The sequence below is a fragment of the Dermacentor andersoni genome, chromosome 5, assembly GCF_023375885.2.
Source record: "Dermacentor andersoni chromosome 5, qqDerAnde1_hic_scaffold, whole genome shotgun sequence".
Classification (NCBI taxonomy): Eukaryota; Metazoa; Arthropoda; class Arachnida; order Ixodida; family Ixodidae; genus Dermacentor; species Dermacentor andersoni.
Window position 1 is genome coordinate 86,530,548 of NC_092818.1, and position 56,562 is coordinate 86,587,109.

The window sequence follows — 56,562 nt, forward strand, 5'->3', positions numbered from 1 at the left end:
TGCCCATAGATGTTCTTAGAAAAAATATTGCTCGTGCTGTCGGTGTGCTAAACAGGTTGCGATATTTGCTACCGATAAATGTGAAGCGCAATATTTACAACGCGCTCATACATTCTCGATTAACTTATTGTTTTCTAGTTTGGTCAACCACTACACAAACTAACTTAAGATCAGTTCAAACACTCCAAAACGGCGCACTGCGCGCGATAGGTAACTTAGAATGTACTGATACCACTAAACCATACTATAACAAATATAAAATATTAACAGCATCAAAACTTCACACTTACAAATTATTCCTAGAAATTTCACGGCAATTCTGGGAAGACAAATGTTCCTTCCAAAGTAAATACCATGGCAGAATGACGAGCTATAACCTCAGAAAAACTCTGATAGAAAAACCACGTTGCAGAACAAAATACGGAGATCAAAAACTAGCAGTTCAACTTCCTAACCTTCTAAACGACTACCCCTTGGTATTGGACCTGCTAAATTCTGGAATTTCAAAGTAAAGTTTTAAGAAAACGGTAAAAGAATTATTACTATCCGAAGACTAATAGAAATGTTCAACTACGTGTATGGAAAATTTCGTACATGTTTTTTTTTTTTCTGTTGTTGTTGTGCTTCAAGTGATTAGAAAACTGTGTAAACTTTAACCTTTTTTCTTTCTTCTTACGCGAATTGCGTACTCAAGTGTTGGAAAATGTGTACTATTTTAATTTCATTTGTGACCTCCTTAAAGCCTGCCACTGCCATGTTGCTGCCAATGTACGGGTGGCACGGCCTAGTCAGGCTAATGTTTGCCTTTAGCCGTGTTCCCTAAGACAATCTGTTCATTGCCTTAAATAAATCAATAAAGAAAGAGAAAGGAAGAAAAACAGGGCGGAGAATCCAACAACGCTCGCCTTCCATAGCACCGTAATTCCCTGGTTACGTTCTTGCTTTGCTACGTCTGTGGGAGACCATCTTGCTGACGCGACTAGACTAACAGTGAGCATGAGATAACAGTGAGCATGACACCCTTTTCACCTTATTTGCCCATTCTATCTCATCTCACCTATAAGCTACAGCTGATACAGGCACCACCCCCCCTCCCCAAGTCAATCCGTAGTAAGGAAAGCAACCTTGGGGAAGGGTGACAGCTTCCGTGAAAAGTATCAGTTAGTCCAATAGCAGCGTCCGTTGGCTGCGCTGCAGTGAAAAGGCTGTATATTAAGCGTTTCCGCAAAGCTTCGGTCATCAGTCTTACCCGCAGCATAGTCGGCACGGTACGTTCCCGGTGATCACCAAGATGCACGCCCTTGCGTTGTCTTTCCTCGTCGTCCTGCTGCCCCGTCTGGCGCTTGTCAGCGGTAAGTGTTGGTGCATTTTCATTTTTCACGTGCTAATTGGCATCTCCTTATATCGATAATGCAGCGTACCTTGCGTTTCCGTTGCAATTCCGAGCACCGGTAAGTCACTGTTTAGCTGTTGTCTTTCTTCATTGATTCCTGGTGACATGCTTGGCCGTCATTTTGTTTCTAGCTTTTTTTTTCTCTCTCCAATGCAGCAGCAACCATAATCGACGCTGACGTTTTGACTGTATTTGTCTGTATTTCGTATGGCCGTCCAGCCATGCCGTGGCATGCATTTTAGTAGTTTCTTTTTTCGCATTTTTAGTAGATTGCAATCGCTAAGTTTAGTCGCTTGCTTCTTCACGTTTTCAGGTAGCAGCGTGCGGTTCAACCTGTCCTCGGACACAGACCTTATCGAGGCCAGCCGCTCCATTCCGGTGTCGCTCTTTCCTCTGGCGCTAGCACTCGCCGGTCCAGCCATCGCCGTGGCCCTGGGCACGCTCAAGCCCGTCCTGCTGGTGCTGGGACTCCTCTACTTGGCACTATTCGGCCTCACGCACGTTCCTGTGGTCGGCGACCTGCTTCAGGCGAGCTTCCGCGCCTTCGGCTCTGCCGTCGTAGACAGCGTGTCTCCCGACCTGGGGCGTGACCTGCTTCGCGTTGTGGGCCTGGACACCGAAGCCTGCCGCACCCGCGCAGTGTGCGAAATCACCGAGGACGCCGTCCGAAAATATCCCACGGTCGCAGCCATGCTGCGATCGCTCACCGGAGCCGTTCAAGCCCACGGGAACAACGAGAATCTGCTCAAGGGGCTACTAGGAGGACTGTCCGGTCTCGGCTGCGAGTCTCTCTACTCGACGTGTTCTCAATCGCCGTTCGGCAGGTTCCTCAAGAACACGTCGTAAATATTGTGCAGAAAAGAAAAGCCATAGGTTCTTCCAATTTAGACACTTTTAAATAAACGATTTTAGTCCCTTGGCGGTCGAACTGTTCAAGCGCTTCAGGCTTGGGTACAACAAGCTTGCATTGTTCGGCATGCGCCAGTTTATTTGGCGTGCGCACCTGTTTAACACCGTTTCAAACATAAGGTAGCATGGGGTTGCAAATAACACGAGATGCCACTGCAAATGACAATGACCCACGCTTTCTTGCTTGTCTGTGTTATAGACACACTGACCTTCGTCGCGTCTCACGAATGTTTGCACTTCTGGCATAACGTACAGAACATGCGCACTTCGACATTTTTACAACTCGTACACTCTTGGCTCGTGAAAGGCGATGACGTGATAAGCGATCAGGCTCCTGCCCGAGGTCGCGAGATAAAAAAAAACGGCTCATGGCGGCCGCGTTTCGATGGGAGCGAAATGCAAAAAAACTCCCGTGTGCCATGCATGGAGTGCACGTTGAATTCCAGGTGGTCTAAATTATTCCACTATGGCGCGCCTCATAATCATATCGTGGTTTTGGCACGTAAAACCCCAGACTTTCATTTCAGAGGGTCGCACTAAGTTCCTATACGTAAAAGGTGCATTCTGCTTCATATTCGCATGCGCACACAGCCACCCACCACAAAGGCGACCCTCATGGCGTCCCACTGCGCGCTTTCGGGACGTTAAATCCTGTAAATTAACGTTATGCGAACAAGTCATACAAGCGCTCACGGTGACGTACGTACTATGCGCATGACTTCCGCCGATTAAGCTGCAGTTCGCTCGCCAGTCCGAAGTAGCGTGTCCCACAGATATGGGTGTAGCGGTGGAAGCTAACATTTCTCGACATTCTAATTTGCGCTACATATCGATAAGTTCACCAATGATAGTTTTTGTTTGACTAGCTGACACAGTACGCATGTTTGTTCCCTTAAAGAAAGACGGGAACCGAGAAGTTTTCACTTACCAGTGGCCAAGTAAAGAACGAATTAGCGGCTATAGCTTTCGGGGGCCTTTGTTGAGCGCAGCATATCGGTGTCGACTTTTTCGGTGCGATGAGTTCGGACGTGGCACAAATCCCAACAGCACACGTCACGGAGCAGGCGCAGTAGTAGTTGACGCTCGCCAATATGCACTAAGACACTCGCAGGACGAAGGAAGTCGCGGGCGGCTATGAAGGAACAGGACTGGCCAAGAACGGCCGGGCCTGCTCTTTCGTACTATAGCCGGCCGCACAAAGCAGCGTTCCGGGTACGAAAGCGAATCGAAAGTCGCAAATCACGACCATCGCGAGTTCTGGCACCACGGTGGCTATGCACTGTCAGCGGAAAAGATATGCACTGTCATTTGCAACGCGACGTCTGTTCTGCCCAGCGTCTGATGTCGGTCGCCTACGCACACGCTTTTGCCTGCGGGGGACCACCAGTGATGCGTGCACTGCTCAACGGGATTCTCGGTCAATCGCTTTCGAGGATACCGTATATGGTAATTCAGTTCTGCGGTAGCCCGCAGGGTGGACGAAAGTTTATATGAAACGGATAAACTGTAATTCACTGAACGGTAGCCTTTGTAGTTCCGTTCTGCAGCCGGGTAAATGACAATCTTTCCTTTCGGGGATACCAAGGGGTGGGGGTATTCTGTAAGACTCCACCTAGTGGACTGTCCATTTCGGCCGCTGCTGATTGAATGCAGCTGTACGAACGAGCAGGAGCTGAGCCGCCCCAGCCAATCAGCAGCGGCCGAAATGGACAGTCCACTAGGTGGACTCCTGCTGTAGAATACATACCCTGGCCATACGAACCCGAGTATGGCTTGTGGAAATCGAGCAAATCAGATGTGACGGGACTTTCGAAAACCACGAGTAGCATCCATATTACGCCGATAGGGCCGGTACCGAGACTCGTAAGAGGCAATTAGCGAACTCGGACACAGACCTAATAGAATACTGATGATTTGTTTACCACAGGAATGGACCCAGTATGTGACGATGGTCTCGGAAAATTTAAGAAAGGCGATTCAGATATGATTTTGGTGCACCGCTTCAAAGCATCTATGGACATGCACGATTATCGGCAGCACGAATAAATAAAGTTTCCCTAATTGGCATTTGGAGCATATTTGGGGGGCGTATTGTATAATTACAGAATTGGAATAATAATACATTATATAGTTACAAAGCAAAATCTTTTGCCGTTAACGCGGCAAAACCGTCTCTCCATTGTGGAGAGACGGTAACTTGAACAGCAATGTGGTTCGCTGCAGATGATTAGCACCTAATTTTGAGAACTAGCTCAATTGAAATGCAGCGTTCCTGGGAAAAAGGTTATGCTTTCAGTAATGCGCAAATTCTATTTCACACTTGCACAACATGAACCTAAATTAAGGTTTAGTAAATTTAATTGCTAAGATTTTCTAATCGTGTTGGAGAATATCGTACACACGCGCCGCTGCTTTGACCATCAGTGAGTAAAGTTATCATCGAATCGGCTACGTTTAATAATCTGATAACAGTTGTCGCGAAGCGTGTGCTGCAGGGCGTGAACATTCCGAAGTTTCATGCAATTTTTAAAAATCGCCTGTAGCAGGTACTATAATCCTTGTTCTTGAGCTGGATTATTCGAAGAGGAGGACGTTATACTTGCACAAGAAAAATAAACACTTTCTAAACGAATTAACCAATTATCACTAATTAACTTTCCAGTTAATTAACTTTAGGTACATATTCCAATTTCCGAATTGTAGCCTGTGAACTGGAGGGGAGGGTGTGCCAAATTACGATCATCCGTTAAGTATATATGGTTATGCGGCCATTGCATCGGTTATCACCATTTTTAGAGCGCATGCAGCTCTTTTTGCAGTTCCTGGGTTGAGCGTCGGCGTCCCTCGGTGTAACCGCACGAATGCGCTCGTGCCACTGCTCTCGCGTTCGTCGTCGTCTTTCACCGCTGGCTCCGACGCCGCTGATAACGCCAGCATTTCCATACTGCGCGCCCCTCCACCTGCAAAGGCGCTGACGCATTATGGGGAGCATCGTAATCTTCAGACACATTTTTTGCTGATTCACATGATTATTCGGCGCCTCCTGCGCACACGTTGAAGCATTTAGCTTAGAAGCCAATAGTTTCTCTGCACGCACGCGCCTAGCCATATTTTCTTTTTCTTTTTAAACAAAACTTGATACGTCTTTCATTAATATTGAAGATAATCTAACCGCTGTCGAATGCACCGGTGCACACTGACATGTGTGATCGGTTGGTTTCGGACTGAGTTCTCCGTCCTTGCGCCATCAAAATCAATCAATCAAGCAATCAATCAATCAATTAACTAATCAATCAATTAATTAATTTTAATTAATTAATTAATTAATCAAAAATTGGCAGTAACTTTAGCATAAGCCAAAGAGGGTAAAGGGAAAAGCCTGCGCGCTCGAGAGAGATTCACCACATTACTTGACATTCTCATTCGAATGCATTGTTACTACTTACTGTTTTCTCCCACCAATGGTCGTAGTTTCGAGTGGCTTATTCGACGCTGCCTTAACTAACTGTGCCTAAATGAACTTCGCCCTAATTACCGCCAGAGGTCATGGGTTCGACTCCCGCCAAAGGCCGTGGGTTCGAGGGCCTTAACTCCATACTAATTCACTGTGCCCTAATTAATCTCGCCTGAACACCAAAGGTCGTGGACTCGACTCCCACACAGGCTCGAGGGTACGACTCCCACTGAAGGTCGTGGGTTCGAGTGCCTGAATTAACTTTATGCAATTAACTCCCCCCCCCCTTTCTTTTTTTGCACTATGAGCGGCATTGGTGCCAGCTGTGGAAGAAGACGACGACGAACGCGCGGACAGTGGCACAGGCGCGTCTCTGCGCGAGGCGAGCCCACGTGATTTCTGTACCGCACGGTGCGTTTTCAAAGCCACCGATGACGCATTGAAGGTTTTCGCCTTAATAAATAAATAAATAAATAAATAAATAAATAAATAAATAAATAAATAAATAAATAAATCCCTAAACAAATCAACCCGGTTCCCCCCAGCTCAAAAGGCAGATGCTCTAACCACTGTTTTTTCTTCAATAAAGAAAGGAAGTTAGCCCCCGGACGCCCATGCCTGAAAAAGGCGGAATAAAATGCGAATTTTCCTCTTCAGGCACATCGTATGTTGCAGCTCAACACCATTTTGTTGCTGAATAAGGCCCCCGCTTGCTCTGCAAGGTGCACAAATGGTGGCTGAGGGACGCATTTGTCGATCAAATGTATACGTACAGTGCGTTTCTCGTCGCATTTTTTTTTCATATCGTCTGCTTTTTCAGCCCAGCAAAATTTCAGGCACGTATTACCTCGATTGGACGTTTCTCAATGCGCGTGCTCGTATGAGTTAAATGTCTTGCGTTTAAATTTATAATTAGCTATTCGTAAACTAACCAATTTGGCTCATTGCAAAAGATACTCATTTGCTCTATAATATTTATTTGCGTTTGTAGCTAAGCGTAACAACCTGTCCAAGTATAGGGCACAGCTCCAGGTAGCGTGAATGCACTACGTGTCTACCCTACCTCAGCCATGGTTTGTTACAGGTAAATTTGACATAGTCGCTCTCGACTACGTTCACGGCTCTCTCGCTGGAGCCTTCTCAGTCTACTACACCGACCGGTTGAGAAGCAGAAAGGTGGCGAGGTGCAACTCGCGCGACAGGGCACAAGAACGACAAGTTTATTTCGCGTAATATTACAAATGCACGTACCGCTTTTACATAGTATAGTAAATATCGGACTAAATGACAAATTAAATATTTGAATAATTAAATACCAAGATATATCGGAGGAAATATATTATCCGGGTCGAATTTAACGATATTTACTACTCTTTTTCCCTCCAACACCGCGTGCTCTTGCGCGCCGGTGCAATGCGCTCTGAAAAAGAGTGCGCAGGCCGGAACAGCGCGCCCCACCACGCGAATGGCGGCGCCCTTCACTTCCACTTGATCTCGGACAGGTGGCGCTGCGCGCGACGTCCCCAGTAGGAGGAGCGCCAGTGGAAGGAGCGCTTGAGCTCCTTCGCTCGCCGGAGCCATTCCTTGCAGCTTTGGTCCAGGCCGCACGAGGACGTCCTGCGTGAGAAAAATCAATCAATCAATCAATCAATCAATCAATCAATCAATCAATCAATCAATCAATCAATCAATCAATCAATCAATCAATCAATCAATCAATCAATCAATCAATCAATCAATCAATCTTATGGATGCAGCATTAGTTATGTACACAGGAAAATGTACAGCATGGCTTTAGGAGCTATAATACATAGGCTTACGAGACACCGGCTTTGCAAAAACAAGCTGAATTGCAGCGAAGCCTTGAGAAGTATAGTCTCAAATTGAAAGCTTCAATGTGTAGTAACTTTTTGCGATCTGCACGATCAATTAGATTGGTTACGCCGTGCCTTCACAGAGCAGAAATTGACGCTTTTCGTGCAACCCGTGAGACCGTGTCCCGTAGTTTTTAGCGGCTGACAGTACTTCCCGATTAAACCAAATGAAAGATTTGATTTCTTTAAAGGGGGAATTCTGGAAGGAGCTGGCGGGGGTAAAAGCGTCTTGACAAAAGCCGAAGAGACACGAATCTTTTATCTGAGAGAATGTACGTCTCAGATATTACATTCCAGCCGTTATAAAAAAATATGACTCACAAACCATATATCCTATATAACCTTGTATGAACTCGCATCTTTGAAAATACCATCACTAAAGAACACTAATTTACTCATGACTACTCACACAGTTGGTCGGCCCAAGCAGTAGCGCTCATTTGAGCGACTACGACGCTGCTGCAGCAGCATACGGGCGCATTGCCCTCCCCTCTGCCCCCTTCTCGCCTCAGCAACAATAATAAATGCAGATATCGTCCAGCAACGGGAACGAAAAAGAGGTAGCAACTGTGAAAATTTGTATGAAATTTCTCACGGGATAATCAAAAGAAGCGAAGGGCTTCTTAACGTAGAGTTATAATATCTACCGAGGTTCTTCATGATAACTTATTTTTTATGATAATGCCAACGTTGCTGATAAACGTTTGCTCAAACATGTTTATTACAGGTAATGCACCTCGATGAAATTCGCACGTAACACATTGTCGTAATCGCACACGCGAAGTGCTCTGTTGACTTCTTATGCACTGCACGGTTGCTTGCAGTCGTCTGCTCATTTATTTGCTCTTCTTGTGCGGCACATTTTGTACAGCGGTTGTTGCCTCTCAGACTTCTTTTGTTTCCCGTGTTTGCGCCTTTTCCAGCTTCTTTTTTTTTCTTTAATACGGCATCTTCTTTGAGTGTTTAAACACACCACAGGTTGCAGACAAGGTGACATGGATGCTATACTCGGTGAGAACTACGTAACACACTTTAGGCTCCGCCCACAAAACCACACTGCATGTCTCCATGATGTCTCCTCCGTCATGACGTCGCGGAAGTAATTCAGAATTATCTGCAAATGACATTTGAGTTGGGCAATGGTATACATGCCACTGCCTTCTCAGGCTGTCAGCGACTTTAAGTATAACTTGCTGATAGCAAGCACGATTTTTCGTGACGACTGGGCCCGGAGGCGCATATGACAACCAAGAGGCCTCACGCAAGGGGCTCCAGTAACTCCAGGAAAAACGAAGTATAATTTGACAGCAACTGAAAAAAAAAAATGCTGCCTATTTACCATGAGCAGCTTTAGGCCTCAAGACAAACCTGTGACATTCTATTAACATATCCGTGAGACCCTATAGAGAAAGTCTGGGGCCTTTGATATATCCTGTCCCTTGAATCAAGCACCAAAACTTGGCCCGAGCTTGAAAGCGCTTCATCCAAAAATAATTACGACTGCGTCGACATAATAATTTTCACACCTCCGCAGCTGGCGCGCTACCTCCAGTGAGAACGTCTCCCTCCGACACAATCATGATGTCAAATCGTTCAAATGACTGGATCCTCCCTTCTAGCGCTCGTTAACTGCCATTATAGCAACGCATAAGAACGCGAACAAGCTCGTGCATCTACCACATAGCCATGGCCGCGGTGAGATAGAACTCGATCTCGTTGTTGTTGGTGTACGGCGCCTTGCTGCACTGGCTGATGGCAAATTCCAGGCACGTCTTGTACAGCTCCTGCACGTTGTCCAGCGCCGGCACGTCGATGCCAACTGGGCCGTCGAAACATCGCGCGCTTTAATAAGCTACACGTTGCGGCGTGCCTACGCCAGCGCATGCTTAAACAACAGACACCAGACAAAGAAAGAACACTGTATCGTAGCTGCACGCTGGTTCACTTTATAAGGACTGCACAGTCCGTAAGATAACGAAGTTCCCGAATATAGCTGAAGTCGTGGGGCGGGTGTTCGCGCCAGCGCGCCGGCATTGTTATTGTCTGAGAAGAAATCTCATTTTTATATGAAACATGAGTGGTGCTTGTACGTGTGCCATTTGTGTTTTTGTTGCTGTTAGCCCCGCGTTAGTCACGTATAGTTTAGCCAAGAACTGAACATAGTATATTTGAAAAGGCATTTACAGCGAGAGACAAAGCGAAGGAGAGAGACCGTACATATGCGCTGCCTACAACCGAGCGTTTACGGATATAACAGAACGAACACAAAAAACATACAACTACAGTACGCATGCCCACATGGACATGCCAATACTTTGACAATTCGCTGGACCCAGCCTGTGGAACTTGCGACAAGGGTGAGCCAGCCACAGCCCACCATCTACTATGGACATGTTCTGGCCTATCCTCGCTGCGAAGAATCTGCCCTGCTGGGCTACATAGCTCAGTCGTTAAGATAAACGACTGTATCCTTCCAAAAGGGACCCATGCCCACCGCAAAGCTATTTACGACTGCTTACGACATTTAAGAAGCAAAACAAACTGATCTAGGCACTTCGCCGGAAACACCATAAAAGGGTAAATAGGGTTGCCTTATATGTATATATATTCCTCCCTTAATAGTCGTACTTCTCTCTCTGTCTCTCACCGAAACATCCTACACGTCGCTTTAGAGAATAACGCAGAAAGTACACAGCCTTCGACAACTGATGTTTCGACAGGCGATCACGCTAAAATGTTCTTATGGTCATGCTTTTTTATCGCAAATTGAATAAATTTGAAGGTTCATGAACTTCAGAAAGGCTACGGTTAGCATATCCTAAATCCTGTGTTGACAAATATATATTTAGAGAAGCCCATCTCAGTAGCTATTCCTTCGTATTGTGCCGTGTAAGTCCTTCGCTCTACAGTTATAAAGCCGCAATCGGACTACATGCAAAGATTAGATAAGAACACGCATGCACACTAAGACAAGGGCAAGCATTCCTATTACAGTGTGCCAATAACTACAACTGGACATCCAAATGCAATACGATATGAAGGCCTACGGAGACTGATAAAAAACTGGATGAAGCAGGTTAACAGGCCTCAGACAAGGTGACCGACGTTTTGATAGGTGATCTTATCTTTGCCAAAGACACAGGTCCAGTTATCGAAATGTCAGCCAGTCTTGTTTGTGGCACACCCTGGTTCATCCTATTTTATCACTGTAGCTGGATATCGCGTAAGTGCGAGAAGCGAGCTACGTGCTCACACTGGTGCACGAGGAGCTCGGCCAGGCCACCGTAATAGAGGGCCATGCCGACGGTGTCCTCGGCGACCTCGGCCACGTGACGCAGGTGGCTCAGCACTTCGCGGCACTTGCTGTGGCTGCGCAAGAAATACGCACGCCGGCATGAGCATAAATGCCGCGAGGGCGCTACAGCCGCAACGCTCACTTCTTGCTGTACAGCAGCGTCTGTGCCAGGTACGGCAATATCTTCAGCAGCATGGAGGTGTAGTGGACGCTGAGGGCGATGCGAAAAGCTTCGTACCCTGCGCAGAAAAAAGAAAAATGTGCGCGCGTGTGACGCTTTTTGAAGCTCATCCACCCGATATCAAGATGTGCTTGAACGAATGCAGACCTACAAGCATTGATAGTCAATCCGCTCGAACTCGCTAATATTAAGTGCGCTTGATCAGCCCCAAAGTGGATGCGAGTCAGTTACATTAAGTCCGAAGAGGAGCGGGTCTGAATGAGTTCGGATCAGTGCCCATACGTTCACCCATGTGAATCGGATACACTGCAAACCGGGTTTCAGGTTCAGGTAACGCCAATTAGTTCATACACAAAATTTTGTTTCCCTTTTATAGTGTCCGTGATTCTATGCGAATCTGAGTCCACGCTAGCCCGGTGAATCTGACCTTGTGTATGCACACGAGCGGGACTTCCAAGCCCAATTTAGTACACCGTGCATAAATGGCTCGTGTTCTTGAGGACAAGCAGACTATAAAGCGATAAGTGAGTATTCAGGCGGCATAATATACGCACAAGCTTGGTGCATGAGCACGCAGTTCACGCTGGCCAGTGCGCATGCACTCACCAACGTCAACGGCCGAGGCAATTTCGGTGCGCAAGAAGCGCACTTCGACGATCTTGATGAGCGTGTTCAGCACGGCCACCAAGTCGCTCACTCGGGGATGCTTCTCGACCTCCAGCGAGTGGATGCAGCTGCAAAAAAATGACCGTCACTTAGGTATCCTTACGTTATTTGAATGCGAGAGCATGAGGACTTGTCTAAGTTACCACCTTAAAAACTTAAAAACCACCTTAAAAACTAAAACTCCACCTTAATCCACTTTGCTCTAATTTGTACAAACCTTAATTCACATTAATACACCTCAATCCCCCTTAATTCACTTTAGGCCACATTAATCCACTTTAATCCATCTCAATCCACTTTAATCCACCCTAATACATATGTGGGAGTGGGCCAGGTCGGTTTTTTGGGGCGTGGGCGTGGCCGCAGCAGGTCTAGCGCCTGCTAATGCGAAACAAGAATGAAAGCATGGCCACTAACAGTACACCTAGCTCTCTGATTAAGGACTACGATCGTAGCTAGACTGATTCTACCTACTGCAGCGAACTCTACCTATTGCTCGACTGATTCAGTACTTATATATTCACGATTCAATGGGACAATACGCATGCCTAAATCCTCACTGATTTTCATATACGTCCCCAACTGCCAAAGCAAGTGACACACTGGAGCTAAGTATGTCGATTATAGTCTGGCACCCCCCAACTGCTTTATCAGACCATGTCCATAACCCATCGTCACTATTCGTCATTCGTGTACGTCCCCGCAGCGCTTTCTATATTATCAAGACATATGTCAAGCAAGCAGCCTTATTCGCGATCTTACTCCTTGATGGCCGTGTCCTCGAGTTTCTTCTGCTTCTTGTACGCGATGTGAACGTAGTGGCTGCTCTCGATCACCAAGGAGATGGCCGGCATCTTCTGCACAACGAAAACGCAACACGAGTGCTCCCTTTACAATTGCTTCATATGATGTGTTCGCGATGCTTCCGCAAATAAGCAAAGCCGTATTCTGGTTCAATCGCCTTTGAAGACACTTTCTCCCGTGCGCAGCACGTCATTCACGACCTTTGAACTTTCCGCTCTTCATCGTGTCAGTGGGCATATTCAGCATCTTCATGAACGTAGCGGAAGTAAATATGTGCCATTCACCATCTCCTGCCGCGGTCAACGTGAACGCCAAAAGTATTCAGTATTCCGTATTCAGTTACCGCAAGGGAGTCGTTAGGACTCGGCGATGACAAGTCAATTGTCACTCTCCAAACACTGACTGATGTGTATCCAAACTGATGCGGCACATAACTATCTAAACCGTGGTTCTTCTTGTCTTTCTTTCTTTCTTTGTTGCTTTCTACAAGGTGCTTCGCGAAAGAGGCCAGATAACATAAACACGTCAAAAACTGGGTTGACTAGGACGAGAATACTTCGCATTCGTACCTTGTAGAGTGGAGCGCTCCGGCAGGTGACCAGCTCCCAGAAGTGGCTGGACACGTCCAGGGCCACGCGGGGGTCGCGCCGGTTCAGGAACACGCGTGCCGCTGTGTTCAGGCAGAACTCCTCCTCTTCGATCTCGTCCACGCGGCAGCTGAACAAAAAGCCACGGATGGCCAGCAAGACAATACGCATGGTCAAGCCAGCATAAAAGTCCGAATTACCGTGAGTGAAAGGATGTGGGGCACACGGCAGGCTATAGAGCCGACGGTACAGACTTTTGCAGCGAGATGTCAAAACCGGGTGGGACGCATTTGCAGCGAACTTGAGAACAGCACCCGAAGGCGCACTTTCACAGTGGTATGCAGACGCGCAGAAAAGGAACGGGGGCCCGTATTGAGTGGATGTTAAACAGACTGAAAGGACATTACGGAAATGACTCAAGCAGACGCAGAATCAAAAATAGTTAAATGAGCACTTCAGAGGCAGCATTGAAAGAAAGCAGCGAAAATCTGTGCTTAGCGAAAAAAAGAAAAAGAAAATGCAGATCCACGCATCGTGGCGTTCAATGTTAACGAAATCATTTTGTAGGTAGGTGGCGATTCATAGTCATTTCAGGATCTGCAAGGTGTTACCAGACGGGTCAGATAGCGAGAAATTGTGTGAGTGACGCGATATCTTATGTGACGACAGCAGCAAGGCGAGAACGATCGGTGACGACGATAGTATGAACACTCAGTTTATCGTAATCCGAACAATTAGCGTTATGGTGCTGTGTCGCACAGGTTACGAAATTATTCTCATGCAATGGTTATGTGTATATGCAGCACACCATTCACAGCTATATGCCAAAATGCAGATGTAAAATCAGGCGGATACGTCGACGATGTGATCTCGCGAGGCATATACGATGATTATGGGCACAATGGCGATGGGATGTGTTTGTGTATACACAGAGAAGCGATACACATATCTAGCTACATTGAAGGATTCTGCACCTTTTTTTGTAACTATGGCCCATTGTAGACACGCCCAATGGCACGTATGTAGTGACACACAGGTTAGATCAAGAACACGATAGGCCCAAATATAAGAAAATTTATTTCAGCATTTATGAAGTTGTTGAATATCATGCGCGGTTCTCATTATTTTATTTATTTATTATCAGTTTATTACCACCTATGCTCTTGCACATTTATCTCTCTCGATGAGCTCGCCATACCTGACAGAAGGGTGGACTAAATTGTCAATGGAAACACGAAATCGCTTGCCTCGCTCGTGTTGTATCTTTCATAACCATAATTATTGCTCAAGCTTCACGTGCACGTTTTGGGAAAATATTTCGTTTTATACATAGACGACACGGTGCACTTGAAGCACCGTCAGAAAACTTCGGCTAAGTTGTGTGGCTTTTAGTGCTATGACAAGAAAGGCAGTTTGATTTTCTTACTTTTTTCACGTGGCACACTACCGAATGAGGTCGCGGAGTTCCCGGTCAGCACGTCTACGTTGACGGCGAAGGCGTACAGCTATAGACTTTTACGTTTAGTCTATTGCGTTCTTTATCTACTCGGTGTGTACCACTAACGCCTGTGTGTATGAAAGGGCCCTATGGTTAGAATCAACGCTAAGTGAACATTTCGTAGAGATGTTTTACTTAAATGGCTATGCAAACAGACGCACGATGCATGCAGTGTTATTTTATGTACAAGGACGCGCACGGAACTCACGACCTTCACCCATGGCGGAAGCTTTGAGCAACATGGCGTCGTGATAACGCAGACGAAACTTCATATTCTGCACCACGTCTTTCAGCATAGTGCCCACGTGACCCCCGCGACCGCAGACTATAGTGTCTCCAAGATTGCCCCAGTTTGCACTGCACCATCACCGAGATCGGCCCTCTTTGCTATTAATGCTGCCGCTGCGATGGGCCCACATGGTCAGAAAACGACCGAGCCGATGCACCAAACCCCGGAAAGGGGTTACTTGCATCTGCTCACCTAAACCTTGGTGCATCTGCTTTGGGTCCGCCCGCAACATTGCCCTGCCCCGCGGTGTAATCCCACAACGACGGTTAAATGAAGTTTGCTAGCGCAAGGGACAAATGAGCGAGGTAGTCCCGTCTGATAACGCCTCGACGCGTTGAATGTCAGGCTTGTCGAGTGATCTGTACAATGCTAACGCTTTAAAACGTTGCGCTGGCCATAGCGCATTACACATGTACATACCATTGGACAACGCGCAGAGCGTAGTTGGAGGCGTTCTTGCGGTAGTCCTTCGGGATGTTCCGGCCCAGCCACTGGAACGCCAGCTTGATCTCTTGCAGCGAGGCGTCGATGTTACCGTAGTAGAGCTGGATCTGCAACAGAAAACAGCTTGCGCAGTCACGATCACTACAGTGCGTTAGCTTTCCGAACGCGTACGTAAAAGTTGTAAACCAACATAGCGTGCAGGGAGACAGAGATACTTCTAAAAGCGCAGAGCGACATCCAATTACGCATATCGTATATACGAGAAGAATGGCGAGACACCTGTTGCTCAAGAAGGAAAGCGTATGCGCCTCAAAGCAAAGGCATGTTTTTTTAATTCTTTATAGAGGCTCCTCCGCCGCATACAAACAGACTCCGAATATATTCAGCATTATCCGCCTAACTATCCCATTAAATTTAATTGGCAAGCTATTCGAAAAAAATCATTAGTGCGCCAATAAACAAGCCCCCAGATTTCCTACATTCTCCGTTTGCAGCTATAGCTACATTTAAAAACCAGCTTCCTCGTAAAATACACAATAAATTACAGATACACATATGTGCTTTAGCCACAGCACTCGTTTTCACTTTTTGATTATTATTTGAAAGCAAAATCAATATAAGACCTTCCGAACACGCACTCATTCCACAGAAAGTTCAAATGCAATAACACAAGGCCGCACGTTCTTTTTTTTTTTTTCCGTAGACGCATGGCTGGCACGGGCCGTGCAAATCTGAATGAACATTCCCTGCTCACGGCAAGCGGTAGATGGCTGTAAGGTTGTCCGCATGGAGTTCACGGTACCTTGTACGCGTTGTAATACCTCTTCGTATTTCGCGAGGGTTTAATTCGCTGCTATAGATATCGGTCACCCCGGGTCATTATGCCCTTAAGAGAAAGTCGTCGCTGTCAGTCTTACGATATCTAATTACACCTTCCTTTCAACGCCAAGGTCAGTACGTCACTCACGGTCGCTCTCATGCGGCTGATGGCGATGCGCTTGAGCTTCAGGTAGCGCTCATCCACGTTCTCCCAGCTGGAGTTCTTGAACACGTTCTCGCTGCTCTCCAGGTACTCCTCGGCCTGTGTACAGTGAAGTCAGCACAGTCTGTTTTCTTCTTTCTTTCTTCGTGCAGCGACTTGTCTACAAGCAGCATTGATACTGGACTTTCACGGTACATTCTCCGCACGATTTGGATAACAACTTTCTGCGTTGCTTAAGGTTGTGCATGTCCCGCGTATAAGCGCCTCATTCATATATCATGTGCTATACCACTCATGCAAACCCATTTAGTCTCGAACTGTTTGAAGCACCGTTTTCTTTAATTGGTGTTCTTGACGTTTGGAATAGCCTGAACAAAGTCTGCTTAGTGCAGAAGTTCCACAGTCACTTTTGCAATGTCTATTCCTCGAGGGAGCTGTATAGATAAACAGGCAAAGTGGTGCAATCGGCCTGATCCGAAGTTAATCGTGTGCATAGCCTATTCTATATGCCGAGTTCAATCCTCAGCTGTAATTTAATGCCAGTAACGCTAAGCAATCGTGACGCCTTAGACGTGCTCAGTACAGCAGGGCTGCCAGTGTACCACACCTTCTTGACGTCGTCCACATCGAGCGAGCACTGAGTGGCGGAGAGGAAGGCCTCGAGCGCTCGGCCACGCATGCCGGCCATGAAGTAGTGGTTGCCGATCTGGCCATACGCACTCGCCTTCATCTTGTGACACTTGCACACACGCAAGTCGGCTTTGTCCGGGGGCGACTGCCTGCAAGCCATCGACGAGCAAGCGAGAGCCATGCCGCTACAATCTCTAACGACCCACCCATCAGTCGCAACTCAGCAGTTCGATACGTAGGGATTCGTCTCGGGGAAAAAAAAAGGCTGCAAGCAACACGGGTTTCCTAAGCACACATTCGAGGGGTCGTTTCGGAGAAATTCGACGGGGTCACAAAGACGTGTAATAAGACATTGGATCAAGCTACATTCCGTGTCGAAGTGCGCTCTCTCAGTAATGAAGCTCATTTTCCCGCGTTTTCTACGCTGAAAACTTAGCTGCTGCTTTTAGCACCATCGAAACGCTCTGAAGTGAACAGCAGAAGTAGTCATAAGGACGCACTGCTTCACGCGAAGAAAGAACATGCATTTTCGTGCAGCACAGTTGCGGAGGGGCCATTCCGGAGTTGTAATGATTCCGGAATCATCCCACCTTTTCAAACATCCGGAATGAAATGGAATGATGGCAAGTCGGGCAGATGGAATGGGAATGTGGAAGCCCGAAAGTCCAGGAATGGAGTTGAATAGAATATGGTAAGGGAACGTAGTCCTAGAGCATGAGATCTTGATTTCAAGTAAGACTTCAAAGCGGGTGAACTTGCTAGACCGGAACAATTCATTCGTTTCTCACATTTTCGCTCAATGTTGGCTCCCTCACTATCTGCCTATAGGTGACTACCTCTGCCACGTTAGCAATAAACGACACGGTATCCGCACAACCTACGTCTCTGTAGACTCGAAAACCTTTCTGTGTTATAAGGTAGAAGTGCACTTTTACATTTAGTTGTCAAGAATGATTCGATGTAGCAAGCACACGCTTGACATACGACACAAGAATATAGGGGGAAAAGAAAGCACTCTGCGCTAGATCATGATGATATGGAAAGTGCGCCATGCTTTTACACGCGTTATCGAGTATCATGTCGAGTATCTGCGCGATAACAGATGGTCAGAGAGGTGTGCGAAAAGAAAATGGTTCCCAATAATATGCCATTAAATGCGAGAAAAAAAATGTATCTCGCAAAGCATATCAATGCTTTTTTGCTATTATATTAGTGAACCGGGTGATAGAATAATTGCTAGCTGGATGCATGTCACGCACAAGGGTGGCAAGAATATTTTGTAGTTTGCTTTACTCCGATGAAATTAAAACAAACACTCGCGAAGAGCATAATAAAATGACAAAAAGCTCGTCGTTGCAGGGCCCGTACGGCCCTGCAGCACTTGCTTTAGGTTCATCATGTTCCTCCCTCGTTAGGCGGGTTTCCGTCGCACTCTTCATTATGCTTTACTCATATAAACACAGTATCGGACTAAAGATCTTTGTAAATGGTGACTTTTATTTAAAAGGGAAACGTTGCTTGTACAGCGTGCAGTGTGGCCATGAAAGAGCCTGACATGTGTGCAGCTAAAGCGAAGCTAACTTCAGCGGTCGAGAGTGGGCAGCTGAGGATATCATCTGCAAAATCAGCGCACCCTGCTGTCTGAAATTAGAGTTACGCTTTGCTGTGAAAAACGTAGGCCCAATTCCAAATTGAATTAAAAAGATTATGGGTTCTACGTGCCAAAACCACTTTCTGATTATGAGGCAAGCCGTAGTGGAGGACTCCGGAAATTTAGACCACCTCGGTTCTTTAACGTGCACCTAAATCTAAGTACACGGGTGTTTTCGCATTTCGCCCCCATCGAAACGCGGCCGCCATGGCCGGGATTCGATCCCACGACCTCGTGTTTAGCAGCCCAACACCATAGCGACTAAGCAACCATGGCGGGTCAAGTTGAATAAAAGCCGCGTAAGCACAACGAATTGAAATTTCGCCCATAAAAGACAATCAATTTCTCGTTACGGTTTTGAAGAACCCTAGAGAGTGACAGCCTTTGCTTCGTCTCTTTCCTATATGTAGAGACCAGAGAAGGGCTCCGAAAGAGGAGACCGCATGGCGGGTTGACATCCTGTCATGCGGTCCAGTCTTTAGAAATTGCCATGTATTGGATATACTTTTAATTTGATTTAATGTTAATTTAATTTGAGAACCCACACATCGTTACATTCGTATCTATTGGTTAACAACAGTAGATACGAGATACCAGGCAACAACGCTCCGCTGATACACCAGGCAACAAAACGTGTTTGTTTTAGCACGAAAAAATAGTACGTAACATTACTTGCAACATCGTTAAGACTTCAAGGATGTGTTTTTGATTAGCAGGCACGCAAGAGCAAGTAGTAAACAATTATAACGAAAATGTTTCATTTAATGAAATTGGAGTAATCGAACAGATAAACTTCACCACTCAAGGAGTGGGAATGTTCCAACTCTTTACCAGTTCAAGTTGTTAAACAGAGTGTAATTAAGGAGATGTTCACTCTCCGGAATATAGTGGGAATGGAATGGAGGGTATAGCACACCGAAACTATGCCGTGCAGCCTTCTAAGCTGCAACGAAAGAAACATGGCATGTTCAGACTGATTACATATTAAGTAAAACGAGCATTAAGAAACGACGTTGATAACAAGAAAATGTGGTCTTCACGGCACTCGCAGAGAACTCGCCAGATATGTGATCGATTTTGCTGGCTCACGTGCAGATAACACGACTTGCAGATATGAAATCATTCTGTTATATTTTCAGTTAGTAAACCGATTTGTACTTTTAAACAAAGCTGGGTTCTGCCCCCTAATAGAAAAAAAAAAGAAAGATGAAGAAAAGAAAATCGCACATACACGCATGCTTAAATGACAGCAGAAATATTCTAGTGGGTGCAAATTGTGTTTCAATCGCAAGTCAATGTACGTCTCAGTCTGGCCAAGAGAAAATTTGCCACATGGCAATGACATGCAATACACAACGCGCGCTTTGCACATAACGAGCGTTCATCAGCATGCTTTGTATAGTAGCCTCCTCGCTTGTTCTCGCTGTGCCCCAATTTTTCTGGCGCTTCTCTCAACTAAGTCCTTTTGGACTCCCATAGCACGCACTATAGTTCTAAAACTTATGTGAAGTATCTCACATGAGGAACTCGTCTGTTGCCGAGGTGTACACCTCGACGCTGAGGTACTCCTTGCAGAAGCGACATTGCAAGGCATTCTCCTCGAGGCACGTCGCGATTTCCTGGTGGATGTCCGCCTTGCTGCAGGAGCAAAAATGGTGTCGGGCTTCAGTGCTAAAGGTCGGCACACTACGTCACGAGTGCACTAATTCTTGCTCCACACTCATTTTACAGGCGTGAGATAAATGAATAGTGAGCGACAAAGCGTGTCAGTCGACAGGTATACGAGTGAGTGCCAGTTGACTCGAGTACGAGCAAAAGTCGGTGACGATATTAAGTGGACGCGAGTTGACCGTTCGCGAATGTGAGTGAGCGTGAGTGTGTATGCAAGAGAGCACCGGTGAGTGTGAATGGAAGTGACTATGAACGCGAATGAGTATTGGTGATTATGAATGGGCAGAGTGACTGCCGACGAGTTTGAGCAAACATGAGTTCGAGTGAGCACATAGCCTTGAAAAATCTTGATGAGTGAGTTGAGTGAGTTTTGGCGAGTACGGGCCTTATTATACCGACCCTTGCTCAGCAGACATTGCTAGTTCACATACTGAACCACAAGGAGGACGGCACCTTGCCTCCTGGGATAGTTTATGCAGGAATGTTTTCCAAGATGTAAGCAAGGTCCATATACGATTAGCGCAGCAAGGGCACTTAGCGTCCTATCCGAGTCATGTTTGTCACTGTTAGTAAAGTCAAGCACCTCTGATTTTGTAGCAATAGCTTTTTCATTGAATATTGGATAAATTTTCATTTGACAATGCATGAATACATGATTGCCATCGTGCTGAGGCGGAAGGTGACGACATGAGTCATCTGACTAGGCCCCTAGCATCATGTGCCATTTGAACACTGGCAGAGAAAAAATACGAGGAACTTGTGCAGCAATAGCATTGTATCACAAGATAATATAGGTTTGGCGTAATAGTTCTGTGGAGACCCGCAAGGTGGAGAGAAGTAATTAAGAAAAAAATGAGACATTCACCCTATCGTAGTAACTGCTACAAAGGAAACCCATACGGGTTCCTCTAAAGAAAAGCCTCGCAGTTGAAGAAAAATTTGTCCTGGTCCGGGACTAGAACTCGGCACCACCATCTTTCCGGGGCAGCCGCTTGGTTTATTTTGTACCAATTGCTACGATTGGGTGGATGTCTCATTTTCAATAATATAGGTTTTCTTATACGAGGTATACATTTATAGGAAGTTCATACAGTACACCTGTTAACCAATGAGTTTCTCAAGAGGATAAACGAAAGTTGAGGATACTTATTGTGTGAAAAAGAATACGAAGTTTCAGGTTATAACAAAAAGCACAAGATACATTATAGGTACCACTAGGGATGTTATTAACGATACATACAATCATTGCGAGGGTTGTGTAATACAAAGCAAGATTAAATTGCCAAACGTAGTTGAAAGAAATTTACATTGACAGCTGATTTAAAAAAAAGTAACTGCAAAAGTACAACCCGACGAACTAGTCGATTCTGGATCCGCTTCGCGCACGCCGAACACGGCATGCGTCCTTTTCAGCTGTCCGAATTATTATTATTATTATTATTATTATTATTATTATTATTATTATTATTATTATTATTATTATTATTATTATTATTATTATTATTATTATTACTACAACTATTTTTGGTACAGGCTTCACGTATTACAGTGTTTGAACATTGCTACCGGACGAACGAAAGTATTTGAATGGTTCTACAGAAGCCATTCTTTAAGTGCACCGGTGTTCAAATGCCCCGAGAATGTGAACGCTTTTCCAACACTTCTTTTAGTTCGTTCATCATGTACATCCAGCCGATATCGGTTGTTCGGCTGGGGCCGAATTACAGATAAATTCGAATGATAACGAAATGGGATTCCCGTGCGAGATCTTGGGGCGAATGAGCGGTCCGTAAACGCGACGAGAATGTTCGTCATGCTGTCACAATAAATACGAAGGTGTGAACTGGCTTCGAATAATTATCTAGCAGAACAGAATACTTATTTTCCATCCTCGATTGATATTCGCCGTGTGGGGAGGCCACTGAAGCGATGGACGTATGACGAGAAGAATCGGTTCGGAATGAAACGATCGAAGACTTACGTTACTGCGACAGTCCGCCTACCTGTCGTAAGTGAGCGTGGCGTAGATGGTCTTGTGCACAGCCGCCGAGTGGAAACGCATGAGCGAGCCAACCTGGCCGCACTGGGGGCACTCGGGGGCATCCTGCACCTTGCCCTCGAGCAGGTACACGAACGACGTGGTCGTGTTGGCCGAGCATGTGACGAAGTGCTGCTCCACCAGCTTCTTGAGGGCAACGTTGATCTGCGCCAGGTACAGCGGAGGAATCACCTGACGCAGGTAATAGCTGCAGGTGGCCCTGACGCAGAAGAGCACTTACACGGCAGTGTACTATAAATGTCTTTTGAAACAGCAGCTATCACGATATTTTTTTTTCGTTGTCGACGTGTCCGTACGTGTGCCTTCCGAAGTAGCTTAGATTACCTAGGTGGTCGTCCTGTAAACGTTTCATTAACATTTGTAATAGTCGCAAGGTACTAACAAGCCTATTGCCCTTCATAATCATCATCATCAGCCTATTCTTATGTCTACCGCAGGACGAAGGCTTCTCCCACCTTGCGCCTGCAAATTTCCTAATTTCATCACGCCACCTAATTCTCTGCCGTCCTCGACTGCGCTTCCCTTCGCCTTGGAGCCAATTCTGTAGCTCTAATTGGCCACAGGTTATCTGCCCTACGCACTTTTCTCTTAATGTCAACTAGAATATCGGCTATATACCTTCGTTTGTTGGACAACGCATATTGGACAACGCATATTGGACAACGTGTATATAGTATCTCATTGTACCATATCATAAGCATCCGCCACCTACCTTTCCCTGTATTTCCCACTTCCCCATTCCCCAGTGAGGAGTAGCAGGCTAGAGACACGCTCTCCAAGCCGACCTCTCCTCCTTTCTCTCCATTAAAATCTACTCCTCCTCCTTGATCCACACCGCTCTCTCCCTGTCACTTAACGTTACTCCTAACATGTTTCCTTCCATTACTCTTTGCATGGTCATATTTCTTTTATCCTATTAATTATGGCGAAACAGCGCAGACGATGGCAATAAAAGTCACTCGTCTCATCGTCCGCGCTGTTTCAACGAGCGTAAACCAACTAGCCCAGCTTATAGAATATTTATCCTAACATCGTCTCTGCGGATATAGGTTCTTTGTTCGATACTGTAAAAACAGTATTGTAGCCAAAGTGACACCTCAGGGCATCTCTAAGTGCCTATAGTGGAAAGAGAACGTACGCACCGACTGTTCAAGTAGCAGAATCCTTTAATTAACTGTATAGTGAACCGGAACGGCACATTAACTTTAACACACATACACTGATGCATACAGACAAAAAAAAAAAAAAGAAATCGGTCAGAACTTAGCACCGCTAACTCACTACGCATGCTAACCTATATTAGGGAGTGGTGCTATCCCATTATGAAGATTGTGACCTTTCGAAATCTGCCCAAGTGCGTTTCACGATAAACGCTGCGCACTCTCATTTATGAAAGCGACGTTCCTGTAACTAGTATGTCTTACAAACTTGCTACTTTGTTCACGCTATGACGCGCTTACAGGCGTTCAACGCACTCCCAAGTTTTCTGTCATATACCTCTAAAGTGGGCGACGTTTGTCTAACGCTATGAATAAATGGGCGACCGATGCTGGGATTGAACATCTGTATTCCAGCAGAGCAGTACAAATCTCTCTCCATGAGGTCACAATCACACGCATGCTTCTCTTACGCGAAAAATAAACGAACTTTGAAACATCTGGCGCGTTCGTCGCGGGCCAGTTTCTAAGATTTCCTCGTAACAGCTAGCGCTTCCAGACGCTGCACTAAGACTGCTCGGCCTTCAAGATGCTGCACAGACTCCAGGATCGCCCCACTTTGCTGCGAGATATACCTCCAATTGGGCGATATTGACCTATAATGCTATTGGATTATAGCGGTACAGCAGCAGCCGTATATTGCTGTTAGCCGTAACTCAAACATTCTGCTTCATTGGCACTTCGGAACGTTTCTTTTCTTTATTTTAAAATATGCATTAAATTAAAATAATTTAACTGCTTAGCTCACCTCTGATGTGGTAATGGTGGAGCTGAGAAGCTTCAGCAGAGAGATTTCGAACGTCTTGCCACACACGGATGCCCTCTTGAGGAGCACGACCTCCTTCTCGTTGAGCATCTCCATTCGTACGACGGTCAGGGCTGCAAAGGTTAACGTGCACCGTTTCAAGGTCGCCGTACTCTGCACCGACTTCTGCGCATGCGCAATGCACGTCGTACCTTGAAGGGAGTCCGGAACCTGCACGTCGTCCATGAGCCCCTCGCCAACGACGTCGCAGATCGTCTGAGAAAAAAAAAAGAACTTCACTAATCAGTTGCTGCACCAATATATGACTGGAAAAGTCAGTAAAGGTAGCTTATGCGCGCCGCGTCAGTTTTTTTGTTTTGTTACGTAAAGCAAAATCGGTCAATCAACTTATCTGCTGTTATCAACTGCGGCTATCGCATTTGATAAAGGATATAATCAGCTAGGAGTCATATTCGAAATAATTTTTTTCGCAACTATGAAATTCTCGTTTCTGAGTAAACGGCATGGTTTGCCTTGTAGCATACTGTCTGCTTTAACACTGACATTCAAGAACTTCACAGTTCAGACACATTCAACTTTCCAACATTGAGTATTCTTTAAGCTAACTTACACCACCCTGCTTACGCTAAGCGCGGGCAGTATTCTCCGTTTCATAAAGAAGAATTGAATGCAACTCGATTAAGCGTCACAAACAGCTGCTGTCGCCGCAAGTAATGTAGTCTGTTAATTTTTCTCCATCAATGAATATTCCATTTCCGAACAGAAAGTGTGGGTTGCCTTCTAGCATAAAATCCGCCATAAGAACAATGCGGAATTTTTATGCTTTATAAGATATGTGCAGAAACATTTAATATCATTTACATTTTTATTGTTCTCATCAATCTAAAAAAAAAAAAATATTTCAAGAGCAACAACTACACCAGGAGACCTCATAGTTATGAGACTGAGCGCGAGACAGAAAGCTGGTATAAATGTAAATCACAACTACAATAATTAAAACAATATTACGACATTCAACAAGAAATTGTGGATAGCATAAGTAGCATAAGATAAAGGCAATGAATTCCATAATCATACTGAGCAAAATATACGGTGAACTTGCCGTAATTAGTTCTGGGCTTTGGTGAGAGGAAGTTAGTTAATCTAGCAGAGAGGGCCAGTGGAACATGGGGAATCTGTCTGGGATGTAGCAAAAGTCTGTAAAGTTTCCTATCATGCATATACATCAAAATGCCGACAAAAATAGCCGTTTTTCACGTTAACAGGTTATACGTAAACAGTAATGAAGAAGTTTTAGAGATAAGGCTGCTATAGTTTATAATACGCTTAGCTCGATTCTGGATGTGCTGAAGTGACGATAAATAAGTAACGCAGCAAGACTTCAAACTGGGCTATTTGATGTATCCCATCACTAGTAGACTTGAAGCTTGAAGCAGTGGGCTACGTTTTACCGCCTAATGAAATGCAATAGATGAGGTGATTGTGAAGAAAGGCGGAACAGAGTGACAAAATGGTTTGAAAATTAAATAAGGGTGAACTTCTAACAAAATTCTAATGCAATACGTTATTTTTTCAGTGAACGATGATATGAGTATCGAATTTCAAGTGTCTGTCGAGCTTAATCCCCCCAAAAACGCCCAAGTGATAGCACTGTCAGTAGCATTAGCGAGCATGCTAACCGTATTCTTGGATAGAAATTGGGGTTGGTTCATGATAAATTTTAACTTATTTTTTGATCAGAGGTGGTTGGTGTGGGAGCCAGATGTAATAATAAATACAGGACACGAGTATTACTTTTTCACAGTCGAGTAAAGAGATTAATATATTCCCTTTCTCGAACAGAAATCTATATAATAAAATCAGACCCTCTAGCTAGGTAGAGAAATAATCCACAGAAAATATTACGGGCCAATGGCAATAAATAATTTCACCTGCAATTGTCAAAGTAAGCCAAACTTGTACTATTTAGTACCACACTGCATTTGTCTCTTTGCTTGTCTAGTTGAAGCGTCGTCCTTCTGTACGGCCGTTGTATGGTTACACGTCGCAGTCCAGCGCAGGCATGACTGTTGTATTACTTTATCATTTTTGTAGTCGGCGGTCGTTCAGAAAGGCCGTGCCGCTTGATTTATATGCGGTCGTTTATTCTCCAAGTTACAGTGATACAAGCAAGCGCACTTCCTTTAGCATGTTAAGATCTCGTTGGAACGGCCAGCAATTACACGATTTTTGCGCGCCTTCTCTTACGAGTTTATTTGACTCCCTCCGCTTTCCCAGCTTTCCACAGTCTGGGTATGCGCCCCTGTGGCCACTGGGTATGCCAAAATTAACTCTGAATTCGGGGGGTTTATTTGCAGAAATCAGGGTACGATTTTGAGGCAGGCGGGGGACTCCGGATAAATATTGACCACATGGGATTCCTTAGAGTGCACCTAGATCAAGTACACGAGCGCTTTTTTCATTTCGCCTCCAACAGAAGTGCGGCCGCCACGGTCGGGATCGAATCCGCGAGCAATGCCATGCATAGCTAAGTGCTATGCTAAAGCTAAATGCTGAAATGCTAAAGCTGCGTATATGTGCCACTGGGTGTGTGCCGTCGGGTGTGCGCCGCTCTTCAATGATCGTCTTCAACGCCAACTTACACCACCGCGGGTATCACAACAACAACAAACAGCACCTTGTGCTGCGCTCCGCACCTGTTTGCAGCACGTCGCAAAAGCATTATACATTTACGGCGGAGTAGCTGTATGATATTGCAAAAGAAAAAAAAAACATTCCCTACCTATCCGCGAATGCTTCGCATTATGTAGATGTTAAACAGAGTTAAATATTTTATAACTTAAATTTATATTGCCTTCTATTTTAGCGAACCTTAATTTACGTTCCATTGGACTGGCAGCCCCCACGACCGCAGCGTTCGAAGGGGCTCGTGTTCAAGTACCACCATCGAACACGTAGTTTTTTTTTTATTGAGCTGTAGCTTACGTTAAACGCATTCTGCCGTCTTCGTGATAATCAACGCGATACGCAAACGTTGTTTCCTGTCGTAACGCCTCCACTATCTACGCACTTTATACCACGCAGCGCGCTCTATATTGCTCAGATGTTTACTCTCTGCCAAGTAACGCGACGGCTTTCGTTTCACCCTTTCCCACGCTTCTCCTGTGCAAGCGCTGAGACACCCGTCACACCAAACTCCGAGGAGACGCAAAGAAAGCTACGGATGCCGTTATAGTATTTATCTTATCACTCACTGGAGGTACGCAGGTGCGCTAACTTTTGGGTTATTTGGTTCACGATGATGCCCAGATTACAAAACGCAATTTTGAGCGACAGATGAAGCGCTGCTTTCGGTATCTGCAGATGCTAGGCTTACGAAGTGAGAAGTAAAGCTCGAGCGCGGTGATTTCTAATATGCGGATGAGAAACGGGCGAGCTCGTGCTATAGAAGAGACGCACTGCAAACCACACCCGACACCCTGAGCCCCAGAAAGTCGACGAATGCCGAACACGTTATGTCAAACAGATGCTGAAGCTTACTTGTTCAAGTACAATGAATGGGTTGTTTAAACAAGGCAGTGTCGATGTAGCCTTCGTTTCCCACAGAGAGATGAGTGCATTTTTGTTGTTGTATGAAAGCCGGCGCTGTGAAATTGTTAAATCGTTAGAGCATTGTTCTTGCTACTTTTTTCTAATGCCAATGAGTTCTGAATGTACAGTGATGTAAATGTACTTCGCTAAATCAAGATTACGTTAATGCTGCCTTCCACAATATAACGCACTTTTTTGTAACAGCTTCTGCAAATCATGTTCTCTCCCTTTTCATTGCATCAATGTATGATGGATCGTGACCACCGCTTGCTTGCTTGTTTTTTTTTATGTGTGCATCTATAACAACAGTTACACTTTGATTACCTTGTAACTTACACGAGAAGTTCGCATACACTCTTAAAACGGTTGCACCCTTTGGTGTGTATATTTGTCCCACAACAATAATCGTCATCTTCCTTGCTTGCGTTTCCTTTCTTGAAAACTCGGCGCTCGTTACTTTCCGGTCGAGAATGCTGCGTCACACTGATAACGCGCATGCCGTTCGTGACTGGGAAGTACCGGGCTCGCAGCGTTAAAGAAAAGAAAACGCGGGCAAGACAGATGACGATTATTGTTGTGGGACAAGATAAGCCCCAAAGGGTGTAAATTTTTCTAAGAGTGCATGTTGCAAGCTTGCGTGCACGTCAATGTTGCGCCCTCCTGTAGGCCACCAGCACATATTTCAAGCCATTCATTAAAATGGCTTCTTTGTCTGTGCTACTGACATGTAACTATGTTAAATAAACTGAATTGAATTGAATAGAATTCAATAGGAGGCGGCGGCCAACTCACGAATCCCTCTCCCGGGCGATGTTCTCTCAGCTCGTGCTCGTCCTCCTTGGCCAGGGTGAACTCGCGCTTGATGCGCGCCTCGGGGGTCGTCGTCGAGTTTATGTTGTGAATCAGGTTTTTCTGCTTCAGCACCTGGAATATCTCCACCATGGCGGCGGGGTTGCCCTTGGTGTACTCCTTCAGGAGGCTGCATATGCATCGCGCGATCGATCGTGTGATAATGCTCAGTATTACACATGACGAGCGACGAGCAAACCGAGCTTGCACTACACTATCACTTGCACGCGCACACCAAGCGCGGTATTCTCGGGGGAGCACTTTCGGAGATACTTTCACTTTCGCGAGGTTTCACGTGTCTAGCACCGGTCACGCCGTCTATGGGTGACAGCGTTTTTCGCACTGTGCTACGAGAACGCACGTTTGGCATTGCGAAGAAAAAAAAAAAAAAAGGAAACGCTGCCATCCGTAAACGCCAGCGCGTCCGACGCTCAGTTACGAAAAACCTCGCGAAAGTGAAAAGTGTTCCCGAAAGTGATCACCCGAGAATACCATTTCAGCGCACTGCCTTGCCCTTTATGTATTTTCTATCTGCGGGTGTTTTATGTCGTCAAACTCAGCTATCGCCTTGTCTATGCGAGAAAATGTGAGCTGCACGAACTTTCAACTACAAGCTCTCCATAAAGAGGCTTCTGAGTTGTACTATCCGTCAACTGCCAGGCGCAACGGAGCCCACGCCATCGTCTATCAGACAGGTTTCTGTTGTATGAAGGAATATGCTAAGCTGAAAGCGAACTCTTGAAACACTGTGTACCAGCTTTGGTGATACCTCACTTTTTCCACAGAACACTCGGCAGAAGTTCTCTTATCACTCAAAAGCGTGAATAATAAACTTTCTGACCAGATCACTGCGCGCCCAGTTTATTTCCCGCTGTGCAAAATTGTCTGGAAAACAGCTTTCACGGCCGCTTTTGAAGCTAAGCAGGCGCGATAGCCGACGTATATTTTCTTACAGCGCAAGCGGCCGAATTTTGTCAGAAGCGTCTTTATTAGTTAAGCAATCTAAATCGATATCCGAAAATGTTCTCTTGCGGTGACGACCACAATTTAGCCTTGCATCTCCACTTAATTTTCGGTAAAATTTAACGAAACAGTTTTGCGCCAGTGCCGCTGATGTTAAAAAATTTGCACAGCCAGCTTAGGACTAAGACGAGCTTTTCAAGGTAAATGCATACGAAATATATAACTTAAACTTCCGTTCTTTTCTGGCGTTAAATAATACGAACATTTACAATGAGAAGACAGCGAAACTTTCGTTTTCATTTGTAGTTGGGCTAGTTCGTGCATATTTGTACATTAGCTTCAGATCGAAACAAGCGCCCACCACGCTTGCACAGAAACACGGAACGAATGGCCATAAATGATCACGTTGCTTTGTCTCCTCTGTCATAATTTGCCTTTTGTAGCGCTAAAAGCAAAAATATTAGTCTAGAACGACTAGTACAATAAGACGCTCTTCTAACTTCATGAAGCACGCCAAATTTCGTGTGCACCAGTGAATGGACGGCTTTACTGTACTGCTTCTGTCTGTACAGTGAGACATTAGACGCGCGCCCAGCCTTCCGACACCACTCTAGTTAATCATCCCTGAGCACAATGCTCGCAATTTTGAACACCTGCTTTTAACACAGAAAAAGGTACGCTGTGACTTGAAGCCATGTGCTTGCGGCACCATGTAGAAATAGTTTAGTCATTTGATCACCGAAGACGGAACAGGACGGTGAAATATATTTAGATGACGCAACGCGATGTTGCTAACATAGGTGTTATCTATGTGTTTTAGAAGTTGGATTTTACCTGAAGAAACTTGACGAGGAGGTCAATTTCCGCACGTACATTAACATGCAGCCGTGCGCGTCTTACCGTGACATTTGGGCAAACAACTGGTTCTTCCAGTTCGTAAAACAGACAGCTCAGTTAGTAAGAATGGACTTGAAAAGGTATTGCGTTTCGCAGATTTCTCCACGAGTCTGGGAAACGTACCGCAAAATCTGGTTGTGTATGCCCTTGACCTGCAGCCTCTGAAAGCAGAAGTCCGGGATGTACTCCTTGCTCAAGGGCTGAATGTCCACAATGAGCACGGCCTTGGCCATGATCTTCTGAATCTGCAGCGGCTGCTGGACACGCTCGGAATGCGGGATGGACGTCAGGGCCACCACGCACGGGTACTGGCTCGTCAGCTGGCCGAACTTGTCCAGCAGCTCCCAGGACAGCGTGTCCATGTAGTTTGCATCGTCCACCGCCAAGATGCACGGAGCCCTAGTGCACAGCTGCACCCCGCAGACGAAGAAGAAGCGTGTAAAAGGCGCAGGCCGGCGGGCGAGGCGATGTTGGAGGGGCGGCGGTTGCAGCCAGCGCAGAGAAATAATGTTCTCTGAAGCGCTCGCGCAATCACCGCTATTATTCGTCCTCGTTCCGTTGTTAAACTTTCTACGCGTGTTACTAGAGGCGCTGTTGGTTTATGTGCACAGTAAAAAGAAATAGATGTTACACCTGTATTACTGAATTTCCTTTCCATAAGAAAAATGTCATCTTTACCTAGCGAGGAGGTTTTATAATACAATGAAACAAAAAATGGGCGCCGACGCGGCCGTGATGTACTCGCACCAGCAAGTTGTGACGTCATGGACTTTGATGGCGTCTGCTACTTTCTAGATTCACTTTGTATCTGTAGAAATTGATTGCAATGTGCTCTAAAGAGCTACAAATTAGGCCTAGAAAGTTTCGAGTGCAGTTACTCTGCCTCTACGGTTCGAATACCAGAAAATACTTTGAAATTCGTGACGTCACACTTACATACAGGCGCTCAAGTTTCTGCGCACAAATTTGTTGTCTTTTGTTATAGTTGCGTTTGGCGTTCCGCAGGCCAGACAACCTCTAGCGCTGGTAGTAGGCGGCTGAAAGGATTTCGGCGGGAGACGCCTTGCGTCCACCAACACTATAGGGTGCCTACATCGGTATGTACCAGACATGTAGGCCTTAAAGAAAAAAGAAGTAACTGATTACAATTACAGTTAATTTTTTCTGTAACGCGTACATGTGATTGATTACTGTTACTAATTACTGCCTCACGGAAGTGAGTGAGCAATCACTAAAAAGTAATCGATTACTTTAGCGTTACTTTCCTCCTCCTCCTAATTATGCTCAAATGCAGTAAATAGAATGAGCCGGATTGGCATTTTTAATGCATGCTCTGTAGACATTCAGACCTTGTTTATTTTACTTCACCAAGAATTGCTTTTCAAAATTTTATACAATAACAATTCCTCGTTTTTTTTTATATATACTTCTGCAGCGACACTGGAAACTCGCCTAATGTGCGCGTTGGAGATAACGACTTCGTAGTAACGTACGAAAACCTTGCCCGACAGACTGGTTACTCAGTGCCACGACGCTCAGGACCGGGTTTTCTAAGAAACGCAGCCCCTCATTGCTGCTCGGCCTAAGAGAAGGCGCTCCAGGGCAGGGCCGGTGAAAACGTGAAAAAATCGTAATAGGTGGTTCTCTAGCACCAACGTTCCAAGTGGCCATCGCTGTCGAGCCATATAGAAGGGCCGTTTCAATTTGATCTGACTGATCTCCTCTCGGCGCGCTTCCCTCGTTAGCCATTTGGACAATAACTACTAATTGTAACGCACGCCAGCAGAGTTATCACGTTCCTTGAAAAGGTTGCTAAATCTGTAATGTAATTTAATATAATGCTGCATATTATTCATCTCAACAAATACTGTTCCCGTGTTACAATCACAAGAATATCTGTTTATGAGTCACGTAATATCAAATAGAGAAATTAACGAGTTTAACGGCCAAACACTTCTATCTATATCAGCGAACTCATAAACTGCTCTAAGTGAAGAATTGAACAGCAGCTTTTACCGCCTATGAAAGCCGCCTATAAGCGCATTCAGGATATAGGGAGATGTATTAGAAGAGAAAAGCTGAGAAGTTGGACAACTAAGAGAAGTGCGCAAATCTGCAAGCCTGCCATGTTCAGGTGTTCTAGGCGTATACCTGTAGGACGCCGATTGAATATAAAAAATGAAGTAACCTATGTGCATGTTTTCATCCCTTCGACTTCTGTAGCTCCCGCGGAATTTAAGTACTCAAAGCTCTGTCGCCTATCGTAGCTTCTTTCTTGAGAAGTGTAATTGGTTGCGTGCAATTGGTTACTGAAACTAAAGTAATGTTTAACAGTCTCGGAAGAGAACAGTTTACGATAGGTAGCGAGGCACTGGAAGTGGTAAGGGAATACATTTACTTAGGGCAGGTAGTGACCGCGGATCCGGATCATGAGACTGAAATAATGAGAAGAAGAATGGGCTGGGGTGCGTTTGGCAGGCATTCTCAGATCATGAACAGCAGGTTGTCATTATCCCTGAAGAGAAAAGTGTAACGCAAAGTGTATAACAACTGTGTTTTACCAGTAATCACGCACGGGGCAGAAACCTGGAGGATTACGAAAAGGGTTCTACTTAAATTGAGGACGACGCAACGAGCTTTGGAAAGAAGAATGATGGGTGTAACGTTAAGGGATAAGAAAAGAGCAGATTGAGTGAGGGAACAAACGCGAGTTATTGACATCTTAGTCGAAATCAAGAAAAAGAAATGGGGCATGGGCAGGACATGTAATGAGGAGGGAAGATAACCGATGGTCATTAAGGGTTACGGACTAGATTCCAAGGGAAGGGAAGCGTAGCAGGGGGCGGTAGAAAGTTAGGTGGGCGGATGAGATGAAGAAGTTTGCAGGGACAACATGGCCACAATGAGTACATGACCGGGGTTGTTGAAGAAGTATGGGAAAGGCCTTTGGCCCTGCAGTAGGCGTAACCAGGCTGATGATGATGACGATGATGATGTTGATGAATTGGTTACTGAGAAAAGTTAATGAATTACAGTGAGCTTTACTGAGAACAGAAAGTAATAGTTAAATTACAAAATTAGCAAAATACGTAACTGATTACGAGTTCTCAATTACACGAAATTCATTACGTAGAAGTCTGGTATATAGGCTCCCTAACTAATACAGGACTAAAGAAAAAAGAACATACGTGGGGAGAAAATACAGCCCTTGTAAAAGTCTTAAGTGCTCGAAAGCATATCGAAAGAAGGTTTCGAATGGCATTCTAAGTAACTGATCTATAGTTAACATTATCCCGTATTTAGACGGTATATAAAATAACACAAATTCAAGCACAGGCACGTGCCCACTAAGCTTAGAGTCCCGTCTTCGCATGACGCAAGTGGTGCAGACAAGCTGCATATACACAAGCACAGTACATACAAAAAGAACAGATGATTTCGTTCGTTGACTTCTGACTTGGTTCCCAGCTTCGTACAACCTTTGTGAAGAGAGCCGAATGACGGGAACCGTGGTGGGGCAATGAAGTCAAAGGAAGCATAAATGAAGGAGCTTGTGGAATACTTGGCCAGGTCTATAAATTTTGCCCACCGAGGAAGTTAATGTCACAGAGTACGTCAATTACTTCCGCATCTTCACCGCCGTCAGCATTACCGCATCTCTGTGATATCATGGTCTACAGCTTGCCGTTATAAGATTTGCATTGACGCTATCGCGGCCATCATCTTCGGGTACTAGCACGTCGACAAGTTCCGTAAACAAAAATCGCGACGGCACGACAGGCACGTCCTGCAGTGAACTACATATCGATATCAGTGGTAATCCAAAAAAATAAGAAACGGTCAGCGTCCAAAAGCAAAACAACGTAAGCGTCATAATACAGTGCACTGACGTCATAGCTAATGCCACGTTTGGATACTAAAACGGTGAGAAGCTGCCTCGTGTTGTCAGGTAAAAACTATACGCAACGTACCGACTCCGTGATCGCTATTAGGTGGTCCTTCGCCTGGGCCACACTCTTGTTCTGCCACGAGACGTCCGCCAGGCTTCCTGCCGTCGCCAGTCTCAGGGCGGGCGCGTTCTGCACGAATCAGCACAGGGGTGAGTGCCTCTGAGCTTGAAGGCTAGCAATTTTCTGTCTCCCCTTCGGCACCTTCTCCACAGGCGCCTTCTTATCGCCGTGTTTGGGTTTTGCGTTAAGTTTACCGCCGTTAAATTTGTAATTCGAGCTATCAAACTCAGCGTTTCAAAAATGATACGCTGGGCGTTGTGCTTTATGGAGCACGTGTGCACATATTCAGGTGAACAATCGTGTTGTTACTTGTAAAAAAATTTTTGCAACCACGCTTCTTGTACGTTCCAGAAGCGTATAAAATAGTCCGGTGTAAAAGTAAAGTTCAACAGGCGTAAACTCACCAGAGGCAATTTACAAGCGACCGCAACGCCTGTGTAAGTGCTGTGAATTTCATCTAAACAAGACTGGCGTCGGAGAGTTACCTATATAACATGCTCCAGCAAGATGTTACCAGATGAAAACTGACAAACCGTCGAAGCCAGTTCGGCTGTTGGTACAGAAAGGCAGAAGCCCAAAGCACGGACACGATAAAAACGAAGATAACAAAAACTGTGTTGGTGTTGTACTTATCGTTTTTGTACACGTGTATTGCAGGCCGGCCTTTCCGTACTATGATTTCCTGCAGATTTGCAGTTTTCTGACGTTCTAACCTCCCGTTTGACGGTTACCATAACAGCATGGCTGTTGGATTTGAAAAGACAGTAATGAAAAAATTAAATTGATCTGTATTAGTGCTATGAAATACCGAAAAATCCACTCTTAACCATAAGAGCCTTGGCAAGCCAGGAAAAAGATGCAAAAAATCACTATGTGAAAGTGGATGACCAGCGAAGCAGTGGAGCAGGCGACACAGAGCTGACATAGAATTTCGAACAAAGGTACGAACACATTTATTGTCCTGATCGTGACGGTAGGTGTGCACATACATTCTTGTATCACCACTGTTATTAAATGCGTCCGTCAGATAAGACAATGAAGATAAGACATACTCCCTTAAGCAATCGTTTATATCACCGTAAATATAAAAAAAGTTTAACGACGACAGATGATGAGCGGCAACGGAGCCAGCTGTAGAAAAAGAGGGCGACGAACGTACGACCATAGGCACGAACGCATTCGAGCGGTTGCGCCGAGGAGCGCCAACGAGCAAGTTCGCGGGTTGTCCGCGGGTGACGGATGTGACCTAGGCATGTGCAGCTTCACTGTTTTCGATAGCTTTTTATTTGGTTATTCGTGAGATTCTAGTGCGTAAGTTAAACATGCATGGAGTCAGTGATGCTCTTGGTTTGCTCCCGAAAGGGCTCCTCATACTAGGTTTCGCCATTTTAAACAGACAAACGCACCGCATGTTTCACGCGCTATGTCCGTAAATGATGCATGACACGTTGTTCCAGTTGATGAATGGTATGAAGTTTTCCTTTCCTTTTACATCCCGGAATGTGCTCCTGCAGTTTCACTGGCATAATTGTTCAACAAGCAACCCTTTTACTGCTCTGTCTCAGCGCATTAGTGTCTTACAGGCAAAGCACGATTTACAGGCGGGCGGAAATGTAGGAAGTTAATAAAAAAAATCACCAACCCTATCCCTACCGGAAAATGGATGCAAGCGAAGCTTGTCCTGCGTGCACTTGACCTTCGTCACGGTTAGTAACCCACAAACAACAGTGCCGGATTGCTGCGGCCTCCCGCTCCTTCAGCTCGGGATCTTCTCGGTGCTGTCGGACTGCCTGGGCTGGGCGGCTCTAACGGCTGGATCGGCGAATGACTCGGAATGGCTGGACCAGCGAATGAGACAATGAATGACTCATACCCCCTTAAGCAATGCCCAATACCACCGTAAAATAAATTAACGCGTGCTCCCCATTACGATTTCAGAAAAAAAATGAAATTCTACGCTGCAATGATGAGCGGCAACGGAGCCAGCTGTAGAAGGCGACGACGACGACGACGACGAACGCGCGAGCGTAGGCACGAGCGCCTCCAAGCGGTTGCGCCGAGGGGCTCAAACGAGCCAGGTGTGGAAGGATAAGACGATGCTTGAGCCATTGCTGATGATGATAGTTGACGATGATGATGTCATTGCTGATGATGATGATGACGGCGACGATAGTTTCTTCTTGCCAATGAATGGCTCATACCCCCTTAAGCAATGAGCGGCAACGGAACCAGCTGTAGGAGGAGACGACGACGACGACGAACGCGTGAGAAGTGGCACGAGCGCGCTCGCGCGGTTGCGCCGAGTGGCCCCAACGAGCCATAGTTCGCGGGTTGTTCGCGGACGACGGAAATGATCTAGGCAAGTACAGCTTCGCTGTAAAACGAAAGACGGGTTGTTTTCCGTTGCCTTGAAGTTTCCCCGTTAGCTCGCCGTGATGCCTTGGGTTTTGATGACGTCTTCTCGGGCCTAGGTAATTTGTCATCGGTAAACATGGACTGCATTATATTCTAAAGGAGCCACAAGCCGACTAAGTTCCTCTAACTTTTACTGAGCCACAATAGCCTAATAAGAGGAAATACATTGAAAATCGTGAGGTCACACAGGTACATACGGGTGCTGGGTTTTCGGGGTCAAATGCGTGCTGCTCCGTGAAGCTTTACTGGTCTTCCACTCATCATGAGCACAACGGGCTTTGGTGTGCCAGTGAACACGTAACAGAATATTATGAGCAATAAACTACACACACACACACACACACACACACACACACACACACACACACACACACACACATATATATATATAGACGGAGAGAGAGAGGGAGAGAGAAATTTATAATTTCAGTCTATCATAGAAAACACATATTAAAATGAGAAACAAAGAAAGCTATATCAGCATTTACAGATCAAATATTGAATTAGAAAGCATCATCATCATCATCATCATCAGCCTGGTTACGCCCACTGCAGGGCAAAGGCCTCTCCCATACTTCTCCAACAACCCCGGTCATGTACTAATTGTGGCCATGTTGTCCCTGCAAACTTCTTAATCTCATCCGCCCATCTAACTTTCTGCCGCCCTCTGCTACGCTTTCCTTCCCTTGGAATCCATTCCGTAACTCTTAATGACCATCGGTTATCTTCCCGCCTCATTACGTGTCCTGCCCATGCCCATTTCTTTTTCTTGATTTCAACTAAGATATCATTAACTCGCGTTTGTTCCCTCACCCAATCTGCTCTTTTCTTATCCCTTAATGTTACACCTATCATTCTTCTTTCCATAGCTCGTTGCGTCGTCCTCAATTTAAGTAGAGCCCTTTTCGTAAGCCTCCAGGTTTCTGCCCCGTACGTGAGTGCTGGTAAGACACAGCTGTTATAAACTTTCCTCTTGAGGGATAATGGCAACCTGCTGTTCATGATCTGAGAATGCCTGCCAAACGCACCCCAGCCCATTCTTATTCTTCTGATTATTTCAGTCTCATGATCCGGATCCGCAGTCACTACCTGTCCTAAGTAGATGTATTCCCTTACCACTTCCAGTGCCTCACTACCTATTGTAAACTGCTGTTCCCTTCCGAGACTGTTAAACATTACTTTAGTTTTCTGCAGATTAATTTTTAGACCCACCCTTCGGCTTTGCTTCTCCAGGTCAGTGAGCATGCATTGCAGTTGGTCCCCTGAGTTACTAAGCAAGGCAATATCATCAGCGAATCGCAAGTTACTAAGGTATTCTCCATTAACTCTTATCCCCAATTCTTCCCAATCCAGGTCTCTGAATACCCCCTGTAAACACGCTGTGAATAGCACCGGAGAGATCGTATCTCCCTGCCTGACGCCTTTCTTTATTGGGATTTTGTTGCTTTCTTTATGGAGGACTACGGTGGCTGTGGAGCCGCTATAGATATCTTTCAGTATTTTTACATACGGCTCGTCTACACCCTGATTCCGCAATGCCTCCATGACTGCTGAGGTTTCGACTGAATCAAACGCTTTCTCGTAATCAATGAAAGCTATATATAAAGGTTGGTTATATTCCGCACATTTTTCTATCACCTGATTGATAGTGTGAATATGGTCTATTGTTGAGTAGCCTTTACGGAATCCTGCCTGGTCCTTTGGTTGACGGAAGTCTAAGGTGTTCCTGATTCTATTTGCAATTACCTTAGTAAATACTTTGTAGGCAACGGACAGTAAACTGATCGGTCTATAATTTTTCAAGTCTTTGGCGTCCCCTTTCTTATGGATTAGGATTATGTTAGCGTTTTTCCAAGATTCCGGTACGCTCGAAGTCCTGAGGCATTGCGTATACAGGGTGGCCAGTTTCTCTAGAACAATCTGCCCACCATCCTTCAACAAATCTGCTGTTACCTGATCCTCCCCAGCTGCCTTCCCCCTTTGCATAGCTCCCAAGGCTTTCTTTACTTCTTCCGGTGTTACCTGTGGGATTTCGAATTCCTCTAGACTATTCTCTCTTCCATTATCGTCGTGGGTGCCACTGGTACTGTATAAATCTCTATAGAACTCCTCAGCCACTTGAACTATCTCATCCATATTAGTAATGATATTGCCGGCTTTGTCTCTTAACGCATACATCTGATTCTTGCCAATTCCTAGTTTCTTCTTCACTGCTTTTAGGCTTCCTCCGTTCCTGAGAGCATGTTCAATTCTATCCATATTATACTTCCTTATGTCAGCTGTCTTACGCTTGTTGATTAACTTCGAAAGTTCTGCCGGTTCTATTCTAGCTGTAGGGTTAGAGGCTTTCATACATTGGCGTTTCTTGATCAGATCTTTCGTCTCCTGCGATAGCTTACTGGTATCCTGTCTAACGGAGTTACCACCCACTTCTATTGCACACTCCTTAATGATGCCCACAAGATTGTCGTTCATTGCTTCAACACTAAGGTCCTCTTCCTGAGTTAAAGCCGAATACCTGTTCTGTAGCTTGATCTGGAATTCCTCTATTCTCCCTCTTACCGCTAACTCATTGATCGGCTTCTTATGCACCAGTTTCTTCCGTTCCCTCCTCAGGTCTAGGCTAATTCGAGTTCTTACCATCCTATGGTCACTGCAGCGCACCTTGCTGAGCACGTCCACATCTTGTATGATGCCAGGGTTAGCGCAGAGTATGAAGTCTATTTCATTTCTAGTCTCGCCGTTCGGGCTCCTCCATGTCCACTTTCGGCTATCTCGCTTGCGGAAGAAGGTATTCATTATCCGCATATTATTCTGTTCCGCAAACTCTACTAATAACTCTCCCCTGCTATTCCTAGTGCCTATGCCATATTCCCCCACTGCCTTGTCTCCAGCCTGCTTCTTGCCTACCTTGGCATTGAAGTCGCCCATCAGTATACTGTATTTTGTTTTGACTTTACCCATCGCCGCTTCCACGTCTTCATAGAAGCTTTCGACTTCCTGGTCATCATGACTGGATGTAGGGGCGTAGACCTGTATAACCTTCATTTTGTACCTCTTATTAAGTTTCACAACAAGACCTGCCACCCTCTCGTTAATGCTATAGAGTTCCTGTATGTTACCAGCTATGTTCTTATTGATCAGGAATCCGACTCCTAGTTCTCGTCTCTCCGGTAAGCCCCGGTAGCACAGGACGTGCCCGCTTTTTAGCACTGTATATGCTTCTTTTGGCCTCCTAACTTCACTGAGCCCTATTATATCCCATTTACTGCCCTCTAATTCCTCCAATAGCACTGCTAGACTCGCCTCACTAGATAACGTTCTAACGTTAAACGTTGCCAGGTTCATATTCCAATGAAAGCATGGCCCGGCATAAAAGCAGGCGGCACATTAATCAACCTGTTACCACCAAATAAACGAAAATAGGAGTTTTTAAAGAATACCGTTGTATTATTTCAACACTGTTATCAATTTAAACTGATTAAGTGCTTGTCCTTAGCGCCCCTTCGCATTTGTAAACGCTACCCTTGCAGGACAAGGGGTGTATACCTTGAGTCGGATGATACCCTCCTTGATGACGAGAGGCGTGGACGAGTCGGCTCCGAGTATGTCGTCCAGGATGGTGTTGTTCTCCTGCTGCGGATTGAGGCCGTAGCTGTCCAGCAGCCGGCTGAGCAGGAAGCACACAGCGCTGAACGGGTTTCGCATCGTCCGCACGCTAGCGTGGCACGTTCCAGGCCTGCGCATGCGCGGTGAGAAGTCACCAGCGACGTGCGCCTTCCTTTCGGGGTCTCGCAAGCAATCTCGGATACACTGAAAACACTCTGTGCGCGGACTAATGATGGTATGGCGCATTGTTGTTTGCTCCAGAGTTTGAATTGGCAAATAAAATTGTGAGGTTGTTAGCAAACCGAATGGTGCTACGATGGTATTGAGCTCGACCACCTGGGTTACTTAACGTGCGCTCAAAGCACGGTACACGTGCGAGCATTTTTGTATTCCAGCCCTACCGGAATGCGGCCAGTGTGGCCACGAATCAAACCCGCAACACGGGGCTGCGTAGCGCAATGCCATACAATCACCGAGCTTCTGCGGGGGATATTTCATTTAGGCCTGATAAAAAAAAAAAAAAGCTGCCCAAGCGAAATGCAACGAAACCGCTGTCCCTAAAGTAGGCGTTTTGTACAACGAAGAAATTCAGTCAATCAATCTTGCGGAAGTATTGCGCCATTTAACACACAATCTTTCCATGCCTTTCTCGAGACATAGAAACCACGTGGAATTATTTAACTGCATGTGGGAGGTCTTTGTAGGAGATTACGCTGGTCCGGAGCAACCATTTCTTCTGTAACCGCTACAGTATAGCTGCAGCAAAGCAGCGCCCTCTATTTTTCTTTCAATGTGCAAAATATACATTTTTTGGAAAATTCCTTGCCTTCATTTTATGCGCGCACGAATTAGAGTTTTTTTTTTATGTATGTTCTCTGTTTTTAAAAATGTCAGTCGTTAGTCAGGGACTGCTATGTGTCCTTCTGTGTGCTCCTGCCCCTGCTTGGCTAAAGAGAATGAGAGAAATAGAACCTGCGTCATCGTTTCGCTTTGAAGCAACGAAACTGACTCGGATGAAACACTGATAATATTTAACCGGTAAATACCTAAGGGACACTAAAGAGAAATATACGTTAGGCTTTCCACTAGTAATTCACTGTCCCACAATAGCAAAAACGCTATTACGTTGAGGGGAAGTTTGGTTATGCAGAAACGAACGCAAAAAGGAAAGGCAGGTGGCGACTCATCGGTGCTTTGCTTTTCGGGCGAAACTGTGACTCTTTTCTTTTATTACCTTCCAAAATATCGGCAATTTTTTCTAAAGGATTCCGAGCCCTAAATGAGGACTATGCTTCCTGCAGACACTAGGACTTAACTTTTTTCAATCAAATGCAACAACTATCATTCAAATTGGTCCAGAGATTTTGTTCATAAAAGCATTTCTGCATTTTACTTGCATTTAATGGGCAGCATCAGAGTTGAACCCGAGCTAATGTTTTCTTTTAAAGGGCCCCTCACCAGGTCTGGCCATTTCAAATGACAAGTGCAGTGAATACAATGCGCGCTAACGACCATGCTTGCAATGTATTACGCTGCAACGCGCCACGAAAAGCGCTGAAATTTCAAACCAGACGCCCTGCGCTCTTCTCGCGGGCGCCGCGCTCCTAGCCGGAGAGTCGACGTCAATCGCGCAAGTGCGACGACTAGTTCGCCCTGCGGTGACGTCACTCACAATGGCACGTGACCATGAGAATTATTCAAGACAAAAGCAGTTATTGATTTGATCTGTTGCATCAGTAGACGAATTAACGTTTACAAAAATAATAAAACTTACAATCCGAATGTCTGCTTGTTTTCGTTTTACTTCGTACCGTAGCAACACAGATGTACTTCCGTCTAGTCTGCTTGTTCCCATGTCGTGTAGTCGCGCGCACGGACAGGGGAACTACGCCATTTTCTACCGTGTAAAAGCGTGCGATCATGCTCTGTGATTCGCTTGCGTCTGCTTCAGTGTTCGCATAGCACTGACCTATACCGCTAGTCAGGTGTCCTCGCGCACAGCGCGAAAAATCGTGCGCTGCTCGAAACGAGACAAACACAGCAGCTGGAGCGCGAGAAATACCGTCAGTGGAAGTGCACCGTGCAGCAGGAAAGCGAGAAAAAAAAAAGAATGCGGGGGGCCCGTGACGCATGCGTCACGTGATCCTCCAGATCCGGTATGGGAGAACGCAGCGAAGGAGTTTCGCTTCCATAATGCTTTCGCAGGCCAGACGGGGGCAAGTGGAGAGTGTGTCTATATGGGCGGTGACTCGCGTCCTGAAATTATGGGTTCATGGCACTAAAATTTGTATCTCGGCTATTAATGAAGCAATTAGAAATATTCTTGCGGTAGAACGCTCCTTAGAGGACATGTAACAACTTCTAGCCTATAACTGAAATTTCCTATGTGGCATGGTGAGGGGCCACTTAAGCGGCGCCACTGCCCGACTCGTCTATTTTTTTTTCTGTTTCTCCAGCCTCTCCTGAAAGTAAGAGTGGCTATTTTGGCCTCGCAAAAGAAATCACTAGTACAGCTCAATTTTTTTTTAAAGTGAAGCTTGCATTGACAGAGGAATATTAAGCTACATAGAAGTGAAGTACTAGAAGTGAAGACATTTCAGTAAACACCAAAAAAAAGCATCGCTTATGACGTGTAATGCGTGGGGCCCACCAATATTTTTTTTCTTTTGTGCTTCGTTAAACGCAGTTCGACAGATAACGCAGTCCTAAACGTGTTCCCGAGGACGGTGGGCAAGATGCTCACTTGAATCCCCTCTTGACGGCCATCTTGACGGTGGCGAAGAGTAGGTGGCTCTTGCCGCAGCCGGTCTCTCCGCGCAGCAGCAGCATGTGCTTGGGCATGCGCCGCTTGGTGAGGAAGTCCAGGAGGAAGCTGTCGGCCACCTCTTTCTCGTGCGTCATGCCCATCACGGGGTCGTCGAAGTTGGCGATTTCGTTCATCACCTCCCTGCGGACGTCCGGTACATAGTCACGCTATTTCACAAGGGCAGGGACTAAGAAGGTACAAAGAAGTGGGAATTGGAGACAGAAAATATGCACACACACGCGCACGCACGCACACTCATACATAGAGAACTTGTGTGGCACCAAATTTACACCTGTGTGTATGTGTGCCTCTTTTCCATCAACGGCCAGTTAACGATTATTTTTTCTCCTTATGGAATACCAAGGCGCCCGAACTGTCCCACTTGCGAGCGTGGGCTAGGCGAGGCTTATTCCATTAATACAAAGCCGCGTTACCCACAATTTCTGACAAAGGCCCTGGGGTGCTTTCTGTTGCACCGTATGGAGAAAACAGGCTGAAATAAATTTATCGGGCAGGACGGAGATAGTGGAAGGCAGCAGACCGCGAATACGGAAAGTCTCACCCGGGAACGTTGTTCTTTGCAGCTGCTGCAATCGCAGCTTTATTCAGAGATATGGCTTATTTGGTTCGGCGAAACAATAAGCGTTTCCCCGTGCTGAAAGGGCCGAGGAACATTAGAAGGCGGGTATGTTTTCAGGATGAGCAAATTGTATCGTCGAGGACAGTTAATGTTACGAATACTCCGCACTCGACACTCATGCCTCAAAGCCTGTCGTCGTCTTGTGGCCGACAAACATCCCGTCACTGAGGTTTCCGTGGCAACCAAGAAAGATAACACCTCACGCTATCAGATGCGGCATATCGAACCTCGAGCCATGGTCGTACCCAATGCACGTGTGGTGTATTTGGGAAGCACATGGCCCCTTCAGAAATTTGCCTGACGTAAGAAATTACCGTCAAAAACTACAAAAGCAGAGAATCTGCTACTGACGCAGCCATCATCTCGCTGTTTGCTCTAGCGTGCTTCGCACGTTACCATTTTACGGCGTATGGGTGTCATTCAGCGTGTTCAGGTGTGTACGACAAGTTTTAAACGTCATTATTCTTATTTATGCTTACATACGATCTTTAGTTCTGATGAAATGTACGATTATGCACGCCGCGTCTGATGACGTCGCATGCCTAGCTTGCCCTTAGAATGAAGGCCGAGAGAAGACGACTCACTCCTCGGTGCTGATTTTGACCTGGAAAACGCGGCCCATGTGCTCGATGCCCTTAAGCTTGCGCCACTCGAGTTCCTTGAAGTTGTTTTGCCCCATGAGAAGCACGGAACGCTGGTACGTGTCTTCGTCGCACACCATCAAGTAGTCGGAGTACTTGCTCATCAGTCGAGCGGCGAGGTTCACCTTGCGCCCGATCACTGCACAGCCAGCAACAATCATCAAGCGTTCTCGCGTCTAAGTTGAACAACGCCATTGGGACTCGGGCAGGTACGTTTGAGAGAAACAGCGCGAAGAAGACGTGGGACGTGAAAAGGAGGAAGCAACAGCGCGACCAGAAACTGGAGCATATTGCGCTTTCATGACAAGTCAACAATGCTAAAAAAGGAGAGGGATTGGAGGAGACGGCGCAGCTCTTGCCGCATATTAATATTATATAAGTAGCAGCTATTTTGTACTCACCAATCATTATTACTGTCGAGTTTTCCTAACCTGACTTAATTGTTCATTTTACTTGTACCTTAGGTAACATTGTATAATATCAGCAATGATTATTTCTTCTTTTTATTGGAACATACTGCATTCTTGTAACCTTTGGAAACTGTTCATACCACTCCCCTCTGCAATGCCCCCTGGCCTTGAGGGTGATACGAATAAATAAATAAATAAATAAATAAATAAATAAATAAATAAATAAATAAATAAATAAATAAATAAATAAATACAAAGGCAACGACAATGTTAGAAACGAAAGTGAAATAGCATCGTACATCGCGTTCATCACAGTTCCGCTCCAGATTGTCATTATCTTTCTACGCCATGTGTGCTCCTCTCCCATTTTAGGTGCTTCCGTTCTGCGAGTGCAACAAAAACTCCTTTGACGGTCAACGCTGTTAAGTTCGTCGATTGTGCGCGGTCCCTTCGTATTGCTTTGTTTTTAAGAAAAAAACTTATTTGTTTGTGCTTTGACGCAAACTAGCCACCAGGCGAGCACATTGTATGACACAAATACAGCCACGGAGAAACAGCAGCGTGTGGTTTTATGCCGAAAGAAAGCAAGAAAAAAAGATAAAAGAACCGGTGTTCGAACTTCTCATGCGTCTAACGTTCTATACAGGGTGTTCCAACTATCATGCACCGACAGTTAAAAATGTGCAAATGTCACGTAGCTGAACGGAACCAAAGTATTGTCGTTTGCCGTCACTTGGAAATGCTGATTATTTTTTGCATTCCGTCTAATTGGATAATTAGTCTTAATTAAGTAATCAATTTCTCAAATAATATAATTGTAGATTAGCAGTGTCATTAGAAAATTGTAGAGAAACATGGAAAACTCCCGATACAGCTTTCTGTTGCTCGATACGTGCTACATAATAGTGTTTTTTCGAGCGTTTATGAAGCCCGCGAATACACGCAATATTGCCGCACGACGGGCCGCTCGAGGCACTCAGGCCGGGTAGTCAAGCGTTCATACCATTTTCCAGCCGATAACGGTTGATCGCAGTAGAATGTGGACAGTGTTTAGAGCATTCGGCTTGAAACCACTAAGCGCTGGTTGGGTTCATCAGACTACCATTCTATATTTAAGAAATATGCTTTACGGGAATTATTTCATATTCTTGCGAGCTGACAGGCTGATGCGTAAAGTGTATTCCATACAGCTCATTACTACTGTTTGCAGTAAAAGGACAGGCGCAAGCTCAATTAGGGCGCGCACATATCAGCTTTATTAGAGTTACTACATGTGCTACGGGCAGCATACACGTTAATACGAAGCGTAACCAAGTCACGTGGTTTAAAAAAAGGATTAATGCTCCTTGAGCGTAGCCAATGCCATTCGCACTCACCGGTGTACTCTTGGCGAAGCGGATGTCCAATGATGCCGCAGAATGTCATGCCAGAGGTGATTCCCGCTGTCACTTTTCTGCACGAAGAGAAATGGTTACGCTCCTATGTACCTGGCCCGAAACATTTACTCAAAGCGCGGCCTACGATATATTACAGCACGCAATATCGGAAGCCACAGTACAAGCAATACAGTACAAGCGGTGAGGGTGCTCACATGGTCATGGCAGCAACCTCGTGCACGAGTTTGTTGCAGCACATGAGCGCATTGCAGGTCTCGTTCTTGCCCTTGTACCCGGGGAGACCGAAAACGGCTAGGAAGGAGCACCCCTGCATAAGAGAGCGTAGTAAACGATGTTTCAACGGAACGCATACAACGACACTCTGAATGAACGGTAACAGAACGGAACAGGAATTAAACTGAATGTATAACATCAATCAAACTTTAAAAAGACCTTTATCAAGGGCAGGTACCAAGGTGCAACATACAAAGCCATAAACCGCGCCTCTGCCGGGGCAAGCGAACAAGCTTACTTTATCAAATGTGATGACCTTGTTGAGGACACCTGCAGGGGAAATACATAACATACAATGGCTCAATAGTAGAAAGTTTCTATACGTTCACGTCAACAAACTGTCAGTGTGACGAATGTGCGCGCTTAACACAAACACGTACGAAAGAAAAGGAAAAGGTTCCGTTTTGTATTGTCACCAATAGGATTGAAAAAAGAGGAACGAGGAAACAGTTGGACGAGGACCGTTGTTAGCCTACACGTACCGTCAAACTCCTTCAGAGCGGCGCTGACGATTCTGTAGAGCGCAGAGAGTGTGGGCAGGTCGATGTCGATGAAATCGGGCATGCAAATGAATACAATGGTCACGTGCCTCATCTCAGACAGGAAGATCAGCTCCTCCTGAGTTTTGATCTGAAGAAGAAAAAACGAAAAAATAAACGCGAGTACTCCCGGTCTTTCTGTGGAGTGAATCAATCGTGTCCTTGTTGGTGGCACACCCTTTGTGATTGGACAGTAAGCTTGGACAGCAAGCGGCAGAAAAGGCCAGCGAGTTGACCACGAGAACGAAGTTCCATGTTGAAGTCGTTACGTTATGGGGTTTAACGTGCCAAAACCACTTTCTGATTATGAGGCACGCCGTAGTGGAGGACTCCGGAAATTTCGACCACCTGGGGATCTTTAACGTGCACCTAAATCTAAGTACACGGGTGTTTTCGCATTTCGCCCCCATCGAAATGCGGCCGCCGTCGCCGGGATTCGATCCCGCGACCTCGTGCTCAGCAGCCCAACACCATAGCCACTGAGCAACCACGGCGGGTCATGTTGAAGTCGAGTATGTATATACCTGTAATTTCTCCTAAACAAGGGCAACTAAATGAAATGGCTCACAATAAATAATAACGCTTTTGCACTCATATAACGAATAATCTAAGTTTCTTCCCTTCAGCGAACGCTCCGAGACTGAAATTATTTTAGCAATTAACAACGTTGTTCTAGCAAATTATTCATCTCTGCTTTCATGTTTTCTTCATAACTGAAGTATAGGTATTGCATTGTCAGAGTAGTTTTATATGCTGTTCTGTCTAAATAATTCTCGGGTTTCATATTTACGCACCTGTTATACGCATAATATGTAACCTGTACACGTTCCTGCGTGTCATTATGTTGCTTTTTTTATTTGTACCCCAATCTTCTAATATACCTGTAGTGCTGCGTGATCCGCAGTGGCGGTACGCAGCTTCGTTGGCAAGTGTGCCATGTGCGACACGGAATACTCACGTTGACAACCACCGGCGAGATGAACCTCCTGAGCAGAGGTGTATCTTCGAAGTTGAGGGCGTACAAAGCGGGCCGCACTCCAGCGAAGGCTGCGTTCAAGTGGGCGTGGTTATGACGACAAAGTGAGTTTGTGCGTCATCCACTCGTCTCTTTCGTTGTGCAGCCTTTAAGAGACATGTGTCTTACCAGATGTGAAGGACACTTTTTCCTCTTCAGTGACGCCAGGGTCGAAGCACAGGACCTGTCGATGAGAACCATTCGCTATTTGTCACCAATTCAGACTTTGCGACGTTCGACTTTTTGAAGTCTCACCACCGTCTCTGAAAAGACACCGTATTGAAGGGCTGCACCAGATTAATGTTCTAAATGACGTTTTCCATAGTGACGTGGATAGGTGAGCTTGCAGTCGTTACTATTATATTATTGCGATAGCAATTATGTGGACGCTCCAGGCGCATTTTTGTCGTCGTCGTCGCCACGACATTCCGTATAAAGTCTAAGTGCGATAACATCGTCGCCGCGCGCCGTATGCTGTATGTGTGAGTGAAAGCACGCGAGGGTGAGCCCGCGATGGTGGCTCGATTTCGCACGCGCAAGGAAGGAAAGCGGGTAAGTAGCGCGCCATCTTTCATCGCGCGCAAGGCACAAGGGGTGAGGGGCAGCAGGAAGGAGGGCGTTCTTCTGCCGTGGTCGCTGCGTATGGCGCGGCCGTGCCATACGCGGCGATCTGAAAGCGATCTGCGATGGGAAAGAGCGCGCCGAGTGCTGATAGCTTCGTGTGCGTTGTGTTCTAAACGCTTAGTTCGCGTTGAGAGGCAGCGCGAAAGTCAATTCGCTCGCTGCTGCTGCGGCGCTTCCTCACTCCAGCGTTTTGACAGCGAGTGTGCGCGGTCATCGAGGGGGATGGGTTGCATGTTTTCTTGTGTGCACGTGACACCATGCTTGTTAATTTGCTTAGTAAGCGAATGTTTACAAGTTTACACGGCCAATAAACTACTATGGTTGCTTTGTATAGCTGTCTACTCACTTGCTATCGCAACCCGTGCTTCACCTTTCGGGCCGAACTGCTATTTCTTTTTCTTCCGACGCCAGTACAACCACTTCTAAACTGGCATCGGGACGTACCTATAGTGTGTCATCGGCAATTATTTTCTGCAAGGCGGCCGAAGGCGTAGTTTGACCAAGAGTTTCGATGTGCTCGTTAGCGAGTATGCTCTCGCCCGCCATTGTGTCATTCTTGCCTCAGAAAGCACGCCTAAAGTAGGGCGTCCTCCGGGGCGGTATCGTTCACAGATTCAATTACAGCCATACAAGTTTTGTAGTGAAAAATCAGCTGAAAAAAAAAAAAAAACTTACATGATCGTTGAGGAAAACTCATTTTAGAATATCCGTATACTGTGGGTCAAAAGCAAGTTAAATTTCGAAACCAAGATTTAGGACAGAAACAACTATTATAAATACTTTAATAGCGTATGATTATGAGTTGCAAACAATATATGGGCACGCCTATGCGTAGAGTCAGTCAAGTTTCCACACAACCGGTTTTAGGTGTCATTCATAAATATTAGTTAACACGGCTTCGCGCCCTGCAGCCAATGCCATAACATTATTGTACGAATGGCGTAAGGAGAACTTATCTGTATCACTCTACTAACGTCTACTTTTACTGGCGTCCTGTGTTTCGAATGACTGCCAAGGCGGCAAAACAGCCTCAGTTCATCGACGGAGGCCGCTCATGTCCAGTAATTCGGGACAATGCCTCCTTCGACCACCTTTAAAATTTCCCCGCACCGCACCAGCGTAGCTCAATGGGCAGCACAAAAGAAAAATCTAACATTTCAAAAGATCGGCTGGAGTTCAACAACTTTCAGTTGGGACGTCGAGAGTGTACTCCCTTCTAATACCTATTTACGGCCCTTAGTAGTAAATTTTCTGCTGCTTTGCAGCAGGGCTTTGGTCAATATCAAAATATTTTTGTTTTTCAAGCAGCCGTGGCTTCGTGTTCGAGTGTCCGCCTCGGCTGCGGGAGGACGTGCGTTCACGCTGGGTGAAATTCGGCCGACGTTTCGAAAATACTGCTCATTTAGTTATGATGGTGCAATGCGGTGATGTTCGACAGGTGGCGCAAGGGGCAACGACCAGAATTCCTAGGTATGCATACTCCCCGCGATTTCTCGACAAGCTCATTTTTAGCAAATACGCCACATAGTTAATGCCCTCGAGTTAACTATGCAAACGATATGTAACTGAACTACAAATTTAACTTTAGATTGAAAATAGTATGTTTAGCGAAAGGCGAGGAAATCTATAGTAAACAAGTTTCACAGAAAGCATCGCCTGGGGGATGCGCACATGTAAGGCGATGTCAATATTTTCGGCTGACTAAATCGTATTTTTTTATACAGGCATGTTCATAGACAACAGCAGTTCATTTCATCCACACTACACATATAATTGCCTAAGTAAGACGTATTATACTGAATACCAGTTGTCTCCGTTCGAAATTTTAGCGACAGTAAACTACAGAAAACATGCGGTAGCATTACGTCACATGTTCTGAAAGTTAAGTGCAGGCTATAAACCATTCAGCGTTTAAGTTGTGCGGTTGTTCATCTTGGCATGCATTTTGCTCATGGAGCAAATTTTTCGCATTCACACATAAGAGAAAAGAAGAGCTGGCAAACTCCCGTCGCGGATGCCTATTGTTCTTAACTTAAATCCATTTTCGAGAATTATCGTACCACGCAGCGAAGTACCTTCGCTCCCATTTATTGAGCACAAGTAAACATAAAACCCGATGGAGCTCGAGAACCTCTCGAAATGTAGCCAAATGTCCCTCTCGCACAGATGACTTCTCAGTATATACTTCATTGCTTTTAGAGTACATAGTTCCATCCGCGTAAGCGACACGTTATACCATATTACTTGCGGTGAATTTTTGCACCACGTGCATGCAAGCGACTCATATGGGGCCGTGTTCTGTCGCGCATGCGCATTGCGTCATCGAGACACAGCTGCAGTACCTTGACCATATCCTCCGGCAGCGCGGTGTAGGTGTAGCGCGTGTTGACACCCTTCTTCTCCAAGTAGCTCCAGGCCTCGGTGGTGAGTATGATGTCGCCGGCCGTGCAGAGCATCTCGGCGTTGCGAACGTACTCCACCACGGTGCCGCTGGCAGAGTAGTGCACGGAGTCGTACTCGTCGTTGAAGAAGTGGTACTCGAGCAGCCCGGTAGCGATGCCTGCGAAGAGGAGTATATCTGTTGTTCACTGCTTCCGCGCATTTCACTGCCACTCCGTCGCTCTCGCAGACTTGAGACTACATTGTATACGTGACGCGTTTTGTCTCCTCGCACATCGCCGCTCGCTGGTAAAGCTTTATTTTTTTTCGACATTGAAAAGTTAGGCAATTGCGCGAAGTGCCACTCGTGGAGCTGTTATCCTGCCGTGGTACACTCACGCTCGCAGAAAAAGGAAAGCTGGCTTTAGTAAGGTTACCCAACACAAGGCTGCTGAATGGCCGCGTATTGAAAGGATGAGGAAGCAGAGATCGAGAACTGCCGCCTAAACATAGGTTCAGCACTTCCCTCATGGCCGACTTTCCTACGAGCACATAGCCTTAATAACAATAATTAAAAAAAATACAGACAGAGCCGTTTCTTGCGCCATAATTAAGGCAAAAAGAAGGCATAATTCATGGCGATATTACTATTCGACAATTCGGGTGCTATCGCAACCGTTGCCCACCCTTTGAGTAAACTTCTTCAGCCTATAATAGTTCACTTTAGTAAGCTGTAAGCTCGAGGGCTAAGTGAACTTGAAGAGACGAAATGGGACTAGTTAGTTCAGTTGCTATACTTAAGTGATGAACAGGCACAAACAACAAAATAACATCGCATGGACCTATATGTCTCACGCAGACAAATAGTGGTCAACAAGTTTGGCCGTGTGTAAATTATAGACTGCTGCTCTACGTACAAACACGGCACGTGACTAACCACACGCCACACTTCACGTTATGCCCTGCGTAACGACCGGACATCACGAACACGTACAAATATGGTATGCCTGGTCTCGCTTATCAAATACCTGCTCTAAATAATCGTCTGATAACACGCAATAACTTCTGCATTCAATCTCATACATCTAAATCGCTAATACGAGCATTCCTGTTCCATGAGGGAACCTCGTTTGTAGCCATATTTCATGTTTGATGGCATATTGTATACAATATTGACATGTTCTGAATCCGCATGCAAAAGTTGTATGTCGTTAAATACCACAAATGTATTGTTATCGCATTCAGTATTGTATAATATTTGAATTGGTTCGAAATAATGACTGAAGTTCCTTTCTTCTTAATGTTCATTGAATGTACCAGTATTGCTAGTGTCTGTAAAGGTATGGTTTATGTAGTAGCCATTTTGCACTGCACAAGAACAATCAAATCCCAGCATTGTTTCCAGTAACTTTTGTACATATGTGTCACTGATACTTGCCCTTCTCAATCTTCCCGATATAAAAAGCTTCCGTTAACTCTTGCGCAAGCGTGTCTCTATGCTTACGCGAGTTGCCGAGTTACTTGCCACTCTGTGCGCGCTACGATCTACGCACCTTCCTATAGCGCAGACAGCAAATATACGTACGCCGTCTGCTCCGAATAAACTTTGGATGCGGGTTATAGCGCTTGTCTTGCGCCTACCTTGAGTTGCCCAGTCTAATACCGGCATCACACGGTCAGTCTTGGTGTCGATTGGGCCATACGCGGATCGGATTCCTCGATCGCGATCAATAATGATCGCTGCTACATGGTCCAACAATACGGATCGAATGTGGGTGAGCTCAAACGCACCAATGGTCATTAATGGGCCCAAAGCACTTACCAAATTTGCCTAATATGCTGAAAAAATCACAGTATAAAGCTCCTTTTTTTCAAGAAAATATTATTTCGCTTGTCACTAGGGCTAAGACTATTATCGTCTGCTGATCATCCGCAACTCTCCAAACTACATAATCTACAGCCTACGATCACGATCAAGAGGCCCAATCGCGATGCACGGATCGAAACTGTCTGGATCCGGATCGAGCGCGATCACGATCGAAAGTGATCGTGCCGCCCCAGTATAAGGTGCGCGCTTGCTAATTAGGTTGGGTCGGGTTAGCCACAGGGCATGCGACTCACCGATCTTGACACGCAGGGTGACACCGATGCAGGTGGGCCACTCGCCGTAGTTCTTCTGAATGTTCAGGCTGCAGTCAACCACCGTCTGGATGGTTTCGGCCAGTGTGCTCTCGTCGTCAACTTTCCAGATGCAGAAAAGGGCGTCGCCTGAGAAACAAGGAGAAAACCGGGCGCAATTAACGCGCAGTTTCGAGCCCACGCAGATGCATCGCGCTGCACAGGCCAGTGTTGAGACATTAATTTGCATGTAAGATCGCGCGTCGTGGTCTCATTCGTATTTTAAGTGCAAAGGACAGATCATCGTGCGCACACGCATCAAAACTGTTCCCGACAGTGAAATCGTGCAAATCTATGAAATGCTCCGTAGCATTTGTATATATCTTTGATTATATATACAGGCGTGAACTCATTCTTTGTTTTACTTACCAGCGAACTTGAAGATGTCTCCGCCAGCAGTAAAGATGTCTGCACGAAACAAGATCGAGAGTATAATGCTGTATAAATGCTCTAAACGAACTGAACTTTGCGACTAATATGTGACTATTCTTGTACTCACGTTGAATGATGTGGCCAAAGAAGTGGTTCAGCGTTCGGGTCAGAGCTTCGATGCCGAGCGCCCCGGTCATAGAGTACGTCTCTGTGAGCGCGGTGAATCCTGCACGCGCGAGTTGGTGTCGAAGACGGCGAATAAGAACTGGCAATAGTAGAAGTAATTCACGCTGGGGCTATATAGTTGGTGAAGCATAGCTTTTAGCAGAGGAGCGCAAATCGACACATATAACATAATTACATTGATATATCCAAAGGGAAGGTGCTCTACTTTTCGATACTTCTCTGTGCATGTCTGTCGATTTGTGCACCTCTTCTAATCGGTAAAGAACCGGCATTATGCGCAGCTCTCAGGAACATATATCCATGCTGGAAGTGTCGAGATAAAAATTGGGTGCTCACTAATTGAGCGGTCTGTACTAACTAGTGTTTATTGTGCACATTATTCTGAGTGTACAAGAAAGTTTTTGCAACGCTCAGTTATGTTGCCGTCACCGGTCTATTGGCTTCTATGAACTAATGTGCGTGACATCGTAAATTCACGACAACTTTATTCTGCTGCGTTCACAGTTGTTCAGTCCTTCGGCAACTTGTTCGGCAACTTGGTCGGCAACTTTGTTCGGTTGAGTTCAGCAGTTCAGCTGCGCTCACGTCAACATTAATTCTAAGAGAATGCAGGCGAAAGATCGCCAGGACATCCCGCATTATCCCCTTCCACCATCGACGCGGCTGTTGCCGATGTCGCAACGTAGCTAAGTCCGACTCACCCGAGATGTCTGCGAACAGGACGACCGTGAGGGCGACCTTGGCAAAGGGCAGCTTGGAGAACGCGCGCTCATGCACCACCTCGAGACAGATGTCGGGCAGGAAAGTGCCGTTTAGCAGGGTGCCGCTCACCGTCTCCGACACCACGGGCATCAGGTTGAGCAGGCATCGCGAGGCCGTCTTGTGGTCGCACGGTACCGCTTGCTGGGCTGCTCGCGCCCGCACAAAAACACGCCGAAAAGGTCGGCCTCTAAACACGTCGAGCTGAAAGTACTGCCGCGAATACGACTACAGGTGAACTTTGGTGGTGCTGCACTCGAACATTGAATGACGAAAGTGCGCTCACAATTAATTTTTAGTTTCATGAACGCGGGACAACGAAAATAAAAGTTTTAGCCAGAGCAGGTACTAACTAACTAACTAACTAACTAACTAACTAACTAACTAACTAACTAACTAACTAACTAACTAACTAACTAACTAACTAACTAACTAACTAACTAACTAACTAACTAACTAACTAACTAACTAACTAACTAACTAACTAACTAACTAACTAACTAACTAACTAACTAACTAACTAACTAACTAACTAACTAACTAACTAACTAACTAACTAACTAACAGCTTGCGCATCTCCAGAGATCCGCTGCCTCGGAAGGCTTGCCACCTGCAAGCGTCCAAGACGGATGATAGAGTATTGGCAATCTAAAGGCAGTCCTGAGATTTTGTATAGTGCCGGAACAGCGGTGGACAGTGTAGTTTCCAATCGCGCCGCGACTTTATAGCGATGCCTTCCGTTAGATTCTATACGCCGCTTTTATCGTACACCGTTCCCGGACGGCTTATCCCACTGATAACGTGGGAGCAACGCCGGTCTGACCACTGATGAAGCGCGAAAAGGAATAGCAAAGGTAAAGGGCATCGCTGCAAAATAGGGGCTCAGACGGCTCAATTAGGTGTATACGTGGCATTTGAGTGAAAAAAAAAAACAAAAAAATTAAATGCTTGCTCACGTTCTTCTTTTTTCTCGTCTTTCTGGAGCAGATTCTTCATGTTGCTTGCTGAAAAACGGGCGAAGAAAAAAAATTATCCGTGTGCGTCAAACAGTTTCGTATATATACGCAAGGTACGCAACAAATGACAATATATTTGTGAGCCATTTCTCAAGGCAATGACACAAAAACAGAAGCAAGGCCAGTATTTCGTAATGTCCTATTTCATTGTCGATTCTTATCAGTAATGCAAAACGAACGTTCCCAGCGACCACGGCAGCGCGGCGACATTTGAGTCACGTCAGAGCCAATGACAATGGTAAAGAACTAGGAGAATCGATTATGAAATGGTACATCAAAAAACACGGCTAAAGGACGGCACCAAACAATCCTAGCCATCGGCAGGCACGATCTCAGCGCAACGGCACTACATGAAAAGAAGTGAGGACGTCGCAAAAGCACTCCACAAGAAAGGACTTGCAGACGACCCTGTAGCGAAAGTAGACGCGAAAGACGGGAGCGATAACTGGCACGACCTTCAAAACGCCCACAATCACCGTCAAGAACAAATTTAGAGCTGAAGCGATGGCACCAATCAGACAAAAGCTAACTGCTGGCAGCGCGTTGGGGCAGCGACAAGGAGAATGCGTTCGTACCAACCTGCTGAGTGTGGCTTTAAGGCTTTAAGAAGACCCCGACATTAG

At 45.8% G+C, this 56,562-nt stretch overlaps 3 protein-coding genes across 3 annotated transcripts; 1 reads left to right on the forward strand and 2 right to left on the reverse strand.

The window, feature by feature from the left end:
• Positions 1-1,214: 1,214 nt before the first annotated feature.
• Positions 1,215-2,312, forward strand: LOC126530843 (uncharacterized). Its single transcript, XM_050178138.3, has 2 exons — positions 1,215-1,352; positions 1,707-2,312. The coding sequence occupies exons 1-2, from the start codon at positions 1,292-1,294 to the stop codon at positions 2,237-2,239; spliced, it is 594 nt and encodes a 197-aa protein (XP_050034095.1). The 5' UTR covers positions 1,215-1,291; the 3' UTR covers positions 2,240-2,312.
• Positions 2,313-6,952: 4,640 nt separating this feature from the next.
• LOC126530844 (adenylate cyclase type 10-like) lies at positions 6,953-48,348 on the reverse strand. Its single transcript, XM_055070827.2, has 25 exons — positions 48,292-48,348; positions 47,354-47,501; positions 47,110-47,141; positions 46,793-46,905; positions 46,578-46,654; positions 44,735-44,930; positions 43,448-43,651; positions 40,645-40,834; positions 34,642-34,749; positions 30,794-31,080; positions 28,754-28,940; positions 24,562-24,625; positions 24,353-24,483; positions 22,332-22,531; positions 20,176-20,295; positions 16,984-17,155; positions 16,362-16,475; positions 15,371-15,501; positions 13,146-13,293; positions 12,535-12,629; positions 11,713-11,840; positions 11,068-11,164; positions 10,884-10,999; positions 9,308-9,449; positions 6,953-7,373 (listed from the first exon to the last, which is right to left on the reverse strand). The coding sequence occupies exons 1-25, from the start codon at positions 48,346-48,348 to the stop codon at positions 7,235-7,237; spliced, it is 3,396 nt and encodes a 1,131-aa protein (XP_054926802.2). The 3' UTR covers positions 6,953-7,234.
• Positions 48,320-55,919, reverse strand: LOC129384885 (adenylate cyclase type 10-like). The gene is made up of 7 exons (XM_055070481.2): positions 55,880-55,919; positions 54,866-55,072; positions 54,106-54,204; positions 53,976-54,014; positions 53,550-53,696; positions 51,392-51,609; positions 48,320-48,609 (listed from the first exon to the last, which is right to left on the reverse strand). The coding sequence occupies exons 1-7, from the start codon at positions 55,917-55,919 to the stop codon at positions 48,535-48,537; spliced, it is 825 nt and encodes a 274-aa protein (XP_054926456.1). The 3' UTR covers positions 48,320-48,534.
• Between the last annotated feature and the right edge of the window lie 643 nt (positions 55,920-56,562).

Coding starts and splice junctions, on each gene's coding strand:
- LOC126530844 (XM_055070827.2), bottom strand. CDS start 48,348: ATGGCACACTTGCCAACGAAGCTGCGTACCGCCACTGCGGATCACGCA. Junction 43,652..44,734: donor GTCAAAATCAGCACCGAGGA/GTGAGTCGTCTT, acceptor GGACGTCCGCAG/GGAGGTGATGAACGAAATCG. Junction 11,165..11,712: donor TGCCTCGGCCGTTGACGTTG/GTGAGTGCATGC, acceptor TTTTCTGCGCAG/GGTACGAAGCTTTTCGCATC.
- LOC126530843 (XM_050178138.3), top strand. CDS start 1,292: ATGCACGCCCTTGCGTTGTCTTTCCTCGTCGTCCTGCTGCCCCGTCTG. Junction 1,353..1,706: donor CCGTCTGGCGCTTGTCAGCG/GTAAGTGTTGGT, acceptor TCACGTTTTCAG/GTAGCAGCGTGCGGTTCAAC.
- LOC129384885 (XM_055070481.2), bottom strand. CDS start 55,919: ATGAAGAATCTGCTCCAGAAAGACGAGAAAAAAGAAGAAC. Junction 54,015..54,105: donor CTTTGGCCACATCATTCAAC/GTGAGTACAAGA, acceptor TGTTTCGTGCAG/ACATCTTTACTGCTGGCGGA. Junction 48,610..51,391: donor TGCCGGAGGATATGGTCAAG/GTACTGCAGCTG, acceptor TCTCATCGACAG/GTCCTGTGCTTCGACCCTGG.